This window comes from Stegostoma tigrinum, chromosome 34 (assembly GCF_030684315.1).
Source record: "Stegostoma tigrinum isolate sSteTig4 chromosome 34, sSteTig4.hap1, whole genome shotgun sequence".
Classification (NCBI taxonomy): Eukaryota; Metazoa; Chordata; class Chondrichthyes; order Orectolobiformes; family Stegostomatidae; genus Stegostoma; species Stegostoma tigrinum.
The window spans coordinates 6,633,481-6,695,377 of record NC_081387.1 but is presented as its reverse complement, the minus strand read 5'-3'; the positions used below and the strand labels follow the sequence as shown (position 1 = coordinate 6,695,377).

General features: G+C 45.8%; 2 protein-coding genes across 3 annotated transcripts; one reads left to right on the top strand and one right to left on the bottom strand.

The window, feature by feature from the left end:
* The first annotated feature begins 4,115 nt into the window (after positions 1 to 4,115).
* LOC125446641 (uncharacterized) lies at positions 4,116 to 37,901 on the top strand. The gene is made up of 8 exons (XM_048520366.2): positions 4,116 to 4,222; positions 10,453 to 10,562; positions 11,325 to 11,628; positions 13,788 to 13,896; positions 17,900 to 18,098; positions 18,718 to 19,153; positions 32,171 to 33,114; positions 37,145 to 37,901. Exons 3-8 carry the CDS (start codon positions 11,372 to 11,374, stop codon positions 37,216 to 37,218), a joined length of 2,019 nt encoding a protein of 672 aa, XP_048376323.1. The 5' UTR covers positions 4,116 to 4,222; positions 10,453 to 10,562; positions 11,325 to 11,371; the 3' UTR covers positions 37,219 to 37,901.
* Positions 37,902 to 42,247: 4,346 nt separating this feature from the next.
* On the bottom strand, positions 42,248 to 51,331 carry LOC125446644 (zinc-binding protein A33-like). 2 transcript variants are annotated; one of them, XM_048520371.2, is made up of 6 exons: positions 50,842 to 51,331; positions 46,864 to 46,959; positions 46,550 to 46,783; positions 45,900 to 45,922; positions 45,653 to 45,807; positions 42,248 to 43,638 (listed from the first exon to the last, which is right to left on the bottom strand). In XM_048520371.2, exons 1-6 carry the CDS (start codon positions 51,286 to 51,288, stop codon positions 43,097 to 43,099), a joined length of 1,497 nt encoding a protein of 498 aa, XP_048376328.1. In that variant the 5' UTR covers positions 51,289 to 51,331; the 3' UTR covers positions 42,248 to 43,096. The 2 variants fall into 2 exon arrangements, with proteins under 2 accessions (XP_048376328.1, XP_059495351.1); XM_059639368.1 differs by having other exon boundaries at positions 50,980 to 51,331.
* Positions 51,332 to 61,897: the final 10,566 nt, after the last annotated feature.

Here is a 61,897-nt window from a genome sequence, read left to right as displayed (position 1 = left end):
CGCTCACACAGTTTATATCTAGAAGTGAGTGATTAGATCAATCCCATTTAAACATGTACCTGGACAGAGGGTAGGAAGAGGAAGGCAAAAAGAGTGGTGAAGATAAAGAGATATGTCTGTTTCCAAGAGGGGAGTGCGCAGGATTTCCAGGCACATTACTCTGCACAGTGTGAAAATGAATGAAACAAATCATCTCTCCAGATAAGAAACACGCAGAAGTAGTTTCTCTCTGATTACACAATTTTGCTGGAGCTAAGCAACAATAGGCATTCTATGAAATTGCTTGTATATTCTGTAGGCTATCACCTAATGGGAAAGCTATAAAGGAATAAATTTGTTCAGAGAAATGAAAAACCTATAGAGCAGCTATAATAGTGAAATTTAATGATTCTAGCATAGAATAGATTCCCTACAGTGTGGAAACAGGCCCTTCGGAACAACAAATCCACACTGCCCCTTGAAGCATCCCACCCAGACCCATCCCCCTATAAGCCACACACCCCTGAACACTATGGGTAATTTAGCATGGCCAATCCACCTAACCTGGACATCTTTGGACTGTGGAAGGAAACCGGAGCACCTGGAGGAAACCCACACAGACACGGGAAGAACTTGCAAACTCTGCAGAGACAGTTGCCTGAGGTGGGAATTGAACCCGGGTCCCTGGCGCTGTGAGGCTGCAGTGCTAACCACCGAGCCACCGTGCTGCCAATGTAGACTGAGTTAATAATAGTTTAAAGAGCTGGGAGGGGAAAGAATTCTCAGTGTATGGTGAGGAGAATGTTCTGTGTTTCCAATGTGTGAAAATCTGTTTTTTTTTGATATTATGACGGACCAAATGGAGGAAACCTTAAGGGGACAGTGATCATTGCAATGAAAAATTGATTGGCTACTGAAAATGACAAGGAACAATTCAGAATAAGAATGTAATTAGGGGAAGGACAACTTCCGTGAGTTGAGAACAAATTTGATCCACATGAGCTGGAATCAAAGACTGCCAGGTAAAACTGTCATTGGACAATGAGCTGCCTTCAAAAGCAAGCCAGTGTTTGGATACAGTTAATGTAAATTCACGGGAGGAGATAAGGTGGAGCAAACAAAACTAAATCTCCCTGAATGTTGAAATGGATAGAAGGTAAGCTGAAGCTGAAAAAAAGGTGCATATAAAATATCAGAGATAATGGGAACTGCAGATGCTGGAGATTCCAAGATAATAAAATGTGAGGCTGGATGAACACAGCAGGCCAAGCAGCATCTCAGGAGCACAAAAGCTGACGTTTCGGGCCTAGACCCTTCATCAGAGAGGGGGATGGGGGGAGGGAACTGGAATAAATAGGGAGAGAGGGGGAGGCGGACCGAAGATGGAGAGTAAAGAAGATAGGTGGAGAGGGTGTAGGTGGGGAGGTAGGGAGGGGATAGGTCAGTCCAGGGAAGACGGACAGGTCAAGGAGGTGGGATGAGGTTAGTAGGTAGCTGGGGGTGCGGCTAGGGGTGGGAGGAAGGGATGGGTGAGAGGAAGAACCGGTTAGGGAGGCAGAGACAGGTTGGACTGGTTTTGGGATGTAGTGGGTGGGGGGGAAGAGCTGGGCTGGTTGTGTGGTGCAGTGGGGGGAGGGGATGAACTGGGCTGGTTTAGGGATGCAGTGGGGGAAGGGGAGATTTTGAAACTGGTGAAGTCCACATTGATACCATATGGCTGCAGGGTTCCCAGGCGGAATATGAGTTGCTGTTCCTGCAACCTTCGGGTGGCATCATTGTGGCAGTGCAGGAGGCCCATGATGGACATGTCATCAAGAGAATGGGAGGGGGAGTGGAAATGGTTTGCGACTGGGAGGTGCAGTTGTTTGTTGCGAACTGAGCGGAGGTGTTCTGCAAAGCGGTCCCCAAGCCTCCGCTTGGTTTCCCCAATGTAGAGAAAGCCGCACCGGGTACAGTGGATGCAGTATACCACATTGGCAGATGTGCAGGTGAACCTCTGCTTAATGTGGAATGTCATCTTGGGGCCTGGGATGGGGGTGAGGGAGGAGGTGTGGGGACGAGTGTAGCATTTCCTGCGGTTGCAGGGGAAGGTGCCGGGTGTGGTGGGGTTGGAGGGCAGTGTGGAGCGAACAAGGGAGTCACGGAGAGAGTGGTCTCTCCGGAAAGCAGACAGGGGTGGGGATGGAAAAATGTCTTGGGTGGTGGGGTCGGATTGTAAATGGCGGAAGTGTCGGAGGATAATGCGTTGTATCCGGAGGTTGGTAGGGTGGTGTGTGAGAACGAGGGGGATCCTCTTGGGGCGGTTGTGGCGGGGGCGGGGTGTGAGGGATGTGTCGCGGGAAATGCGGGAGACGCGGTCAAGGGCGTTCTCAATCACCGTGGGGGGGAAGTTGCGGTCCTTAAAGAACTTGGACATCTGGGATGTGCGGGAGTGGAATGTCTTATCGTGGGAGCAGATGCGGCGGAGGCGGAGGAATTGGGAATAGGGGATGGAATTTTTGCAGGAGGGTGGGTGGGAGGAGGTGTATTCTAGGTAGCTGTGGGAGTCGGTGGGCTTGAAATGGACATCAGTTACAAGCTGGTTGCCTGAGATGGAGACTGAGAGGTCCAGGAAGGTGAGGGATGTGCTGGAGATGGCCCAGGTGAACTGAAGGTTGGGGTGGAAGGTGTTGGTGAAGTGGATGAACTGTTCGAGCTCCTCTGGGGAGCAAGAGGCGGCGCCGATACAGTCATCAATGTACCGGAGGAAGAGGTGGGGTTTGGGGCCTGTGTAGGTGCGGAAGATGGACTGTTCCACGTAACCTACAAAGAGGCAGGCATATGTCAGGTAGATAATACACTTAAGCACGAGTTCAATACAGAAGGTGCAAAGGGGAATTGAAAAACATCAAATAAGAGAAGTAATGAAAGAGGAACTCGCAACTGACGTAAAGGGATAATAAAAGAGGAATCATGCGGATTATAGTCCTAAAAGACAAGTCTTGCATTAAGTCGGGGATGTGGTTGAGATGCCAAATGAACACTTTGCAATGATTACTGTCTCCTTAATGTTCGCTTCCTGACCCTTCGTCCATTTGGTCCAACATACTCGTAAAAATCGGGAAAGAAGTGCATTGAAACACTGCATTCCCTTTATCATGACTTGGAAGTACATTGCTTTTTTCTTCACTATGTACAATCAAAGTGCTGGAATTTCCTTCCCGATAGCAGTATGTGTGTGTCCACATGGTATGGATTGTTTCCGTTCAAGAAGATTACTCACTATCCTCATTTCAAGGGCAATAGGCAATGAGCAACAAATGCGGACAAATGCTCACATAATGAAAAGTAGCATTTTGAAAAAAAAATGTAAGAAAGCTTTAACAGAGAGCGAAAGTTGTTTTGAGACAGAAGTATGGACAGAAACTCACATAGTGATAGCTTAATAAAACGGGGTAACAGAAATACAGAGGTACAGGTAGAAACTCAGGTGGATATAGCTGAATGAAACGAAGAGTAATAGAACTTAGACTGATGAGGATATAGACAACCCAAAAGGTTAGGATCAGCAGATGCATGGCGAAGAAGAACAATTCCGAGTCACACACCATCTGGCTTAGGACTGCTTCGCTGAGTCTCTGCAGTACAGCAGGCGCCATTCGGTCCGTTTATATCTTGTCAACTCTTCTGCTTCCACGCTTTGGTACATGAGACCCCGCGAGTTCATATGCTACAAGAGCCGACTCATTTTCCTTTTTGTGTTTGAAATCTAGGAAATGAACTTCAGACAGTTACCTCCAACAATTTTTGTTTACTCCCAGCGCCGTAGTGTCTGCTAATTCTGTGGCGCTGAAGACGGTGGTGATGCCTCAGTCATGGCGGCTTGATGTCCCAGAAGTGGCCGCGCCGTTGAAACCGCCTCCTCCTCGGGCGGAGATGAACAGTGCGCAAACGCGGGAGATGCCGGCGGCCGGTAGTATACTAGAACGCATGTGCGCAAGGAACCGTCTGCATGGGTTGACGGAAGGCGCATGTGCGGGAAGTGCAATGAGCCGGCAGTGGACGCGAGCGCATGCGTTTGTGGCGCCGGTGGCCGAAAGTGGGGAAGGGCGCATGTGCGAGAGATGCCGGCGGCTGGCGGTAACGAATAGCGCATGCGTGGGAGGTGCCGGCGGCCGGCAGTGGTGGAGGGTGTTTAAATTATTGCTGGGGAGCGGGAGGCCTCCCCCCAGACCCCATATGGAAGAAAGAGAGCCCAAGGGCGGTAAGTAGTTGGGTAGGCGGGCTGGCCGATCAGGTGGAAGGCGGATCCGCTAACAGACCCGCCGTCAGCTCTTGGGGCCGGGTAAAGAGGCGGCGGCTCATCTCCCGCCTCGGAGCGCAGAGGCTGCCCGCATCCGGAAAACAGACAGTCCCAAACCCAGGGATCTGTTCATATCCCAATCCCGGACCCGCCTTGACCACAATCCCTTAGATTCCTCCTGATCGCAATCCTTTGGATTCTTCCTGATTCTAATCCACAGGATCCCTCCTAATCCCAGATCCCTTCTGGTTTTAAAAGCACAGATCCTTGCTCAACACGGTGAACATTCCTGATCCCAATCCCATCTCCTCCTGAGACCAACTTCAGATGTCTCTCATAATCTGCAATTCGTTCCTGATTTCAATCCCGGAGGTCCCTCCTGATCGGAGTACCATCCGGATCCCAATTCCATCTCGATCCTAACCAGAGATCCCTCCTGATCCAAATCCATCCCAAACCCAATCCCAAAGAATTTTCCTGATCGCAGTTCCAGCGTTTGCTCCTGATTACAATCACAGCTATTCCTCCTGGTTCTAAACACATAGATTTCTCCTGATCCAGGTTCCAAGGATTTCCCTAATCCAAAATCTACAGATTGTACCCTGCCTTCCAATAACAGAAATGCTCCACTCTGCCTCTCCCATTTCTCGAGATTGTCCCTACCTCTTCCCAAAAGTTTCCCGATTCCAGATGTTTGCCTCTTTCCTTTCACAATCCCAGAGACTTCCATTCCATCCCAATACTAGAGGGATTTCAAAGTACATTCAGTTATAACTTTCAAAAGAGAGTGAAATAAATACTTGGGAAGGAAAGAATTGAAAGGTTATGTATAATGAGAAGGGGAGTGAGGTTCCTGAATAACTTTAGCAAAGAGCTGACACAGAAATGAGGGCTTTTATTCTGATGACCCTGGGGAGTGGATAGGGGTACTGATGGCAATACCAGTACTTACTGTCTGTCTGTGATTGCCCTTCATAAGTTAGTGGTAAGCGCCCACCCCACCCCATCCTTGGAGTGCAGATGTACGGACAGTGCCGAGGGGAAGGAGTCCACACTTGTAAACCCCTACTCACTCATTTACAGTTTCTGCAACTGCAGCTGGCAGAGACCTGGAGGTCAGCGCAGCAGCTGGAGAAATGTGAGGAAATGTAGAAGGGTATATTAGAAGTTTAAAGAAACAATGATATTGTTCAAATCAGGATGGTTTGAGGCTTGAAGCATGTCCTGTGCATTTATTGCACTTATCCTTTCAAGGATGTGATGCTGTCGTTTCGAAAATGCTTTTGAACAAGTCTTGCTGCGGTGCATTCTGTAGATGGTATACGTTGCTGTCATCGTGCATCAATGATAAAGACACTGAATGTCGAAGATAATGGATGGGGTGCCAATCAAGGAGGCAGTTTTGTGCTGAATGTTGCTGAGCTTTTTGAGTGTTCCCGGAGCTGCAGTCATTCAAACAATTGGGGAATGTTCTATCACACTCCTGACTTGTCTCTGCAGATGATGAACAGGCTTTGGGAGTCATTAATGAAGTGGCTGAAAATGGTTTGACCTTGGACGCTACCCTGATATCAGTACTTAGGGTGCTGTGGCGCAACGGTAGTGTCTCTGCCTCTGAGCCGGGAGGCCTGATCCAACTTACACCTGCTCCAGAATTTTGTAATAACATCTCTCTGAGTGGGTTGATAAGAAAATCAATATCCCTCCTTTAGGTAATGAGATCAGAACTTCCCACAGTACTCCAATGTGGTTTGACTTCTGCCTTGCAACAAGGCTTAACCTGATGTGAATGCTTAGGGCTGTTGTGGCGCTGTAATAGTGTCCCTACTTCTGAACCATGAAGCCTGGGTTCAATCCCACCTGATGTGCCCTATAACATTTCTGAACAGGTTAGTTAAAAATGTCTTTGCTGACATCAGTAGGAATCAGAAGGAAAAAGTAGAGAGTCATGCCAAGCACAAAGGTGGAAAATGTTGAAGTCCAATTCATCCAGCCACAGGACATGACTGCAGGAGTTTCTCATAATAGTGTAATGCGTGACTGTGGGTTCTGTTGGGTCATGAGGTTGCAGAGTGTTGAATATAATTGTAATGCTGCTGATGGTCCACCATACCTCATGGATTCCCTGTTTTGAGTGTCATTAGTGCTCTGGATGATTTGGCATGGTGTTAGTGCTCCACAACACAGTGGAAAGGTGTGCTTAATGTGAAAACAGGACATATTGCTAGTCCAGTAACATAATTACAATTTTCTGTTCAATTCTTTTTCAAGGGCTGTGTGCATTGCTGGCAAGTACAACATTTGACCTAAAGTGCCCAGAACTGGGTAACCTGCGAAGGGTCTAGGCCCGAAACGTCAGCTTTTGTGCTCCTGAGATGCTGCTTGCCCTGCTGTGTTCATCCAGCCTCACATTTTATTAACCTGCGATTGAGTTTGGAAAGCAGTTAAGAGTCAACTGATTTGCAACAAATGCTAATATCCTTTACACTTCTTTACACATTCGTTGTTTCTTATGCAGTGTTACCCCGGCCGGCCTCCCTCATTCCACCCTTCATAAACTTCAGAACATCTCAGGGTAACCGAGTCCAATGCTAGAGAGCATAGGTTGATGCTGAGAGGGGAAAAATTTAAAAGGAACCTAAGAAGCAACTTTTTCACGCATATATGGCATGAACTGCCAGAGGAAGTGGTGGAGGCTGGTATAATTACAACATTTAAAAGGCATCTGGATGAGTACATGAATAGGAAGGCTTTAGAGTGATGTGGGCCAAATGTTGGTAAATGGGACTAGATTAATTTGGAATATTTGGCCAGAATGGACGGGTTGGAATGAAGAGTCTGTTTCTGTGCTGTGCATTTCTACGCCTCTTTAACCCTTGCACCAAGTTATGTTCCCCTATCATCCCTTTGCTTGCCATCCCATCCTTCAATTTTGGTTAAGCAATGCTTTGATTTTTAAATTCTCATCTTTGTTTTGAGACCCATCCATGGCCTCTCTCCATCCTTTTAATGCTCTATCCTAGCAATATCTGAGTTGTTATTTGTGGCTTTAACCACACCCTCGACCTTTAATCACTTTCCCCATAGTGGGACATGCTTTAGCTGACAAGGCTGTAAATACCTTGAATTCCATCCAAAACGTGTCTTACTCCTCCTCTAAGATGACACTTCAAGTCTTCCCCTTTGTCTAAGCTTTTAGTTACCTGACCTAATCTCTCCTTATTTGGCAGATTTGAATTCCTGAAGCACTAATAGTCATAGAGTCATACAGCACAGAAATAGACCCTACAATCTAACCAATCCATGCTGATCACAATCCCAAAATAAACTAGCCCCACCTGGCTGCACATGCCCATATCCCTCCAAATATTTCTTATTCATGTACTTATCTAAATGTCTTTTAAACATTGTAGTTGTGTCTGCATCCAGCACTTCCTCTGGAAGTTCATTGCACACTCAAACCACACTTTGTGTAAAAAAATTGCCCCTCATGTCTTTTTAAAACCTTTCTTCTGTCACCTTAAAAATATGCCCCCAAGTCTCGAAATATCCCACTTTTCCCTGTCATTCACTTAACCTATACCCCTCATGGTTTTCTCAACCTTTATAAGGTCACCTGTCAATCTCCCAAGCTCCAGTGAAAAATGTCTTGAGGATAACTAACTGCATTGAAGGTGCTTTATGAATGCAAATTGTTTTCAAATAAACCCCATCTAATTTTACCAGCTCTAGTATTCTTTTTCCTCCAAGTCACAGTTCCTGAGGCCCCCATCTTTGACGTATTTTTTGTTTTGTAAATGCACGTCAATGCAAATTGTCTTGTCGTTGTGTGCAGTTTTGGGAGCTGTACTTTACAAAGGATAGCAATGTGATCAAATGGGCAGACAAGAGATTTCCAAGGATGATGCAAAAATGGGGGCATGAGTTGTGTGGAGATAATGGAGAAGCTAGTTCTCTTCTGCCCTCTCGGAGTTGCGCAGTATGAGAAGAGATTTTATTGAAACACGTAACATCCTGAGGGAAATTGACGATGTAGTTACTCAGGGAATGTTCTCCTTTTGAGAAGTAGAACGAAGGGACACAGTTTAAAAATTAGGGATAGAGTCATCAAAATGGAAATGGACTGTTTGGTCCAACAAGTCCCTGCCAACTGTAATCCAAAACTAAACCAGTCCCACCTGCCTGCTGCTGCCCCATATCCCTTACACCTTTCTTATTCATTAACTTATCTAAAAGTCTTTTAAATATTGTTGCTGTACCCACATCCACCAGTTCCTCCAGCAGTTAATTCCACACGTGAACCACACTCTGTTTAAAAAAATTGCCCCCATGTCTTTTTTAAATCTTTCTCCTTTCACCTTAAAAATAGGCTTCAGGGTCTGGAAATCCTCCAGCCTAGGGAAAAGATGTATGCCATTCGCTTATCTATAGCCTCCATGATTTTATACACTTTATTTAATACAGAAATGAGGTGAAATATTTATTTACTTATTTAAATATTTAACTCAGAGGGTCGTTGTTCTGTGCAGTTGTCTTCCGCAGAGTGCAGAGGAGGCTGAGTCATTAAATATTTGTAAGGCCAAGTTAGATGATGTTTAATTAACAAGTATGGGGTAGACAGGAGAGTTGAAGCAAAGCCGGAAGCACATCATTCACAAATTTATCATTGGAGCTGAATGGCTTGTTCCTGATTTGTACGCTCTCCTTAAATAGATAGATTTAAGCAGAGACTTGATGGAGACAATCAGAATTCTGAGGTATTTGCACAGAGCAAAACAGGAGAAACAATTCCTTCTGTTAAGTGGACTAGTAACTGGAGGTCCTAGCTTGAAAGTAGTTCGTAAATTACTAAGAGAAAATGGGATATGGATGACAAGAGAAGTTTGCTGAGATCTGAAATGTCCTAACTGCAGGTGTGATGGTAGCAGATACTGCAAGGAGTTCTAAAGGCAGTGGGACACGTACTTAAAGAAAAATAATTAGCTGAATTGCAATGGAAAAAGAGGAAGTCTTGTGGGGCGGTGAGTAGCATCCCTTCTTTGGAACTAGAAACTCAATTTTAGGGCCAGGCCAGGACCTGATGGCCAAGAAAAATTCATAATGTGGCCAAGCAGGTTGAATATCAACCTGCAAATGCCTGTTACAAAGGCCGATGGTAGGAGTTTAAGAGTTGGAGAGATTCCTGGTCAGCCATGTGATAGAAGAATATTGAAGCCTCTATTATTAGCGTTCATAGCTGCAGTGTACAACATGCCTGTGGAAAGTGTGTTTTGCCAGAGAAACTCAGATTCCTTGAGGATGACCAGTTGGCTAGACCAGCTTTTAAGCAGAGAAGACGGAGGTGGAAAGAAGCTGGAGCATTGGACTACATGGGACAGCACTTTCCAGGGACTCTACATGCCTGAAGGAACAAATAGTCTGTTTCTGTGGGACTAGATTCTACACCTGAGGAAATCTTAGAACTGAGCCAATGTGTAGGCTACAGACTAAGTGCAGGGAAATGAGATTAGTATAGTTCAATGTTTGCTGATTGACATAGATATGATGGGCCAAAGGGCTTGTTTCTATGCTCTGTGACACTATAACTTTGTTTCCCAAGTGACAAATTAGTTATATCACGTCCTAACATTACCAGTTAATGAGATGTGGGTGGGAAAGGAATGAACTGATATGCTGGCTGGTAAATCCCATGAGCATTGGCATGGACCGATTGGGAATGGCCTGTTGCTATGCTTTGAATTCAGCCATTCTCCCAGAGCCACCATTTATACATAGACGGAGAGATTTCTTCATATGAGTCAGGACTGGAACTTTTTGCAGGCTTTGCAGCCAGTGCTGAAACCTTTCCAGCCTCTTGTTGGGGTAATTCTGATCAACTAATGTCTGAATTTAGGATATACCTGCTTCATCAATCAGCGGATGTGTCTACTGGAAGGGGGTATGTTGGGAGGTGGGTTGGGAAGTGGTGGAGTCCAAAACTAGGGGCCATTAAATAATCAGCAAGAAATCCAACTGGGTGCTCAAAAGAAACCTCTTTACACCAGGGAGAGGTTAGCATGTGGCATCAGGAGGAGATATCCTAGTGGTATCATCCACGGCTTCTTCCTGTGCTGCAGGCCTGATGTAATTCAGTGTAAACTTCACTCCATAGTACAAATGGATCTTTAATGCTTCCCACTGTTTTTCAACAGAAATCTCACTTGGTGCATCTTTAGCGCTGATGGCTGTTGAATTATGTGGCAAAGGCCACTGACTGCCTGAAAGACCAACCAAACCTACTTGCAGCTGCTACGTTGATAAGGTAACTTGTTTCATGTCGCTGTCTCCTCAGCCTAGCTGTGCATCCATTGTTTGGAGCTATTGGTTGGCATTTGGATCCTAAAACTATGCGTAAACAGTTTTTAGATAGTCCCAAGCGATTTGAAACTCCACCTTCAACATTAGCAACCCTGAGAGTAACCAAGATAGAGCATAGTCAAAGCAGGAACATTCAAGGCCCTGTTTGTGTACAGTTGTTACCGGAGGTTTTGCCTCATTTCTGCCTGTCTTTCATCAGCCCAGGCCCTTGCTGTTGGTCATGTAACCAAATACTTTAAAAGCAGCAATGAGGCACTTGGCCCCCTGACCGTGCTGTGCCACTCATTTGGATCAGGGTGATCTAATGACCCCACAGTCCTAGTTACCCCAGGTAACTTCTCACACACTTCAGTTTCTATCAGTAATGAGTAACAAGGAGAATCATTTTCAAAACCCCACAATTATGCTGTACATCCTCCTGCTTACACTTTCACTGCTGTTGTTTTCTTGAGGTGAATCTTCAATGAGACATCAGAACAATTTAAGAGGGTTGCTAATCTCTTGCCTGTTGCCAAGGGTCAGCATCTCAGCTGGCCTGAAAACCCACTACGATTGGATGACTTTGGAGGCATATGGGGTATGGAGTTAACACGTACAGCCCAGAGGTCCGTCACAGAGCACACACCCCCCCAACGCTTTCCCCTGCACACCCACATTTTCCAGGGTTCTGGTCCCTGACCTGTTGCCCCATGTGTTTTCTTCACAGGTCCTACTCCCCACTTGGGTCGTCCCAGTTGTGGGAGACGTACAGTTATGTCCCAGGCGGTGGGCTTTCGAGTGGGTGCGGAATTCTCGTCGTACAGCGAACTGCACCGTGAGTTCCGGCGCTACCAGAGGGACTGTGCCGTGCAGCTGTGGACCAGGCATTCTCGCACCATCGAGGCCCAGAGGCGGAGGGCACCCAAACGGCCCATGAACGACGCACTCAAGTTTGCCGAGATCGACTATGCTTGCATCCACGGGGGCAAACTCTTCAGGGCCAAAGGGACCGGAAAGCGGACAAACCAAAGGTGAGGGGTGCGGGGGCTGTTGGCTCACTCTGTCTGAGTTGGTTCTCGTGCTGTCACTGTGTAACCCCATATTCCAAAGCAGAGCCCATATGGAGTGTTTATAATACTTCGATATGTTCCAATTTGGGCTAGATTTCCTGGAAGGGCACTGGAAGCAGAAAGAATTGGCCACTTTCTAAAGGAACATGGATAGCAATTTAAAAGTAAAGAAAGAGTTTGGGATCATGAGGAAGGAGTTGTGCAGTGGAATTGATTGGATAGAACTATCAGAAGTACCGGTTTAATGAGCTGAATGGCCTCCTCTGTACTGTCTTGTTCTGTAAGTGAAGTAAGTGACACTGTTCTCTACCTTACCTCGACAAGCAATACCCACGTCCATTTCCACCCACCTGCTAACTTACAGCCATGCAAGACATGGAGGACCCAAATGTCCGTTGCAGGTTGACATTAGTTCAGTATATGGTATGTTCGCCTCTGAGTCAGAAGTTCACGGGTTTAAGTCCCCACTGCAGAGATATGGACCAAAATCTTAGCTGAAAATTCAACTCCAGAGCCTTCTAAAGGTGTGCTACTCTGTTGAAGGCTCCATCTTTTAGATAAGGTGAGAAACAGAGGCCCCATTGCCCTGCAAGATAGTTGCAAAACACAATTATTTCAACAAGCGAGAGAATTAGCCCCAGTTTTCTGGGCACAAGTTATCCCCTAGCCAGCCCGGCTGAACTAAATAATGGCCATTATTGCGTTCCTATTTGAGGGAGCTACCTCCAAAAGTCGGCAATGTCAACATTACACAACTGACCACGCTTCAAAGAAGAATAACCACACAGTGCTTTCAGAAGTCCAGAAAAGGGCTGTATAAACTGATTCTAGCTGTCCAGCTAAATCGTGTCCATGTCTGCACAGATACTACACTTTATTTGGTCGTGATCCTGTTGGCAGAGTGTATGGTGTTTATCACATAGAAGGAGATTCTTTAGCTTGCTGTGGTTGTGCTGGCTGTCTGCGGGAGTAACTCACCCAGTCCAACTCCCTTTCTTTGTGGCCCCGCAAAAAATGTTCTCTTCAATTATCCAATCCTCTTTTAAAGACCACAATGACGTCAGCTTTGACCTCACTCTTGGGCAGTGCATTCAGTGTCCTAAGCACTTGCTATATAACAAAAAGATTAACCCTGTGTCCCCTTTTGATTCTTTGGTCAATCATTGTAAATCTGTGCTATCTCATTCTCAAATCTTCAGCCAGTAGAAACAGTTTCTTCCCATCCATTCACACAGATCCTTCATGAATTGCAACCTCCCCCACTGAATCTCCTCTGCTCCTTCAGACCCTGGCTTTTGCAATGTAGGCACGTTACTGAAGGCATAGAGCCACACAGCATGGAAACAGCCCTTTCAGTCCAACAAATCAATGCTGACCATAATCCCAAAGTAAACTCATCCCACCTGCCTGCGCTTGGCCCATATCCCTCCAAATATTCTTTATTCATGTATTTATCCAAATGTCTTTTGAGTGCTGTAACTTTACCTGCATCCACCACTTTCTCTGGAAGGTCATTCAACACGCAAACCACACTCTGTGTAAAGAAAAAACTTTCCCCTCGTGTCTTTTTTTTTTTAAAAACTTCCCCCTCTCACCTTAAAAATATACCCAGTAGTCTTGAAATCCCCCACCTTCGGGAAAGGATACTTGCCATTCATTGTATGTGTGCCCCTCATATTTTTGTAAACATCTATAAGATCACCCCTCAACCTCCTACGCTGTAGGGAACAATATCTCAGCCAGCCCTGATAGCTCAAACGCTCTATTCCTGGTAACAAACTGGTAAATCTCGTCTGAACCCTCTCCAGTCCTCCTTCACCTGGAATCTTATCTGTGTTCACCAACATTAGCATTTTTAAACCTCATGCCCACCTACAGTCTGTTCATTCGAGGTAAAATTTTAACAAAAAGATGCTTATATATTTGAATAAGTCTGGATTGCAAACATGTAAACTGGCAGTTCCTGAGCATTCCATATTGTTATTCAGTTTTTGACTCTTGTGCGGGCTGTAAACAGGAATTTAATAATCTTTCTTTGGTGCCACATGCTGATGCGAAAGGAGATTCAAAAAGCAATCCCCCTCTAGCTCCTGACACAATGCTGCAATTGTCTGTTGCAGAACCAACAAGACCAAGTGTCCCTGCGTTATTAAAGTTCGCCTGTCTCCGGATGGAGATAAGTTTGTGGTGAAAGAGATGATTGAATCACATAACCACACAGTACAAGAGGTAAGTAAAACCAGCAAGCAGATTCCTGCCGGTGTGGAAATCCTGACACTAACATTGAAGCACATTCAGTAATCCCCTTCAATATAAGTTAACATGGTGCGAAGCTGGATGAACACGGCAGGCCGATCAACATCAGAGCAGCAGGAAAGCTCCTAGTTTCTGTCTGTCCCTCTCCCAGGTTAAGGCTGTTTCAAAAAGGTACACAAGATTGTGGACATCATAAATACAGAAAGTGTACAAAAATAAAGTTCTACTAAATGTTTCTAATTCACTATTCGGGCCTTAGCTGGAATATTATGTTCAATCCTGGGCACCAAGAAAGATGCCATGAATTGTGGTGGGCACAGAAGAGATTGACTGGATTCACACCAGGGATGAAGGGCTACGTAGAATCCCTAGAGTGTGGAAGCAGACCATTCGGCCCATTGAGTCACCAACACTGAAGAGCATCCCACCCTACCCTATCCCTGTATCTCGCACTACCCATGGCTAGTGTACATTCCCGGACTCCATGGGCAATTTTACCATTAGTAAGCCACATAACCTGCGTATCTTTGGACTGAGGGAAGAAACTGGATCAAGCCCACACAGCCACGGGAAGAAGGTGCAAACTCCACACAGATAATCACCCAAGGGTGGAATCAAACCAGGTCCCTGGTGTTGTGAGGCAGCAGTGCTAACTACTCAGCCACCGTGCCTCTTTAACTTAAGTCAAGTAGACAGATTGGAGAAGATTCACAGAAGGAGGCCATTTAACACTTTGGGACTCTGTTTGCTCTCTGCAAGAGCACGTCAGTCCCGACCCTACCACCTTTTCCTTCCAATTCTTTTCTTTTCAGAAGATGAACAAATTCCCTTTTCGAAGATCATAAATCGGTTTGCCTGGGCTGCACTCTCAGGCAATGAATTCCAGGTCTTAACCCCTGCTGAGTAAAAGCATTGCCTCATGTCACCATTGCTCCTGTCACCAATCACATTAAATTAGCTTCCTCTGATTCCTGATCCTTCCACTTTGGAAACAACATCTCATTGTTTGCGAAATAAAAACCAAAAGAACTGGGGATGCTGTAAATCAGGAACAAAAACAAAGTTTCTGGAAAAGCTCAGCAGGTCTGGTAGCACCTGTGGAGGAGAAAACGGAGTTAATGTTTCAGGTCTGGTGACCCTTCTTCAGAACTGATGGTAGCTGAGAAAACGTCAGTTTATATGCAGAAAATAGGGGGGTGGGTGGGGTAGGGAGTAAACGGTAGGATAGAGCCCAAAGAAAGAGAAAGACAGTTGAACAGACAAAGGAGCTGCTAACGATCAGGCTGGGAGGGTGAGTGGTTTTTAATGGGGACTGTTAGTGACTAACAACAGGAGGTGTGTAATGGCAGCTATGTGGTAACAAGGCCTGGTGTTTGGGGTCGTGGCTGGGACATGGGAGAGAGGCAAGAGATTTAATCAGAAGGGGAGATGGAAATTATTTTTGCACAGCAAGTTGTTATGAGCTGAGAAAGTGCTGCTTAAAAGGTACTGGGAGATTCAGTTATACAGTTCAAAAGAGAATTGTATAAATACTTGAAGGTAGAGATTTGAAGGGTTGTGGAGAATGAGTGGAAGAGTAGAACTGATTGGGCATCTTTTTCAGAGAGCCGTGACAGGCAGAGTGGGCTGAATGTCCTCTTTCCACACTAGATCACTTTTTGAATATGCTATTTTTTTTAAAAAGTGCTGTCTGCAGCATTGGGTCAGACCACCTCTTGTTTCAACATCAAATCAGGTTTTCAACTTGAAGATGTCGTTATGTTGAATACTGGGTTGCTTATAGTTGAAGCTGATGCTCTCCAGCAAGCTTGTGGGATCACTAGAATTTTGAGCTTTGCTCGTTTGCTGAGAGTAGTTTCATCTTAGATGTGGATGTGGAGAGCAAAGACCTAGAGGTGCAGGTACCTAGTTCCTTGAGGGTGGAGTGCAGGTAGGCAGGATAGTGAAGAAGGTGTCTGGCACACCTGCCTTTATTGGTCAGTGCCTTGTGTGAGAGTTGGGAGATCATGTTGTGGTTGTACACATGGGTTAGGCCACTTTCGGGATCCTGGATTCAATTCTGATCTCCCACCAATAGGAACGATGTTGTTAAACTTGAAAGAGTTCAAAAAAGATTTACAAGGATGTTGCTGGGGTTAGAGGGTTTGAGCTATAGGGAGGCACGAAAAACGGTGTCTATTTTCATTGGAGCTTCAGAGGCTGAGGGTTTTTGTTTTGGTCTACTCATTCATGGGGTGAGGGTGTCGCTGACCAGGCAACATTTATTGCCCATCCCTAATTACCCACAGGGCGGCTTAAGAGTCAACCACATTGCTGTGGGTTTGGAGTTACATATGGGCCAGACCAGGCAAGAATGGCAGCTTCCTTCCCGAAAAGACATAAGTGAACCAGATGGGTTTTTCCCAACAAAGGATTCGTGGTTTTCATTCGACTGTTAAGTCCAGATATTTATTAAGTTCAAATTCCACCATCTGCCGTGGCAGGATTTGAACCCTGGTCACCAGAACATTTGATTGGGCCCCTGCCTGGATCTTAACAGCCCAGCGATAATACCACTAGGCCATCACCTCCCCATCCAACCCTGTAGGGGGTTCATAAAATCGTGAGGGACATTGATAGGGTGAATAGCCAAGGTCTTTTTCCCAGCATAGGGGAGTCCAAAACTAAAGGGCACAGATTTAAGTTGAGAGGGAAAACATCTAAAAGGGACCTAAGGAGCAACTTTCTCACACACAAGGTGGTGTAAGTATAGAATGAGCTGCCAGAGGAAGTGGTGGAGGCTGGTACAATTATGACATTTAAAAGGCATTGACTGAGTGTATGAATAGGAGCAGTTTAGAAGGATATGGGCCAAATACTGGCAAATGGCCTAGATTAACTTAGGTTATCTGGTCAGCCTGGACAAGTTGGACCGAAGGGTCTGTTTCAATGACTGTACGTGCAAAGTGTGCAGGGACATGTGCATTGGGGGATTTTGGATGTGCAGTTACTGACATGTGGGATCCCCAACATGCAGTTACTGACACACCCAGTGGCGGGGCTACTGGACATGCAGTTACTGACACACAAAGGGGTGGGGGTGGGTGTAGGGTGGGGTGGGGAGTGGGCGGGGTGGGGGGGCGGGTCTACTGGACATGCTGTTAGTGACACACACGCGGGTATCCTGGACATGCAGGGCAGTCCTGGACACGCAGGTACAGATTTTAAGTTGTCCCAGATGAACAGCTGACAGAGTTTGAGGACCCTGCATTTCATGTTTTCTTGCCACGGGTGCTGGGATGCAGTTCCAAGCGCACAGTCAGTGACATACAAGGTCGCAACTGCCCAGTTACCCCTGCAGAGGGCTTCCTTAACAGACCTCGACATACAAGGGGCACAGACAATTAGCAGTGTGCGCAGTTCAACCCGCAGGGACACAGATGTGCAGTTGCCTGTGTGTAGAGTCAGATACACAGGGTCACTGGCACTTGTACCTTCCTCATGCCAGCACACATCAACAGGAAGGAAGCACAGGATATTCAATCCATTGAGACAGACACGCGGGTTAGTCAGCTTCAGGCACAGTTGCAGGTGTACCTTCCATGAAATTTCTGCATGTGACACAGCACGCCACTTTCTGAAACATAATACGTTTACAAAAAAAAACCCTCCCGACCTTTGCAAACTTCACCAGCCCCACAAACCTCCGATATGTCTGCTCTCCACTAATTGTGACCTGCGGAAGATCTCCAATTTTAATGAAAGCACCAAGTCCTATAAGACCCAATGTCACAATTCCCCCGCCCCACCACCATCTCAGCGTCTAGCTTTCCTCTTTGAGATTACTTTAAAATATACCGCTTTCACGGTTTTCTTCGCCTCTAGCACTGTCAGTGACTTTCCGTTGTGTAATATTCCTGCAGTGTGTTATATTGAACGGATGCAAGTACTGTTTTTGGAATATTGAAGTAAAGTTATAACTTTTCCCAACTTTCAGGCTGAGAGGGAACGCTTCCCACGACAAAGGCGCTTTGACAGTGCAGTACAGAGGAATAGAGCAGATATTAAGGAGAACCTGGGGGTCACAGCAGATCAGGGAATCCACCGCGATGATAGCTGCAGAGACAAATGGAGTGTGTGCAAGACAAACCGGACTGACCTGGAAAAGATGGTGCCCCCACTAGCAGCTGCCAAGGGTAGGTGTTAAAGTGCTTTATGCTCACACCCCATTGCGGATCCACACTGCTCCACATTGTCCCAACCCTGGGACAGCACAGTGCTTCCTCACTGACCCCTCACTGCTCCACACTCCCAGCCCAGGGACAGCACAGTGCTTTCTCACTGACCCCTCACTGCTCCACACTGTCCCAGCCCAGGGACAGCACAGTGCTTTCTCACTGACCCCTCACTGCTCCACACTGTCCCAGCCCAGGGACAGCACAGTGCTTTCTCACTGACCCCTCTCTGCTCCACACTATCCCAGCCCAGGGACAGCACAGGCTTTCTCACTGACCCCTCACTGCTCCACACTGTCCCAGCCCAGGGACAGCACAGGCTTTCTCACTGACCCCTCACTGCTCCACACTGTCCCAGCCCAGGGACAGCATACTGCTACCACACCATCTTAGTCCACTCCCCACCCTTCGCTATATGACTCTATGACAGGTAAATGGCCTCTGTATCTAGCTGGTTGTGCTGACCAACTTGTGTGTTAATCTCAACGGGCTGAGTAACCCGCATGTCTGTCTCAATGGATTGAATATCCTGTGCTTCCTTCCTGCTGTCTGATGTTGCGGCCTCTGCTGTTTGTTACAGATGCCACTGTGGTTGTGGTGGTCAGCAAGGCAAACGTGCTGCAGGCCATCTACTTCCAGGATAGCAGCATGAAGCAGACCTTCGAGAGGTATCCCGAGGTGCTGCTGTTGGACGTCACGTACAAGTGGGACAGCCTGCGGCTGCCCACCTTCCTGCTTCTGGTAATCGATGGCAATGGCGAGAGCGAGCTGGTCTGCATGTGGTTTGTCCAGAATGAGGAACACGAGACCATCAAGCAGCTACTGCACATCTTCAAGCAGAAAAACCCGGCGGCAGAGAGGATCCAGACAGTCATGTGCAGCGGAAAGCCCAACCGGGGTGAAGTTATCTCTGAAGTGCTGCCGCACTGCAAGCCCCTCACCTGCCTCTTCCATACCCTGTGTACCTTCCAGGCAGACGTCACCACTGACAAGCTGCAAGTGACGGTCGGACAGCGGTGAGTCCTGGTGTTTTGCTACTGCTCCGGGATATGTCTGGACATTTATCCTGTGCGCTTCTGTTAGGGGCTGTAGTTGCCACAAGGAGGCAACCAACCTTCACATCCTACCTTCACCGTTCTCCTCCCCTTCCTCCCCTGAAATCCCTGTCTTGCCAGCCATCACCTCTATCTCAGTAGCTAATTCGTAAGGCAGCCTGGTGGAACCTGGTTCAGAGTTATGTCTTTTAGGAGAGTACTGGGAACACTTAGGAGAAGAAATACCTCTCCGCTACTATTTCTGTTTCAAACTTACTCCAAATGCATCAGACTATATATGCGCCTCTTATCTGTTATTTGCTACATTTATCAATTACCAATCTCAAGATTTCCCAGTCTGTCAGCTTACCCATAAACTTGCTATTTTTCCCAACGCCTCTCTCGCTCAATGGCTCTACCTCCTTCTAACTCTCCAGTAGCATTGCTATATATCAATAGAAGTGTCAACGTGTACATTTTTTGTTAACTGAGCCTCATATTGATTTCTGTGTTATCTTTGTTTAATTTTCTACTTCGCTTTAATTTTCCACTTAGGATTTATTTTAATTTGTTTATAGGGTGTGGCCAAAATTTATTGCCCATCCCTAAAAGCACTGGAGGAAGAGGTTGTGAGCCATGTTAGTGAGTTTTTACATGACAAGGAGTGTTAATGACCCACAGCGCTTCCAAGAAGGGATGCCCAGGATTTTGACGCAGTAACAGTAAAGGAGCAGTGGAATAGTTCCAAGTCAATATGGCATGTGGCCTGGAGGGAAGCTTGCAGTTGCTGATGGTATTCCCGTGTACCCATTGCCCTTTTACTTCTGGGTGCTGGAAGTTGTAGGATTGGAAAATGCTGTCAGAAGAGTCTTGGTGAGTTGCTGAAATGCATCTTGTGGATGATATGCTTTGTGCGCGTCCCCCCCCCCCCCCCCCCCCCCCCCCCCCCCCCCCCCCCCCCCCCCATCCTCACCCCCGTGCACCAGCGGCAAAGTGAGTGAGTGTGAAAAGTCATGGATTTGGTGCCTTTAGAGCAGGCTGCTTTACCCTGGATGGTGTCATCCTCCATGTGTGTTGTTGGATCTGCACTCATTTAGGCAAGTGAGGAGTATTCCATCGTCCTCCTGCTATATACCTTGTAGATGTGATAATGGGAACTGCAGATACTGGAGAATCCAAGATAACAAAGTGTGAAGCTGGATGAGCACAGCAGGACAAGCAGCATCTCAGGAGCATAAAAGCTGACGTTTCAGGCCTGGAACCTTCTTGAGAGAGGGGGATGGGGAGAGGGAACTGGAATAAATAGGGAGAGAGGAGCAGGCGGGCCAAAGATGGAGAGAAAAGAAGATAGGTAGAGAGGAGAGTATAGGTGAGGAAGTAGGGAGGGGAGAGGTCAGTCCAAGGAAGACGGACAGGTCAAAGAGGCGGGATAAGGTGGTAGGTAGGAAATGGAGGTGCGGCTTGAGGTGGGAGGAAGGGATGGGTGAGAGGAAGAACAGGTTAGGGAAGCAAAGACAGGCTGGGCTGGTTTAGGGATGCAGTGGGGGGAGGGGACGAGCTGGGCTGGTTTTGTGATGCAGTGCGTGAAGGGGAGATTTTGAAGCTTGTGAAGTCCACATTGATACCATTGAACTGCAGGGTTCCCAAGCAGAATATGAGTTGCTGTTCCTGCAACCTTCGGGTGACATCATTGTGGCACTGCAGGAGGCCCATGATGGACATGTCATCTAAAGAATGGGAGGGGGAGTGGAAATGTTTCGCGACTGGGAGGTGCAGTTGTTTATTGCGAACCAAGCGGAGGTGTTCTGCAAAGCGGTCACCAAGCCTCCGCTTGGTTTCCCCAATGTAGAGGAAGCCATACCGGGTGCAATGGATACAATATACCACATTGGCAGATGTGCAGGTGAACATCTGCTTGATATGGAAGGTCATCTTGGGGCCTGGGATAGGGGAGAGGGAGGAGGTGTGGGGACAAGTGTAGCACTTCCAGCGGTTGCAGGGGAAGGTGCCGGGTGTGGTGGGGTTAGAGGGGAGTGTGGAGCGGACAAGGGAATCGCGGAGAGAGTGATCTCTCCGGAAGGCAGACAAGGGTGGGGATCGAAAAATAGCTTGGGTGGTGGGGTCGGATTGTAGATGGCGGAAGTGTCAGAGGATGATACGTTGTATCTGGAGGTTGGTGGGGTGGTATGAGAGATCACTCCAGAGAGACCGCTCTCTCCGCGACTCCCTTGTCCGCTCCACACTCCCCTCCAACCCCACCACACCGGGCACCTTCCCCTGCAACCACAGGAAGTGCTACACTTGTTCCCACACCACCTCCCTCACCCCTATCCCAGGCCCCAAGATGACCTTCCATATCAAGCAGATGTTCACCTGCACATCTGCCAATGTGGTATATTGTATCCATTGCACCCGGTGTGGCTACCTCTACATTGGGGAAACCAAGCGGAGGCTTGGTGACCGCTTGCAGAACACCTCTGCTCGGTTCGCAACAAACAACTGAACCTCCCAGTCGCGAAACATTTCAACTCCCCCTCCCATTCCTGAGACGACATGTCCATCATGGGCCTCCTGCAGTGCCACGATGATGCCACCCGAAGGTTGCAGGAGCAGCAACTCATATTCTGCTTGGGAACCCTGCAGCCCAATGGTATCAATGTGGACTTCACAAGCTTCAAAATCTCCCCTCCCCCCACTGCATCCCAAAACCAGCCCAGTTCTTCCCCTCCCGCTACTGCATCCCTAAAGCAGCCCAGCCTGTCTCTGCTTCCCTAACCTGTTCTTCCTCTCACCCATCCCTTCCTCCCACCTCAAGCCGCACCTCCATTTCCTACCTACCACCTCATCCCACCTTCTTGACCTGTCCGTCTTCCCTGGACTGACCTATCCCCTCCCTACCTCCTCACCTATACTCTCCTCTCTACCTATGTTCTTTTCTCTCCATCTTCAGTCCGCCTCCCCCTCTCTCCCTATTTATTCCAGTTCCCTCTCCCCATACCCCTCTCTGTTGAAGGTTCCAGGCCCGAAACGTCCGCTTTTGTGCTCCTGAGATGCTGCTTGGCCTGCTGTGTTCATCCAGCTCCACACTTTGTTATCTTGTACCTTGTAGATGTTGGTCAGGGATTGGTGAGTCAAGAGGTTATTTATTTGCCATAAAATCTGTAACCTCTGACTTGCTGTTGAAGCCACAATGTTTATATGGCTGATGCAGTTCAGGTTTTGGTCAAAGGTAACCCGAAGTGTTGATAGTGAGGGATGCAGTGACGGTAATGCCATCCAGAATCAAATATTGATGGTTAGATTCTCAATTGTTGGAGCTGGTCATTGCCCAGTAATTATGTCGCACAATGTTACAATTATCAGACCAAGCCAAATGTTGTCTAGGTTTTGTTGCATGCGGAAACTGTCTGCTTCAAATACTGAGCTTTGGTGACCAAAGCTTACTTCTGTTCCTATGATGGATGGAAGGTCATTGAAAAAGCAGCTGAAGATGGTATGTCCGAGGACATAACTCTAAGGAACTGCTGTGGAGATGTCTCCGAGCTGAGGTGACTGACCCCCAACAGCCAAAACCATCTTCCTTTGTGCAGGTATAACTCCATCCTGCAGAGAGTTTTCCCAAGTTCTCATTGACTGCAGTTTTGTCAGGGTTCTTCAGAGCAGTCTTGATGTCAAGGTCGGCCACTCTTGTCTCACCTCTGGAATTCAGCTCTTTTGCCCATGTTTGAAACAAGGCTCCAGGAGTCAGGAGCTGGGTTGCTCTGCTAAACTGAGCATCAATAAGCAGGTTACTTTTTTGTGGGTACTACTTTAATTAAGGATGTCTGGTCAGTATGGATGAGTTGGACCGAAGGGTCTGTTTCCGTGTGGGGTAAATGTTCAATGTTATAGCTGTTCTGGAACAGCTCAGTTAGAGGTCCAGCAAATTCTGGACCGCAGGTCTTCGGAACCAATGGCAGAATGTCACCAGAGTCCGTAGCCTTCATAGTCTCCAGTGCAGAATTGGCTCAAGGCTGGCATTTGTGTTGTTGTGGGCCACACTGCAATATTCACTCTGCACTTCTGGCTAAAGATGGGTGCAAATGTTTTAACAAGGTGTGGAGCTGGATGAACACAGCAGGCCAGGCAGCATCAGAGGAGCAGGAAAGCTGACGTTTCGGGTCGAGACCCTTCTTCAGAAATGGGGGAGGGGAAGGGGATTCTGAAATAAATAGGGAGAGAAAGGGAGGCAAATAGAAGATGGATAAAGAAGAAGATAGGTGGAGAGGAGACAGGTCAAAAAGGTGGGGTTGCAACCAGTAAAGGTGAATGTAGGTGGGGAGTTAGGGAGGGGATAGCTTGGTCCAGGGAGGACCCTTGGGCCAGTTCGCAACAAACAACTATACCTCCCAGTCACGAACAATTTCAACTCCTCCTCCCGCTCCTTGGATAACATGTCAATCCTGGGCCTCCTCCATTGCCACAATGATGCCACCCAAAGGCTACAGGAACAGAATCTCATATTTCGCTTGGGCACCCTGCAGCCCGAGGGTATCAATGTGGTCTTCACAAGTTTCAAAATCTCCCCTCCGCCGACCGCATCCCAAAACCAGCCCAGCTCGTCCCTGCCTCCCTAACCATTCCTCCCACTTGAAGCCCCACCCCCATCTCCTACCACTAACCTCATCCCACCCCCCAGACCTGTCTGTCCTCACTGAACTGACCTATCCCCTCCCTAACTCTCCACCTACATTCTCTGTTATTGACTGCAACCCCGCCTCTTTGACCTGTCTGTCTCCTCTCCAACTGTATCCTTTATCCATCTTCTATCCGCCTCCCCCTCTCTCCCTATTTATTTCAGAATCCCCCTCCCCCTCCCCCATTTCTGAAGAAGGGCCTCAACCTGAAACGTCAGCTTTCCTGCTCCTGTGACGCTGCTTGGCCTGCTGTGTTCATCCAGCTCTATACCTTGTCATATCAGATTCTCCAGCATCGGCAGTTCCTACTATCTCTGCAAATGTTTTAGCCTTATTTTATGTGCTGGTGCCCTGGGCTGTCCCACCAGTGAGGATGGGGCTATTTATGGAGCCGCCTCTTTTTGGTACTCCTTTCATCACCCACCATATTAACAACTCTGTATGGTGGGGTTGTATCTGTTGTTAGTGTGGTCACTTAGTCCTATTTTATTGCATGCTGCTTACACATTCAGATGGTCCTGTTATGGCTTCAACAGATTCATATTTCATTTTTGGATATGCCTTACTTGTCCACCTGCACTTTTTATTGAACTAGTGTCGATTTCCAACTTGATGGGAAATGCTGGAGTGTGGTGTGAGGTTACAGATTGGTTTGATTTGTTGTTGTCACATGCATTTTGCATGCAGTACAGGCAGATCATATCACACAAAGACAAACACATCACTGGGTGATTAAACCAATGTAAGGCATACAAAGCTACAGCTGCATAGGAGGTGTACAGGACTGTGTTTGAAAAATGATACTGCTGCTAGAAAGCAAGAGCATAGACGTACTGCTCAGTCTATGTAAGGCTGTGGTCGGATCTCACGTGGAATATTGTGAGCAGTATTGGGTCTTGTATCTAAGGAAAGATGCGTTGGCCTTCAAGGGGATTCAGAGGAGGTTTACAAGAACGATCCTAGGAATGAAGGGCTTGCCATATAAGGAGAGACCGAGGAGTCTGGATTTATATTTGTTGGAATTAATAAGAATGAGAGGGGGATCTCTCATTGAAACTTACAGAATAACAGAGGCCTGGATAGAGTGGATGTGGGAAGATGTTTTCACTAGTGGGAAAGGTGAGGACCCGAGGGCATAGTCGCAGACGGAAGGAATAACCCTTTAAAACTGATCTGAGGAAGAACTTCTTCAGCCGGGGGTGTGTTAATCTGTGGAACTCATTGCAGCAAAGGGCTGTGGAAGCCACATTGTTGAGTGTATTTAATTTAGAGATAGGTTCTTCATTAGTAGGGGGATCAATGGTTATGGGGAGAAGGCAGGAGAATAGAGTTGAGAGACACATCAACCATGATCAAATGGCAGAGTGATCCAGTGGGCCGAATGGCCTAATTCTGGTCCTATATTGTATGATTGACTACAGCATCTCATAAACATGCAGTTTTGAGTTTCTAGATTAGCTCAAAGCCAGTCTTATTTGTGATGGTAATAGTGCCGCACAATATGATAGAGGATGTCCTGGGTCTACAGACAGAACGTTGTCTCCACAAGGACTATGCTATAATGATTCCTTACCAATACTACTGTTGATAGACTTATCTGCAGCAAGCCAATTGGTGAGAACGAGGTGAAGCATGTTTTTCGATTTTGTACATTACCTCATCGCCTGCTGTAGACCTAGTCTAGCACCTGTGACCTTTAGGACTGAAAACAGTTAGGTCATTAATGGTGCTACTGATCCACTCTTGGTGATAGACTTTGAAACCCCTCACCTGGAGCACCTGCTATGCTCTTCCCACCCTGTTCTTCCAGATGGTGCTGAACACGACAGAGGACTGATTCCTCATCTGAGAGCTGGTGGGAGACAGTGAAGAGTAGGAGTCGGCCTTGCCCACATTTGACCTAATGCCAGGAGAAATTAATGTTGAGCACTTGCGGGGCAACTCCACCCTGACTGACACCACTGTGCCACCACCTCTCCTGGATCTGTCCATCTGGAGGGATAGGACATACTCTGGGGTTGGTGCCTGGCTTGATATTTCTGAGGTACGATTTTCTGAGTACATCTGTCAGACTAGTCTGTGGGGCAGCTTCCCAAATTTAGTACAAACTCCCGGATGTTAGTAAGCACGACTTTGCAGAATCAATGGGACTCAGCTTGTTGTTATTGCGCCTGTGCCAGTTTTGACACCAGGGTGGTCCGTCCAATTTTGTTCCTTTCTTTAGACTCTAGTGATGTTTGATGCAACTGAGTTGCTTGCTTAGACCAGTTCAGAGGGCAGCTAAGACACAAACTCATTACTGTAGGTCTGAAACCACTTGCAGGCCAAACTAGGGAAGGGTGGCAGATTTCCTCCCTTAAAGGGCATTCGTGAACCAGATGGATTTTTATGAAAACACAAAATTGTTCACAATTGCACGAGTTTTTAAGTCCAGCTATGTTTTGAATATGACTTTTACCAGCGGTGATGGAATTTGAAACCATGTCACCAGAATGTTAACCTTTTACTAATCCAGAGACATTACCACCCTGTCACTGCCTACCCTTAAATGATCTCGATCTTTTCCAGACTAATTTCTGTTTTGCTGACTTTTATCTAGCAGTCTCTTTTTCTCAACAACTTTCAAAATCTGCCTGGCTTTTTTACATATTTTTTTCCAAAGTATTGATTCTCTGGATTTGAGCATTTATTACCCATTGCCCGTTGCTATTGAAGATGATATTGAATCATCGCATTGAACCAGTACATTCCATTTAATACTGCTGCATCTATAGCGATGTTTGGGTGTGAGTTGCAAGCTTTTGACCCAGTGCCAGTGGGGAGAAGGGTCTGTGATAATAAAATTCCGGATCAGGACGACATGTGGGTTGGAAGTGAACTTGCAGGTGGTGTTGTTGCCATGATCTTGCTGTTCTTGTCTTTCTCAATGGAAGGGGCCATAGGCTTGAAAGGTGCTGACAGAAGGAGCCTTCTTGCAGTTGGTGATATCAGAACACACAAAATTTAGCTCCAGCAGAGGAGTGAATCATTTCAACTAATAGTAGGGCAGAACAGAAGCTTGGAAAATGTGGCACTAGGAAAGGATCAGGTTGGTTAAGGAATGTGGTGGAAGAAGGTAAGCCAGGTCCCAGGGTGTGGCCCAGACCGCCAGCCAGTTTGTCGCTGTTCCTAATTCAAGCAAGCCTCCTGATTCGGGGCCCGTTTGATTTAATTTGATATACTATGGTCATATGTACCAAGCTACAGTGAAAAGTTTTGTTTTGCCTGCCATACAGGCAAATCATACCGTACAAAGTGCATTAGGGTAATGGAACAGAGCGAGGAATATACTATTGCGGCTCCAGAGAAGGCACACAGAGAGTGAGATCAACGTTAGACATCTGAAATATTAAATTTAAAGACAGCAGAAGGAAGCTATTTTTGAATCTGTTCCTATGTGTAAACAAACTTTTATATCTTCTGCCAGATGGAAGAGGATGCAGGAGAGTTTAACTGGGGTGAGAGTACTCTTTGATTATGCTGGTTGTTTTTCCTGAGGTTATGGGAAATATAGATGGAGTCTGTGAATGGAAGGTTGGTTTGTGTGATGAACTGCAGTGTTCACACCTTTGTGTAGTTTCTTGCAGTGTTTCCGTGGTGGGTTCATGTGACTGAACAAGCAGATTCACAGTCCAAAGATTTTTGGGCACAATGGAGCAAGCTGTCCCACAGGACAGTGGGAACCGGAGAGCTAGGTTTGCTTCCTGTGATAATGGGAACTGCAGATGCTGGAGAATCCAAGATAATAAAATGTGAGGCTGGATGAACACAGCAGGCCCAGCAGCATCTCAGGAGCACAAAAGCTGATGTTTCGGGCCCGAATAGTCAGCTTTTGTGCTCCTGAGGTACTGCTGGGCCTGCTGTGTTCATCCAGCCTCACATTTTATTATCTTAGATTTGCTTCCTATTCTCTCCATCCCTGACTCATTACTAAGAGGTTGTGACTTGCGCATAGTGCAGTTTGATGAATGAGTTCTCACCGTTTTGAATGAGTGGGAGCAAGCTCCCTCCTGACATTGATGTTACTGTTGTTGCACTTCAGAGACACTCTAAAGCTGCCCATGACGTGTTTCCTGCAACCACACCTGAATTGCTGGCCATCTAAGAGTTGAGAGAACATGGCCGGATAACGAGAGAACTTTTGTCAACTATCCGAACAGAGTGTCTGGTCCATGGAAGTTGATTTTTGCAGGAATTTTGTCTGAATGCCGGTAGGGCTGGCCGACAGTAAGACACAACGTACAACAGAATTATTACCAATGCAGTTAATCCAGGTCTGGTTGCACCAAAACGTTTTGTTGACAGTAACTGTTATGTACAGCCGGATTTTTGTTCACCTGCCTGCTGTTTGTTGTCAAACACTCACTGCTATGGACTGCAGAAAGCTGAGTTGGCACAGCAGATCAGGAGGTGGATCTCCTCACCAGTGGTGGCCTTTGAGAGAGCTGCTGCCAAAATCTGGGATGTGTACAGTATGTTCCATAGTTTCTCCCTCAATGCATACAGAGACTGGAGCTCGGTGCCCAGTGTTCCACAGGGATCTGTTCTGGGACTTCTGCTCTTTATGATCTTTATAATTGGCTTGGATGAGGAAGTGGAAGGTGGGTTAGTAAGTTTGCCGATGACACGAAGGTTGGTGGAGTTGTGGACAGCGTGGAGGACTCTTGTAGGTTGCAGTGGGACATTGACAGGTTGCAGAGCTGGGCAAAGAAGTGGCAGATGGAATTCAACCCAGAAAAGTGTGAAATGATTCATTTTGGAAGGTCGAATTTGAATGCAGAATACATTAATGGCAGGATTCTCGGCAGTGTGGAGGAACAGAGGGATCTTGGGGTCCATGTCCATAGATCCCTCAAAGTTGCTACCCAAGTTGATAGGGTTTTAAAGAAGGCATACGGCATTGGCAGGGGAATTGAGTTTAAGAGCTGCGAGGTTATGCTGCAGCTCTATAAAACTGTGGTTAGACCACACTTGGAATATTGTGTTTAGTTCTGGTCACCTGATTACCGGAAAGATGTGGAACCTTTAGAGAGGGTGTAGAGGACATTTACCAGGATGCTGCCTGGACTGGAGGTAGGTCTTATGAAGAAAGGTTAAGGGAGCTAGAGCTTTTCTCATTGGAGTGAAGAAGGATGAGGTGTGACTTGATAATGATGATGAGAGGCTTAGAGAGTGTGGATAGCCAGAGACTTTATCCCCCACGGCGGAAATGACTATTACGAAGTGGCATAATTTTAAGGTGATTGGAGGAAGGTATAGGAGACATGTCAGTGGTAGGTTCTTCACACAGAGAATGGTGGGTGTGTGAAATGCACTTTCGGCAGTGTAGTGGAGTCAGATACTTTAGAGACTTTTAAGCGACTCTTGGATATGCACATGGAGTATATGCAGGGTAGATTGATCTTAGTAGGATAATAGGTCGGCACAACATCGTGGGCCGAAGGGCGCGTACTGTTCTATGTTCACTGTTCTATGTTCTAGGTGAAATATTTGACCTGACTAAGTGTCAGTCAATGTATAGCTTTGCTTGGGCAACATTCAAGGGACAGAGTGAGTTCCTTGTGTGCACAATCGAAGAGATTGTGGTTGCATGCTAATCTGGAATACAGTTGGCAAAAACCCTGCAGGCCATTCGCAAACTGTCATTTGTGTATCACAAGGTTGTCACTAGATCACTGGGGCAAGAAAAGCTGTATTGGATTCAGTGCACATACAGGACTATGTCTAAACCCTGGGGAAATCTCAGCAGCCTCTCTTTAATGAGGAGGCAGTGACCTATTAATACTGGGCTAGTAATGCAAAGAAACAGGCTAATGCTGTGAGGAGATGAGTTTGAATCCTGTGCAGTTGATTGTTGTTAAAAACCTAATTGGTCCTTGAGGGGAGGAAATCTGCTGACCTTACCCCACCGTACACAATACTCAAATTGCTTGACTGCCCGCTGGACATTAGAAATCGGGAATAAATGTTTGGCGAACCAGAAATGCCCACATCCAATAAACGCATAAAAAGAAAAAGGTCGGGCTTATACAATTAATGTTAGGGATTTGAGCTGTAGAGCAGAGGGACCTACAGGTGCAGGCACATAATTCTTTAAAGTTTGCATCACGTAGATAGGATGGTTAAAAAGGCATTTGGCACATGTGCTTCTATTGCTCAGTCCTTTGAGTATAGGAGTTGGGACATTATGTTGAGGTTGTACAGGACATTGGTGAGGCCTCATCTGGAGTACTGCGTCCAGTTCTGGTCACCCGGTTGTAGGAAGAATATTATCAAGCTGCAGAGGCTTCAGAAGAGATTTACCACCATGTTGCCAGGTATGGAAGGTTTGAGTTATAAAGAAAAGTTGGATAGGCTGGGACTTTCTCAGGAGAGAGAAGGAAGTTGAACGGTGACCTAATAAAGCATCTAAAATAATAAGTATTAGATAGAGTTGATGGTAGTTGTCTTCTCTCTAAGATAGGGAATTTTAAGACTAAAGGCACATTTTTAAGGTGAGAGGAGAGAGATTTAAAAAAGACATGAGGCAAATTTTTTACACACATGTGGAATGAACTTCATGAGGAAGCGTTGGATGCGGATACAATTACAATGTTTAAAAGACATTTGGATGGATATATGAACAGGGAAGGTTCGGAGGGATCTGGGCCAGGAGAGGGCACGTGGGACTAGATTAGTTTTGATTGTGTTTGGCAAATACTGGTTGAACCAAGAGGTCTGTTTCTGTGCTATCTGACTCTGATTCCATGACTCTAATTTAGGTCAGAACCACCCCACATGCAGATTAATGATCCCAAGCCCTAATACCTGAGCTCTCTTTCTGCACTCCCAGTGACTCTGATGCAGCCATCCACCATTACCCACTGCCTGAGCAATAATTGGAGCACAGACCAAAAGATCTAACAGTCCTGACCTCAGTGTTTTGACGAGAAGGTTATAAAGTAGATAATCAGAACCCTGTTTCTCAAACATTGAGCTTCATTGGACTAGTATGAGACCAAGGATAGAGCTGGAGTGGAGTCCTATGTGTCTTTGATGCTGACGTTGTTGAGTGAGCTTTACTTTGACTTTAAATGTATAGTGGAAGCTTTACTATGTCTCCAATCTTGTGCTGTCCCTGAGTGGGGCATGTTTGATGGGAACAATAAAGAGGGAGATTTACTTTCAGTTTAAAAATGAAGGGGAAGTTTTACTCTGTATCTAAGACTGCACTGTCTCCATCCTGGGAGTGTGGGATGTGGACAGAATAGACTGTGTTTAACTTTCAGTTTAATAGAGTAGAGTGGGAGAAGAGAATTAAAAACGTAAGACAATGGGAAGCTCGAATTACGCTTGTGAACTCATTAGGGACTGCTGAATGGCTGCAAGGGTAGGAAGAGACTGTCATGCATCTCCTTTTGAAATGTGCCTTTGCAGACAAAGTGTGGAAAGAGATGCAGTGGTTTTTGTCAAGGTTCATTCCAAGCAGCTCCATGACACAGCGCTCTGTGCTGTATGGCTGTTCCCCAGGACGTACACAGAGACAAACATTGACTGTTCCTGGAAGACCATCAACTTGGTGATGGACAGTCTTTGGTCTGGCCGAAGCCTGCTGGTCTTTCACTGCTAAAAGAGTTAACCTAAACCAAATGTTGCAGACTGGCACATTCTAAGGTCATTGACTTTGTGCTGAGGGATGCATGAAAGCTTGGGACAGCTGTTGTCAATGTGATGGAGGGAGCGACCACAGTCTGAGGTCTTTCTGCCGAAGTACAATTATCAAACCCTTTGCTTTCCTCAAATGTATGTAAGTAGTATCCTGTGTGAGTATGAAATGCATTCAACCTTTGCAACTGCCAGGAATGTAACATCCAACATTTGCTTTCCTTGATATGCACCATGGCGCAGTTTTTAACACTGCTGCCTCACAGCATCAGGGACCTGGACTCGATTCCAGCCTGGGGCGACTCTGCATGGAGTTTGCACGTTCCTCTGGTGCCAGCATGAGTTTCCAGTTTCCTCCCACAGTCCAAAGATGTGCAGGCTAGTTGGAGTAGCCATAGGAATTGCAGGGTTACAGGGATAGGGTAGATGAGATGGGTGGTGGTGGGATGCTCTTCGGCCGGTTGGTGTGGACTCAATGGGCCAAATGGCCTGCTTCCACACTGCAGGGATTCTGTGATTCTATGATGCTAAGACTGTACAGAACTGCTTTAGGACCTTCTGTGTATTTTTTTTTCTCTCTTTCTACTTAGAGAAAGGGTATATTTTTGACCTGGTTTCTCGCCTCTTGCTGCCTTTTCAGGAACCTGCTGCTGGAGATCCTTCACAACATGTGCTACGCGGCGTCGGCCGAGGAGTACGACCTGCTGTACCACCAGCTGCTGGACACCAACGCGCAGCGGGCGATCGACTACTTCCACCGGCAGTGGCACGGCAGCCGCGGGCAGTGGGTGGAGAGCTTCAAGCACGAGGGCGAGACCTACCTGACCAGCACCGTCAAGCGGGCCGAGCTGCTGAGCCAGCAGCTGCAGGCGCGCCTGGGCAAGATCGCCGACTCGGCCAGCTTTGCACAGGAGCTGCTGAAGGCCATCGACAGCCTACGGGCCGACAGCGACTGCCGGGCCGCACGCACGCTGCAGCAGAGGCCGCCAGTGGGCACGGACTCCGGCCCAGCCGCCTCCGCTTACTCAGAGCTGCTGACCGGCTACGCCTTCTCACGGGTGCGCCGAGAGCTGGAGGAGGCCGAATGGGTGAGCTTCCTGAGCGCCGAAGCCGAGCGGGCCAGGCCAGCGTGCCGCCGGCGGGCGCTGCTCACCGAGATCAACAGCTGCCAGTGCGCCTTCCGCACCGCCATGAAGCTGCCGTGCCGCCACCTGCTGGCCCTGCGCCGGCTACGGGGCGACGGACTTTTCGACCCGGCGCTCTGCTCGGCGCGATGGACCCGCCAGCACTACCTGAGGGACCACCCGCTGCTCCTCCTGCAGGACCCGGAACCCGTCCCTGTCCCCGTCCCCATCCAGCCTATGGCTCCCGTACCCACATCGCCGAGAGAGCAGACCACGACAGCAACAACAGCAGCGCAGCAGCAGGAGGAGCGGTACAGCCAGGCGTTCCGGGTCTCTCAGAAACTCTCGCTGCTTGCAGCTGGCTGCCCTGCCGACGAGTTTGACAGCTGCTTGGCTGTCATGACCGCCGTCACCAACATCTGGGCCAGGGGTGGCCAAGTGCGGGTCACTGAGATGAACGGTTGGTACAGTCGCCCATGCAAACGTGTGTGAGGGAAATGGGGAGGTGGATGGCAGGAGGCTAACGCACAAAAAACACATCTGGAATGTGCGCCAATGTGACAAGTATACACACACACACACACACACACAAAGCCGATACAAACGTGTCTAGAGAAAGGTCAGACAATGCTGGCTCAATAGTTAGCACCGCTGTCTCAGCGCACCAGGGACCCTATTTAACATCCACCTTCAGGTGACTGTGTCGAGCTTGCACGTTCTTCCTGTGTCTGTTTGGGCTCTCTCCTGGTGCCCCCCCACAGCCAGATGTACTGGTTAGACGGATTGGTCACGTAAATTGCCCACGGTGTCTGGGCTGGATGAGTTTTCATAGAATCTACAGAATCCCCACAGTGTGAAAACAGGCCCTCTGGCCCAACAAGTCCACACCGACACACAGAGCATCCCACCCAGACCCATCCCCCTCATGTGCACATCCCTGAACACTATGGGCAATTTAGTGTGGCCAATCCACCTATCATGCACATTTTTGGATTGTGGGAGGAAACCCATGCAAAAACGAGGAGAATGTGCAAACTCCACACAGACAGTCGTCCGAGGCTGGAATTGAACCCGGGCCCCTGGTGCTGTGAAAAAGCAGTGCTAACCTCTGAGCCACCATGCCGCCCAAGGTTAACCTTGTAAATGTGAAAAAAGATGGGGTCACCCCCCCCCCCTCCCCCGGAAGATCAGACCAGACCAGACCCGATGGCTGAATGGCCCCTTCCTGCACTGCAGGGTTGTTGTGATTTTAACGTCAGTGAAGTTAATGTTTCAAGGCAGCTCTGACTTGTAGTCTGAACATGCCAACTTGAAAGGGTTCAGAAAAAGATGTACAAAGATGTTACCAAGCATGGAGGGTTTGAACTGTAGGGAGAGGCTGAATAGGATGGGGCTGTTTTCCCTGGAGGATCGGAAGTTGAGCAGTGACCTTGTCGAGGTTTATAAAATCATGAGGGCCATGGATTGGGTGAATAGCCAAGGTCTTTTTCCCAGGGTCTGGGAGTCCAAAACTACAGGGCATAGGTTTAAGGTGAGAGGGGAAAGATTTAAAAGGGACCTAAGGGGCACCTTAATCACACAGAGTGTGATGTGTGTATGGAATGAGCTGCCAGAGAATGTGGACGAGGCTGGTATAATTGCAACATTTAAAACGCATCTGGATGGGTAAATGAATAGGAAGGGTTTAGAAGGATATGTGTCAAATGCTTGTAAATGGGACGAGGTCTGTTTAGGATACTGGTCAGTGCGGACAATTTGAAACAAAGGGTTTATTTGTGTGCTGTGCAAAGTGAGTGTATGCAGTACACACGCACGCAGGCACACGTGAACACTTGCCAAGCATTCTCCTTCCCAAACCCCTGATCTCCACAGTCTGCGAAGACAGAATGTAGAGGTGCCCACTGAAGAGTGCCACCTGTATGTTTGCCTGGAAGCCACACACCACCCTGAGTTGGAATTACGTCAGTCATTCTTCCCTGCTTACTGGGTCAAAATCCTGGAACAAAATCTCCTTCCTCACAGCATCTGTTTGTTTTACCAACACCAAATGGACTTGCAGCAGTTCAAGAAGGCAGCTCACCACCCCCCTCTCAAGGCTGATTTAGGAATTAAAAAGTAAATGCTGGCTCAGCCAGACGTAGCCATGTTCCATGGATGAATGAAAAAAAACACTGGAAGCTATATGCACAGCCAAGAAGATGACACATTTCTTTTCATTCATTCACAATTGAGGGCATCACTGCCTTGGCAGCATTTATTGCCCACAGGGCAATTAAGAGTCAACCACATTGTTGTGGGTCTGGAGTCACATGTAGGCCAGACCATTTAAGGATGGCAGTTTCTTTCCCTAAAGAACACTAGTGATCCAGTGATAATGGGAACTGCAGATGCTGTAGAATCCAAGATAACAAAGTGTGGAGCTGGATGAACACAGCAGGCCAAGCAGCATCTCCAGTTGGGCTTTTCTGACAAATGGCAATGGATTGGTCATCATTAGACGTAATTCCAGATTTTTATTGAATTCAAATTCAACGATTTGTCACGGTAGGATTCAAACAAGGGTCTCTGGTTTAACAGGAATAGTAGGAACTGCAGATGCTGGAGAATCTGGGATGACAAAGTGTGGATCTGGATGAATACAGCAGGCCAAGTTGCATCAGAGAATCAGGAAGGCTGACGTTTCAAGCCTTCTTCAGAAATGGGGAAGGGAAGGGTGTTCTGGAATAAACAGGGAGAGAGGGATAGAAGATGAATAGAGGAGAAGATAGGTGGACGGGAGGCAGACCAGTCAAAGAGGCGGGGATGGAGCCAGTAAAGGAGAGTGTAGGTAGGGAGAAGATAGGTCAGTCCAGGGAGGATGGACAGGTGAAGGGGGCGGGATGAGGTTAGTAGGTAGGAGATGGGGCTGGAGGTGGGAGGAAGGACAGGTCAGGGGGGCTGGGACGAGCTGGGCTGGTTTTGAGATGTGGCAGGGAGAGGGGAGATTTATTCACCTTTATTGGCTCCATCCCCACCTCTTTGACCGGTCTGTCTCCTCTCCACCTATCTTCTCCTCTATCTATCTTGGATCTGCCTCCCTCTCTCGCTATTTATTTCAGATGTCCCTTCCCTTCCCCCATTTCTGAAGAAGGGTCTAGGCCTGAAAAGTCAGCTTTCCTGCCCCTCTGATGCTGCTTGGCCTGCTGCGTTCATCCAGCCCCACACCTTGTTATCTCTGGTTTAACAGTCCACGAGGCCATTGCCTTCCCTAAGAATTATAACAATAATGGGAGGTGTTAACTGCAGCAAAATAATCTGGCAAGTTAGGAACAGACTGGCCAGAATCAGTGTTTTTACAGTGTGCAGCTGACATCTCTTTGATGCTCAGTGTGTGAGGAGTCCAACAAAAGACGATTCACACGCGAATCAAGTAATGGGAAATAAACGAGCAGATCCATGAAGTAACTACAGGTGAATGATAGTGATCATCCAGAAGGTTTACAATAGCAGATTTGTCAGATATAAGAAAGACGAAGAGCAAGGTCATAAATAAAATGAAAAGAAGCTAAAATTAACATTTGAGAAAAACTTGGGGAAAATAAACTTGGAAGAATATTGAACTAAGACACAAGATATGTTTAAAATTGTAATCAGTAATCCCCAGTAGAGAGATTCTACTAAAGGAACAAAACAATGAATATTTTGATGAATAGATCAGTTGGCAATGTTTAAACTAAAATAAAAGTTACACTAAGTATACCGCCAGTCAGAGAAAGGCTGATGTAGTATTGCATTGGAAGCATGAAAATAAACTATTTTGCAGAACATATCAGGAGTACAATAATAATCCGAATCGGGATGAGCTCAAGGTGCTGTAAACAAAAAACTCATGGCAAATGAAGGAATATTAAATAATGATTTTGCCACTGTTATTAGCAGGGAAGTGATATGGACATTTAAGATAGGAAGGAGGGAGATAGTTAATAAATCAGACTCAGAGAAAAGAAAAAGTATGAAGGTGAGGTAAACTCATTTGTATCAAAAGACATCACAAAGGAAAACAGAGGCTTTACTACATACTGTATTATTGTGAAAATCCATGATCTTCGCTTAATGCCACCCATGGCCTCTGTTGCTATTGCGTTTTCTGTCACTGTTTGTTGTGTTGACTATTGTGTTGCATGAGCCATCTGTCACTGGTTACTACCATGTCTTCTTATTGTCCTTTATTTGCCACGTCCAACACTGTCAATTGTTGTCGTGTGTATGCACTGTCACTGGTTGTGGCCTTCTGTTGTCAGGTATTGTCATGGACTGTATCACTATTTGTTAGCTTGCTTTTTGCCATCAGTGCCATGCACGCTTTGTACTGCTAGTTGCTAAATGCCCCTTTACCCTGTCACCATGCTTGACCATTATTAATGTTTGTAGCTGAATGTATCTCCAAGTTGTTTTTGTTAATATATTTGACCTCTAACGTTACTCACGGGAGTTTGCTGCTTTACTTTCAGTGACTCACCCAGAAGAGAGATCACCAACACCCAACAACATGCCAATTGAGGTTGACAATACAAATCAGAACTGATTGTAAACCTAGCACGTGTAGGACAAGAGAAACTCCTCACCTTCACCGGGATGGATTGCCTTTACTCGGATCCAGCTTCACAATGTGTACAGATGTATCAGTTACATATACTCACCCGCAGACACACTGACCTGTGACCACTGCACGTGAGCTATCTCACTGGGCCTTTGGTTTGACCGTGAAGTTAATTCATTTGTAGGCCTGAAGGTCAGTTGAATTAGGCGTGCTGTGAACAAGCAAGAGATTTTGTGGTGATCCTGGTGAAACTTGTCAAGATCGGTAATGTGTTTAACTCGCAAAGGATGAGTCTAAATGTGATGAGAGCAACATACTTTTAACCCCCAAAAAGCAGCATTTGCAGAGCGAGTGGGCAGAGAGCCTTGTTGAAGTTGACAGTGTTCCTATACCATTGGTAAGTTTCTGACAAGGGCATTAACGGGCAAAATACATTTGTCCAAACTGTTTCACAGGTACTAACGCTTCCTTATTTCTATTCACGAGCACCTATCATCACTAAGTGGCCTGGATACAGGTCTGGATGGATGAATGGAGAGGGTGCCATCTGAGAATGACTGTGACTGAAGCAGGAACAGTAAAAGGCCATTCAGCTCCTCATGAGATCAGCTCAGAACATGGATGTGAGTTTGCTCACTGAGCTGGAAGGTTAGTTTTCAGACGTTTTGTCACCATTCTAGGTAGCATCATCAGTGAGCCTCCGACGAAGCCCTGGTGTTATATCCCGCTTTCTATTTATCTGGTTAGGTTTCCTTGAGTTGGTGATGTCATTTCCTGTTCTTTTTCTCAGGGGATGGCAGATTGGCTCCCAATCAATGTGTTTGTTGATGGAGTTCCGGTTGGGATGCCATGCCTCTAGGAATTCTCGTGCCTGTCTCTGTTTGGCTTGTCCTGGGATGGATGTGTTGTCCCAATCAAAGTGGTGTCCTTCCTCATCTGTATGTAAGGATACGAGTGATGGTGGGTCATGTCGTTTTGTGGCTAGTTGATGTTCATGTATCCTGGTGGCTAGCTTTCTGCCAGTTTGTCCAATGTAGTGTTTGTCACAGTTCTTGCAAGGTATTTTGTAGATGACGTTCGTTTTGTTTGTTGTCTGTGTAGGGTCTTTTTACTTTCAGTGACTCACCCAGAAGAGAGATCACCAACACCCAACAACATGCCAATTGAGGTTGACAATACAAATCAGAACTGATTGTAAACCTAGCCCATGTGGACAAGAGAAACTCCTCACCTTCACGAAAGACCCTATACAGACAAGAAACAAAACGAACGTCATCTACAAAATACCCTGCAAGAACTGGTACAAACACTACATTGGACAAACTGGCAGAAAGCTAGCCACCAGGATACATGAACATCAACTAGCCACAAAACGACATGACCCACCATCACTCGTATCCTTACATACAGATGAGGAAGGACACCACTTTGATTGGGACAACACGTCCATCCTAGGACAAGCCAAACAGAGACACGCACGAGAATTCCTAGAAGCATGGCATTCCAACCGGAACTCCATCAACAAACACATTGATTTGGAGCCAATCTACCATTCTCTGAGGAAAAGAACAGGAAATGACATCACCAATGCAGGAAATGACGTCACCAACCCAAGGAAATCTAACCAGATAAATAGAAAGCGGGACATAACACCAGCGCTTCGTTGGAGGCTCACTGATGATGTTACCTAGAATGGTGACGAAACGTCTGAAAACTAATCTTCCAGCTCAGCGAACAATCTCACATCCAGAATCTCAACCTGAGCTACAAATCTTCTCATAACTCGCTATCAGCTCAGAATGTTGGGCAGTGAGGTAGCTGATTTCTTCCTACCTTCCTGCCACCCTGTGGTTACTTACAAATGATTAAGCCACTCCCCAAAACAAAAGGTGGGTTTACTGGTTAAAGTTATTTATTGCAAGGTCATAAATGGAGTTTGGGACTTTCCTGATCAGTAGGGATCATGCCATATTCTTTGCAGTGACCTTATCAGGTCAGCATGAGCAATCAGAGGTTTAAAACATCCTTTAGGTAAAAACTGAAAAGTTACGATGCATGCAGTGCCTGTAAAGAGCAGAGAGATTATGGTAAAGATGGTAGGAACTGCAGATGCTGAAGAATCTGAGATAACAAGATGTTGAGCTGGATGAACACAGCAAGCCCAGCAGCAGCATAATGGGAGCAGGAAATGCTGCTTGGCCTTCTGGGTTCATCCATCGCTACACCTTGTTATCATAGAGAGATTATGGCAGTTAGCTCTTGTTTAACCCTTCATCGCATTTGACAGATTCTATCTCAATTGGGATCAATAGAAACTATTTTATAAAATTACTTAAGAATGGACACTCAGGTTTGGTGTCAACTCAGTCTACAGTATCATCGATTCTCGGTCAAGGATTGAGGATTCCGAGTTCACTGCTAAATCGGATTACAGATTCCCAACCATCACTTGTGCCTGTCCTAAGAGGACAAACACTGCATTGTTTGCTCTCTAACTCGCCACTCTCTCTCATTCACAGTCTCGCTCCCTGTCTCTCATTCACTCCCTCTCCCTGTCTCTCACTCACTCCTTCTCCCTGTTTCTCACTGACTCATCCCTTCTCAATCTCTCCATCCCCTTGATCTTTTCCTCTCTGTCACTTCCATCTTCTTTTCTCTAGCTTCCTTTCTCCCTTGTGCACTCCCTCACTTCCCTCATACCTTCACACTCCTTTTCTACATTCTTGTTTGCCCTTTCTCCACTTTCAATTTCTGACCTAAAGGCAGAAAGTGTTGGGGAAATTCAACAGGCTCGGTAGCATCTGGAGAGAAACACTTAATGTTTTGAATCCGTTATGACTCTTATTCAGAACTCAGTTCTTCAGAATGTGTTATGAAGAAGAGCCACTGGACTCCAAATGTTAACTCTGTTTCTCTCCTCACATGTCGTCAAACCTGCTGAGTTTCTCTGGCACCTTCTGTTTTCATTTCAGCTCTGCATCTGCATTATTTTTGCTTTTATCTGCATCTGATCAGTTCTTCTGATTTTCTGGCATTCCCTGTGCATAGTTTCCTTTGTCTTCATTGATCTTCTTGCCAGGCAGTTGAGTGTAAATTGTTGAGATTTTTTCTCAGATTTCTGTGCAATGGCTAATATTTGCTGATCAGTGGACCTGATTGATTCTCACGTGAATGACATTTTGAATAATACCTAAGGTCTTTTTGGATCCACAAGCATTTTTCCAACAATTTTGAGATAGCTCTACGTATACCACTGTTTGAATTAACTCCTTTCGTGTGTGAAAGGGCCGATGTGATTGTGAATTGATCACACTTTTTAACAATGTAGTGAAGCTCATCCAGAGAGTGTTTTCTGTACAATAAAGGCTCCTTTTTTTTTCCAAGTGAAAGCCCAATTTGTTGTTTTAAGTCAAATTCCTATTCTAGTTGTGGGAACGGCTGGCTATTGCTGTATACGGGACAATCGGTGATAACAAACACAGATTTGTGTGAACTGCCAAACTATCTGTGGCTACTGGAACGTTAGTCCAATAAAAAAATTCCTGGTATCTTCATTGGGTTGTGACACAAATTTGGCATTAATTGAATCTGAGAATCCTTACAGTGTGGATACAGGCCCTTGGGCTCAACAAGTCAACACCGACCATCGGAGCATCCCACCCAGACACATCCCTCTATAACCCAACTAATCTACACATCCCTGAACACGATGGGCAATTTAGCATGGCCAATCCACTGAGCCTGCGCATCGTTGGACCGTGGGAGGAAACCAAGAGCACCCGGAGGAAACGCGTGCAGACAAGGGGAGAATGTGCAACTACACACACACTCACACACACACACACACACACACCCCCAAGGGTAGGAGGCAGCAGCGCTAACCACTTGCTGCAAAAATAGCTGATTTGGTGTCATCTCTCTACTACGTACTGTTTCCCAGTGACCCCATTTTAACTCAAGGAAATTTAACATGACCCCAGACGTTAATGAAATCACAGCAGCAAAGTATCACTCTCTGTATGAATATTCATGGGCGTTTGTCGTAGATTGACATATCATACTGCTGCTGCTTCTGCCATTAAGTCTGCTGTTCTAGTTGGTGTCCTCGAGACACCATCACATATCCATTGTAGTGTGCTTTCAACTTCTCTGAAATCCATTGTCCAATAAATATAGGTGGATACATTTCCACGCCACCTCCCAGGCCAGATCTCAGTAGTGACTTAACTTTGGTCTAATGGCCAAAAGACTGACCTTTTCTGGGTGTTACCTTATGGAGTTTTTTTAAATTATTATTCTCGTAATTTCAAATATCTCTTAATTTGCCAGGTACTTTGCACATGAATCTTATGGAGGCACAAACCACAGAAGGCAGCTCCCGAAATGTGTGTCAGTTTCCCATCCCCATCACTTTATGAAAGCTAACTATTTATATCATGTTTTAATTGGTGTGATTCTGGAGTCACATCAAAGGCAGACTAGGATTTCCCTCCCTAAAACACATCAGTGAATCCAATGAATTATTATTGAATGTTTTACCATTGGGCTAATACTCAAAGAGCATCTAATTCTGGATTTTGGTCATTGAATGCCAAAGATGTATTCAACAATTGACCAGCCTTCCAACACTAACTGATGAACATGCTGTTCAGGAGAAATCGTGCTTGCACTCAACACACCAGAAGGACAGAACTTGACTTATGAATATGGTATAACTGTACAGTTATAAATCAGCAACTGGTGACTGTATCCTTGGGCTGTAACTGCAACGGTGAGCCACTGACCAGGTTCCGCACCCCTGGGCACTCTTAAAACTTCTTGAATAGGAATGCTTCTGTTTATTGGCCCCTATGCTGTACCGATCTCAGAATTTGTTTGCTGTTGCTATGAAAACTGCTTTTTCTTGTGAAGTTCTGGAGTGACTGTTCGTGTTTGGTGCAAGTTAGTTAAAATAGCAAGAATATAATTTAAAAATTCCAAACAACCTTAAAACTAAAACATGTTAGTTATTTTATTATTATTAATGTCCTGCACGGAATACAATTCAGAATGTATCAGGGTAATTAATTAATTACTCCAATTGTTTGACATTTCCAAAGAATGAAACAGCGGTCTGATTGTAAAACAATAAATTGAGTATTGTTTTAGGTCTGATGAAGGGTCACTGGAACCGAAACGTTAACTCAGATTTTTCTTTGTAGATGCTGCCAGACCTGTTGAGCTTTTCAGGCAACTTCTTCTTTTATTGTTGTAGCTTCACTTTGCGACATGCCTTTAGCCTATCCTAGCATATGCCCATGAAGTAATAGATTGGGGTCAAATACGATTTTGCAGATGTTGATGGCCCGCAGCACCTCAACTATCCACAATGTTGAGCTTCCAGATTTGTTCTGAATGTTTAGCTGTAGTGCCATAGAACTATGAGCAGTACTCTCACTGTAAAGACTAGGTCTGTGCAGCCGTCAGTATGACTATTTTATGAACAGGTACATCTGCAACAGCCGCAAGTGCAAATAGTCCTTCAGGGTATAGTCAGCACAGGCGAAGAGTGGTGCTGCTGAGCTGTAGGTGATTGGCATTGAAGTTCCTCATCCAGAGTGTATACTGTACACTTGCCACCAAAGCAATATTCAGCCTAGAATACTGATTCGGCAGATATGGGATGGACGGAGGTGATAATGGAAGATTTCTTTGCTTGTTTTAGACCTCATACGTGCCAGGGCTGCAAAGCCAATGTTCTTGGTTTTTGTTCCTTTTCTTGGTGCTGTTTCTAGATGAACCTCAATAGTTACTTGTGATATGTGGAATATTTACCCAGCTGTGGTCACATTCTCCCCACACTGAGACTATCTATAATTTACTTCTACAGTTCAATATGATGCAGTACAAGAGGAGCACAATTTGTAGCCTCACGCAATCCAGGACAGAAGAAAGGAAAGAGTTTCTCAGTGAATGTGTCAGTGAACATGTAGAGAATGGACATATTGTCAGCATTGTAAAAGCTCACCTTTCCTCCTTCATAGTCCAAGTAAACGCCAATGGTCCCAGGCTTCACACTCGGAGTCAGGTGGACAAACATGCGATCAATAGCTATATATTTTCCTTGACCATTAAGCCACACAGTCCAGTAACTATGTTCTGGTCTGAGGGAGAACTTTCCTTTCCTATTGGATGATTCTCCAGCCACACCCAATGCCCAAACAGTCTTGTCCCCCACCCCCACCTCCCAGTAGTGTTTCCCTGATGTGAACCCCTGTGATCCCAGGACACATGGAATTGTGTCAAATCTCTGTGGATTGTTAGGACGCTGTAACTTGCTGTCACTGACTCTCACTCTGGTCAGATCTTGCGACAGGAAGAGTCCACAATGTGCTGTGTTTGGATCCAGGGTCAGTGAGGCTGGAACTGGAAAAGTAAAATAAACATCATGTTAAATATTTTACTGAGGAACGTGAATGGACACAAACTACTTCCTGATGTCTGCAAAACTGGAATCATATCCTGTCCAAAAACTCAGCATTAGTAAGTATTACAGAGTAGGTACAGTATACAGTAATGAAAGAATGCTTCCATTACACCACGAGGGCCACTGTATGGAGCCAAGCTTTTCTCTTCCTTCATTGACCCGTCCAGATGTGACACACCTCTGAAGTGGGTGTGACTTGAACCCAGGCCTCCTGACTTACAGGAAAGACCACTACCACTGTGCCTTGATGGGTCAAAGCATTATCTTCTCTCCATCAATTCTGAAGCCTTAAAGGGACCTGCACAGGACTTTGGTGGCACTATATCCCAACCTTTGAGCCAGAAGCTCAAGGTTCAAGCCCAGCCTGTTGCTGAGATGTCTCATAACATCTCTGAACAGACCAATCACAAATATCTACAAACAGACCCTTTTGTTTAATTAAATGGTTTTTATTTCTAACATTGTTACAGGGCAGACATGGGCACATTCCCTGCACATTTAGTTCAGTCTGATTCTTGTCACTCTTGGTTGCTATCCTCAGCATCACATTTCAAGTGCTTCTGGTACTGCCTGCAATCAAGGAGTCAGTAGTTTGTGAGAGATCAGCAACACTTGTTGTTGAAAATTCGTCCATCTTTTGGATATCTCAGGAGGCTGTTTTTCTTTCAGTTTGACGAAGCCCAACAATGAAAATTATATTATAACAGAAAGGGATCACATTCTAAAGTGAAAATTATTTGCAATGGTCTATGTCAAATCAAGGCTCATTTCTAATTTTAAAGCTGAGATTGACAGCTCATGTTTAACCCTAAGGTTTATGTGGAGACGGGACAAATATGTAATTGGGTGCAAGGTCAGCCACAATCATACTGAATGGCTAAACAGGCTTAAGGGAGGTAAAATGTGCTTCCTCTTGTTGTTAAGTTTAATGTTCGGATTCCTGGGTCAGAGAGGAACACATTCATCCAGAATTTCAAAGTCTGATCACTGTCCAGTCAGGCTCAGAGGTGAGTCTGCGTCTGAATATCAAGTCAGATGATGCCAAAATTCCTTCATGTCTGCGTCACTTACACAGTGGTCCCTTAAGTAAGATCTCAAAGGCTGATGCTCACTACTGGTTATAAAAGGCAGCAGTTATGAGAGTATGAAGAAAGGAACAGCAAACTCTCCAAGAGAGAGGACACAGTGCTGTAGAGTTTCTTACACTCAATGTAGGCAAAACAAAAGAACTGATCACTGACTTCAGGAAGAAAGGAGGAGGATACATCCCTATTTACATCGGAGCTGAAGTAGAGATGGTGGAGACCATGTATTTCTTCGGAGTCATGATAGCCAATAATCTCTCCTAGACCATCCATATAGATGTGATGGTGAAGAAGGCACAACAATGTCTTTTTCTCTTCAGGTGGCTTAAGAAATTTGGCACATCCATAAGCACCATCACCAACTTTTGCAGATAGACTAAACAAAGCATTCTAACTGGACACATACTGGCCTGATACAGCAACTGCTCTGACCAGGACCATAAGAAAGTTGTGAACACAGCCCAGACCATCACGAAAGCCAACTTCCCATCCATGGACTTCATCTAAAGTTCTTGTTGCCATGGAAAGGCTGCCAATATCATTAGTGACCCCTGCCACCCCCCAGTAATGCTCTCCTACAACTTCTTCTGACAAGCAGGAGATACAGAAGCTTGAACACACATACCAATATTCTCAAGAACAGTTCCTTCTCTGCAGTTATTAGGCTGCTGAGTGGACCACTCGAATTTCAAATCTAATGTTGTTCTTGCTTTGTGCACCTCCTGTGCAGGTGTAACATATATGCCTCACTCTAAGCACACTACGATCTGTGAGTCTTTGTTTGCTAAAATCTCTGCACTGCTCACAAAGCAAAACCTATCACTGTACATAGGTCCATGTGACAACAATAATTCAAAACAAATGAAACCTGGAGAGATGATCTGTTTCATTTGCTTCCACGTTATGTAGAGTAACGGGCCTTGGAAGTCCAAATACTTCCTTCTTGAAAATGTCAGTATTTTTCCATCTCCACTGCTTTGTGAATGTTCTCCATCGTCTCCTTCCTCCCCTTTGTCCAGGTACCTGTTTAAATGGAACTGATACAGTCACTTGCTGCTGGATACAAACTGGGATCACAAAGTAAAATCTCATGCGGGTTTGGTTTGGATACTTGCCTTTCTCTCAAACATTGTAGTTCCTGTAGAACAGGGGAACAGAAATATGTTATTACATTTAGAATATGCTTTATATACTACTGGCACTCTCAGTTAATTGTTATGCAAGGTAGAGGAAATTTTCTCAAGTTCCAGCAATGTAATATGACGTCAGTCATTATGGACCACCTCATCACCCGCACACTGAAATAGGCACGCTCAACAGGACTTCTATTGATGAAGGGTCACTGATCATATCCTTTTATTTCTGGTTCCTATTTCTTCAGTGACTCAGAGGTTGCCTCTCGTCTGTGTAGCACTGAACTGTTGACAATTATACCTTCTTCAGCATCGTGAGAGGAGTTTCCACCTTTCCATGTTTGGGTCTCATTTCCTCTGATCTTCTCCTGTCCCCCCTCAACCACACCCACTGTCACCACCATTTCCACCTTATACGCTGAAGGATCGTCAATTGCTGCCTCAAATCCCAGTTTGAAGTTGATGCAGCCCGGACCTGCCCTCCCACTTCCTTCCCTGCAGTAATACTGCCAGCAGTGTGATGCACTGACAGTATGCAACAGTATTCTCAATCCTAGATGTCCTCTGTTATGGAGTTTGAGCTCAATTATAAAGCACTGTTTACAGCTTGGAGATTGGGTATAAGGGATCACCTTGAGAAAAGTGATTCCATCTTGCTGCTCGATGTCTGCACGAAGGTTCCCTATCTTCTCGTCAAGTGACGTTATTTCCACTTTGAATTCTTTCAGATTTTCTTCCATCAGTCGCAGATCCGCCTGTTTTTGTCTCGACAGACCTTCCTTTAAATGTTTCTCTTTCTCATCAAGATATTGACGGATTTTAGCGAACTGGGTGGAGATGTCTTCTTCCAGTGACACAGAGAGCTCCTGAGATGGTGAGAGAAATCATTGAAACAGCAGGTTGCTAAAGGTTCGCTGTGTTTAAGGGGAAGCAAAATCATACTCACATCCAGTTCTGAAATCTTCCCTTCCTGCTGTTGTTTTAATTCACTCTTACATTTCTTTTCCTCCTCCATGGAATCCAAGGATGCATTCAGCTGGTCCTATAAATGCAAGTAGATCTCACCATAATCCATTGTAATATCTGTTGTTATTTTACAAAATGTGAGGGCAGCAGTGAGGAGAATATTACTCATTACATTTTTGGTAGACCTTTCTTTGTAAAAGCAGAATGAAAAGTCTTCATTGAGACCAGGAATAGGTTCAAACCAATAACTGATTGATCAATAAACACCAATAACTATTAGATAAAACAGATGAATGGACTGGATAGGTAAGACATGTTGGTTATAACTGATTATATGCCGCACTTGCGTGTTAAATGGGGATTCACCTCAACCTCTAACGTAGGTACAAGCCAACTTTTAGCAACAAACGCAGAGAATATTGGAGAAATTCAACAGATCTGGCAGCATTTGTAGAGACAGAAGAACAGTTACCATTTCATGTCTGGTATGATTCTTCTGCAGAACTTAAAAGTGGTTGGAATATTTTTCAATACTTTTGACTAAGGTGGAAGAGAAGAGAGGAGAACAGAGGGGCTGTGGACCCAGTGCAAAACTTTTTTTCTAATTCATTCTCAAGACCAGGGCACCACTGACAAGGCCAGCTTTTGTTGCCCAGGGTGCAGTTAAGAGGCAAACAGATTGTTGTGGTTCTGGAGTCACATTTAGGCCAGAACACATAACAATGGCAGTTCACCTTTGTATCAGCCTACCAACAGGGACCTTGTCAAAAGCCTTACGAACATCCATGTTGACAACTTACTCTGCCCTCATCAATCGACACTTTGTCAAAAAGTCAACCAATTTTGGTGAAACCAGACCTCCCCCACACGAAGCCGACCGCTACTAAATCCAAATTTCTCCAAATATGAGTGCATCCTTTCCCTAGGAATCTTCATTTCCTCACCACTGATGTAAGACTCTTAGCCTGTGATTTCCCTGATTATCCCTGTTGCCCTTCTTAAACAAAGAAACAACACTGGCTGTTCTTCAGCCCTCCAAGACCTTGCCTGTAACTAAACAGGATACAAAGAATTTGTATAAGGCCCAACAATATCTCCCTCCCCCCAACATCCCTTATTATTTTGGGAGAGAACCACTTAGGTTCTCATGACTTGTCTACCTTCATGCTTTTCAAAACATGCAATACTCCTGGTTTAACTAAGTATTTATTGAAAGTCATTTTCACAAACATACAACATTCCTCAGTGACTGCCTCTGGGTCAGACTCAGTCCACGTGGATTCCAACTCAAGTTTCATCCCTCATGTTTTGAATCTTCTCACGATCACTGGTATCTCTGTGACGTTCAATGTTCCATAGAACATCTGCTCCCGCCATATCCTGAGACCCACATTCTGTGCCATGCAGCATCACATGCACACTCTCGACCTCTCTCTATCCAACAGCATCACAACACGCTGGCTCAGGGCTGCGTCACTCTGCAGTTCCACTTCATCGTCTGGCTTATTCACCATGCTAACAAGGAACAGTTCCTTTCAGGCATAAAGGCACTCAAGATGCAAAAGTCAAAGATACCCATGGCCCTCTTGAACCCCTCTCCCCTTGCCTTCCCTCTGACTCCATCGCCTCTCCCAACCCCACCTCCTGTTGGGTATTCACAATCCCATCTGACCTTCCATTCTCTAATACTGAACATTCTGTACTTAATAAAGGTCTCAGCATTATTCTTCTGCATTCCCCCCTTGACGAAATTTGGGCACGGCATTACATCAAACTCTTCTTACCTCATTTTCGCCTCTGTGTCCATTTCTTTGGGAAAGAATCCTCTCCTCACCTCACAGACCCCTTCACTCAGTTTCAACACTTTCCCTCCACTTGGATACCTCCCTCTGCCTTTTTATCTCTACTCGACCTACTCATTGACAACTGTCAACATGATATTGATAACCTCAATTTTTCTCCCCACCTCGTCAAATCCAACCTATCTCCTTCTGAAATAACTGCACTCTGTTCGCTTAGGACTAACCCTGACATTTTAATTAAGCCTGCCGATAACAGTGATGCTGTTGTCATCTGGCTCATTGACCTCTACATTGCAGAGGCTGACCACCGGCTCTCAGATACTTCCTCTTAACTTCCTCTGGACCTTAACTCCAGCATGGCACATCAGGTCATTGTATTTTCTCCGCCCTGGTCCAGCCACAGCCCATGTACATCCATGATTCCTCTCATGCTTTACACCAATTTCAAAATTTCCAGTTTGCAGGCTCCATCTGCCTCCTACATTGAACGTGCAATCACTTTAAGCATTCATCGCCCACCAGGAGGGTCTTAGGGATCTCCACTTCTTCCTGGAGCAAAGACTTAAAACTTACAGAATTATGGTCAAAATGCATCTCGACTGAGGCTTCAATCACCTGCTGGGCTCATTCCTCAATACCAAATCCAGGAAGACCCCTTCACTAGTTGGTCTGTTTACATATTGCTTCAAAACACCCTCCTGGATGTACCTAACAATAGACACCCATCATCATCCAATCCCCATATTGATTGCACCCTCCCTAATCCTGAGCTCCATCCATATGACCTTGCTGGATGAGCCCTCCGAGGTATCGTCCCTCACTAGAGCTGTGATGTTCTCCCTTATCAGAAACACAACTTCGCCACATCTTTTATATCCCTCGTATCACATCTGATAAACATCTCCAAACATAAAGCTGCCAGGTGGCCATACAATAGAATCCCCATCCCCAACTAACTCTCCTGAATTATTTTGGAATCTCCTGGAAAGAGTGAATCTTCACAACTATGGTGTGAGCAAACCAGGAGAAAAAAAAATCACATTAAAAAAGAAATTAACTATGAACGCTAAGAATGTCAGCGAGGGAAAAGGGGTGTGTGACTGACATTCAGGTGTCAAGTGTCTGTTCACTTTCCAATTGGTTGGGAAGATGTTGGTGTTGAGGATGGACATGGCGGGTAACCAATAGCTTGGATCTTGTGGGCGGTGTGTTTCTAACAGTTAGAAACATGGCACAGCTTACAGAAATGAAAACTAATTTCAAGTTGCATTAAGATAACTGAAATGATAATGTAGATCTGTTCAGGAAGTAATAGCAGCACATTTGGAAGGTCATAATCTAATGAAGCAGAGTGACTAAGCTTGGCTTCAGGAAGGGGGTCACTTCTTTCTTTTGCTCTTACGGCCGCAAAACATTCGTTCGCATGCGAATAATACATTCTCCAGCAGTCATAGCTTACTGGTACGATTTCCAGTCGTTTTCATCTGCAGATTGAGGTCCCGGGTTTAGTTATGGATCGAACCATATTTGTTATGTGTGCCATGTGACGGTAACGGTGTGAATGCAGAGGAGAAAGTGCAGAGAGACATTAGCGAAAACGGTTCCAGAAATGAGAAAATTCAGTAGTGAGAATACAGAAAAATTTGGGACTGTATTCTTTCCAGCGAAAGAGACTGAGAGGAGATTTGATTTAGATTTTCAAAATCGTGAGCGGGCTGGGCAGAACTGGTTGGGTGAAAACTTCTAAAAGGGAAACGGAATCAGAAAGCACAGATAAAACATGATATTCAAACAAAGCAAGGATGGTGTCGGGGAAACAGTTTTTTCACGCAGTAAATAAAAGGATATGGAGTACACAGCCTGGAAATATAGTGAGGTACTTAAGAGAGTATTGGGGTTTTTTTGGACAGAAATGGTGTGCGTGCCTATAGAGAAAAAGCAGGAATTTGGCACAAGGTAACAGTGCAGAAGCAGATCCGTTGGCCCGAATAGCCATAATCATTGTGCAATTCTGATTTCTGACTGGGAGGTCAGCACTGGGCTGAGAATGCGCGAACACATGGACTGAGCAAAATTCACCAGGTACTTTAAACTGCATTAAACACAACCCGTTAACAATGCAGAGCGGAGCTGGCTAACTCACTCCCTCCCCTTACCATGTACTTTTGAACCGCCTGCTGTACTGGCAAGAACTTGTGATTTGAATGGAGGTGGGAATCTACACAACTGGCGCAGATCAGAACCTCATCCTCTTCACAGAACAGGATCAGCTTCTCTCCGTGTTCCTCACAGACCTGCTTCACACTCTCCCCAGGTCCCTCACAGTCAGGGCGATCCTCCTCCAGCTTCAGGTTCAGATCCAGTCGCCGGGTCTTCTCACAGAGACTGGCCAGCACCCTGTTACTGGTGTAACTTCTCCGGGGAAGAACGAGCTGACATTGCGGGCAGGACACCGCCTGGCGCTGCTTCCCCCAGCATTTTTGAATGCAGGATTTACAGAAATTGTGCTCACACTGCAATCGCACCGGCTCCACAAACAGAGCCTGGCAGATGGAGCAGGTCAAATCCTCATTCAGGGATACGATGTGTTTACTGACGGCCATCTCACTGCTTACTTCTTCTCCAGGCGCTTACTTTCCCTTCAGTTTCGTTTCTCCCAGTTTGTTGTGAAACTCACTTCCTTGCTCAGACTTCTTAAAGGGACACTGCAGAGTTTGCCGACCCAAAGTAGAGACAGGTTTTTCTTTGAACGTGTGAAACACAAATGCTTGAGCTAAAATATATAGTAGGTGGAAGATGCAAATCGGGGGAGAGGGCAGGAATTTGAAAAGGGGCTGCTCGTGAACCAGCCATAGAAGTAGCAGGGGGAAAAAAAACACTTTTCAGTCTGAACTCACAGCTTTTAGGCCTTCACTACATCCTCCAGGATTGTACACATTCAATCCCCATTGACCTGCAGTTACCACACACCTATCACAGCATTCACTGATGTTTTTGTCGTTTGTGCTTATTACCTTTATTATCCTATGTGATGCCTCCTTCAGCGTCACCCAGATCCACAGCACTGAAAAAGGACTTTATAAATATTATTATTCATTTGTGGGATATGGGCATTGCTGGCCAGCATTTGTTGCCTGTCCCTGGCTACCCCATAGAAGGTGTGCTGCTGCCTTCTCAAACTGCTGCAGTCCATGTGCTCTAGGTAGATCCACAGTGCCCTTAAGGAGGAAATTCCAGGACTTGTCCCAGCCACACTGAAGGAACAGTGGTATATTTCCATGTCAGGGTGGTGGGTGACTTGGAGGAGGACTAGTAGCTGGTGGTGTTCCCTATATCTGCTGCCCTTGTCCTTCCAGTTGCAAGTGGTCGTGGCTTTAAAAGGTGCTCTCTGAGGATCTTTGGTGAATTTCTGCAGCACATCTTGTAGATAGTACACACTGCTGCTACTGAGTGTCAATGGTGAACAGAGTTTGTAAATTTGGTGCCAGTCAAGTGGGCAGCTTTGTCATGGACGGTGTCAAGCTTCTTGAGTGTTGTTGGGGCTGCATGCGTCCAAGCAAGTGGGGAGTATTCCATCACACTCCTGATTTGTGCTTTGATGGACGATGGACAAGCTTTAGGGAGTCAGGTGGTGAGTGATTTGTCGCATTATTTTAAGCCTCTTACTGAGTCTTGCAACCATGTGTTTATTTGCTGAGGCTATTTGCATTTTTGGTCAGTGTTAACATCCTGTATATTGACAGTGGAGCATTGTCAAGGGGCAGTGGTTATGTTGTCTCTATTAGAGGTGATCATCACTTGGCATTTGTGTCATACGAATGTTACTTACCACTTGTGAGCTTAAGCTGGTCGATTGCATTTGGACATGAGCTGCTTCAATAGCTGCAGAGGCACAAAGATGCTCTAAACTCTGCGGTCATCAGCAAGCATCTGCCCTTCTGACCTTCTGATGAGGGAGCATCATTGATGAAGCAGCTGAAGGTGATTGGGCCCTGGACTTTACCCTGAAGCACTCCTGCAGAGATGCACTGGAGCTGAGATTACTGACGTCCAACAGCCACAACCAGCTTCCTATGTGCCAGCTCTGATTCCAACCAGTGAAGAGTTCTGTTTCTGATCCCCACTGATTTCAGTTTTGCTAGAAATGCTTGTGTCACAGTTGGTTAGAATCATAGAATCCCTACAGTGTGGAAACAGGACCTTCAGCCCACACTAGCCCTTGGACCATCCAACCCAGACCCTTCCCTCTACAACCCACACACCCCTGAACACTACAGGCAATTTAGCATGGCCAATCCACCTAGCCTGCACATCTTTGGACTGTGGGAGGAAACTGGAGCTCCTAGAGAAAACCTATGCAGACACAGGGAAAATGTGGCGAGGTTGGAATCGAACCCAGGTTCCTGGGGCTATGAGACTTCAGTGCTAACAACTGAGCCACCGTGACGGTTGAATGCAGTCAAAGACAGTCACTCTTTCCTTACCTCTAGAGTTTAGCTGTTTTGTTCATGCTTGAACCAAAGTTATAATGAGGTTAGGAGCTGAGTGGTCCTGGTAGAACCCAATCTGGGTGTTTCCCAGCAGGGTATTATTGAGCAAGTACTGCTTGATAGCATGTTGATGACACCTTCCATCACTTTACTGATAATTGAGAGTAGAGTGATAGGGCAGGTTGGATTTCCTCTGCTTATTTTGGACAGGACATACCTGGGCAATGTTTCACAGTTTCATTCGATGCTCGTATTGAGTCTACGCAGGCCAAAAACAAACACTCAACTATTCTAATCCCATTTTCTAATCCTTGGCACATTGACTTGTATGCCTTGACTTCACAAGTGCACATCTGAATAGTATGAGCATCTAACCCCTGATGTCTTCAATGTTAACAGCCTCTCTGCCTCTACCACACTTACAGGCAGCAAATTCCAGATTCACCCTACCTTCTAGGTTAAAGAAATTTTCCTCACATCTCCTCTAAACCATCTGCCCCTTACCTTAAATTTCTGCCACCTGTTCATTGAATCCTCCAACAAGAGAACATTTTGTCCTGTCTACCCTATCTCTACCCTTCAGTTTTATAAATCTCAATCACGAACACCCTCAGTCTCCTCTGCTTCAAGGAAAACAACTACAGTCTACAAATTCTCTCTTCATAAAGCTGTCTAACTCAGGCAACATCCTGTTAAATGTCCTCTGCACCATCCACAGCAAACACTTCTCTCCTATAATGAGGATCCCAGAACTGCACAGAATACTCTTGCTGTGTCACAACTAATATTTAATACAGTTCCACCATAACTTCCCTGCTCTTAAAAATATATAAAGCCAGTATAGGCAAGAATGCAATATGCCTTCTTAAGCACATTGTCTACCTGTCCTGCAACTTTAAGGGGCTTGACTACATGCATACCAAGATCCATCTGATCCTTGATAATTCCCAGGACCCTACTGTTCATCATACATTCCCTTTCTTTGTTTGCCCTATCCAAGTACATTACCCTACATTTATCTGAATTTGATTCTAATTCCCACTGATCAGCCCAAATGATCAGCTTGTTGCACCAACTTTCCTTTCCAGCATTCTTTCCACAACCGTCCAATCCATAACCATGGAGATTCGTAGCGGAGTGCACCTGGTCTATGGAATGAATGAAAAATTGAGACGCATTCTTGCACAGACAAGTCAAGAATAGAGGACAACTAGAGAGCAATGGCTGAGAGGTAGAGTAAGGATTTTGATGCAGATAATGTGAAGGTGACCTTTACTTCAGCACACCTGTTGAAACAATCATTGGTGTTATTGCCCACAAAGTCATTTGTTGCTAACTTATTTATTTGCCACATGCAATATTGTCAAGCTGCATGCACACACTGTCACTGCTTGTGGCTTCTTGTTGCCAAGTATTGGCATGAAATGTATCACTATTGGTTATCATTCTTTTTAACCCCAGTGCCATGCACACATTGTACTGCTAGTTGCTAAGTGCCCTCTTACCCTGTTACCACGCTTGACCATTATTAACTGGAAATGAATGTATCTCCAAGTTGTTTTTGTTAATATATTTGACCTCTAACGTTACTCACGGGAGTTTGCTGCTTTACTTTCAGTGACTCACCCAGAAGAGAGATCACCAACACCCAACAACATGCCAATTGAGGTTGACAATACAAATCAGAACTGATTGTAAACCTAGCACGTGTAGGACAAGAGAAACTCCTCACCTTCACCAGGATGGATTGCCTTTACTCGGATCCAGCTTCACAATGTGTACAGATGTATCAGTTACATATACTCACCCGCAGACACACTGACCTGTGACCACTGCACGCGAGCTATCTCACTGGGCCTTTGGTTTGACCGTGAAGTTAATTCATTTGTAGGCCTGAAGGTCAGTTGAATTAGGCGTGCTGTGAACAAGCAAGAGATTTTGTGGTGATCCTGGTGAAACCATCAGAATTTATGAAGAGAATTGCCAGTTTGTACCCGTTGGTAAGGTGTTTAACTCCCAAAGGATGAGAGTCTAAATGTAACATGAGAGGGATGAGACGAGAGCAGCATACTTTTAATCCCCAAAAAGCAGCATTTGCAGAGCGAGTGGGCAGAGAGCCTTGTTGAAGTTGACAGTGTTCCTACACCATTGGTAAGTTTCTGACAAGGGCATTAACGGGCAAAATACATTTGTCCAAACTGTTTCACAGGTATTAATGCTTCCTTATTTCTATTCACGAGCACCTATCATCGCTAAGTGGCCTGGATACAGGTCTGGATGGATGAATGGAGAGGGTGCCATCTGAGAATGCCTGTGACTGAAGCAGGAACAGTAAAAGGCCATTCAGCCCCTCATGATATCAACTCGGAATGTTGGGCAGTGAGGTAACTGATTTCTTCCTCCTTTCCTGCCAGCCTGTGGTTACTTACAAATGATTAAACCACTCCCCAAAAGAAGTGGGTTTACTGGTTAAAGACAACCCATTTATTGCAAGGTCACATTTGGTGCCTGGGACTTTCCTGATCAATAGAGATCATGCAATATTCTTAGCAATGTCCTTTCCCTGTAAGGTCAATATGGGAGAAACTGGGCATTCAAGACATCCTTTATGTAAAAGCCAAAAAGTTAGGAGGCAATGCCTGTAAATAACAGAGAGATCATGACAGTTAGTCCGTGTTTAACGCTTCATCACATTCCAACACGTTCTTCCTCAAGTGGGGTCAAGGGAAATTATTGTCTACAATTACCAAAGAATGCACATTCAAGTTTGGATTCAACCTGGCTCAGTTTGCAGCATGTTCATTTCTCAGTCAAGGATTCAAGATTCCGACTTCCATGCTAAATTGCATTAGAGATTCCCAACCATCAGCTGGGACAGTGCTAAGGGAACAAACACTGCATTGTTCGCTCATTCCCTCTCCACTATCTCATTCCCTGTAACCCTGCCTGTCTCTCACTGGCATGATCCTCTCATTCTCTCCTGTCCTTTCCCTCTCTGTTACTCCATCTTATTTTCAATAGCTTCCTTTCTCCCTTGTGCACTCTGTTCCTTCCCTCATGCCTTTATGCTCCATTTTCACTTCTCATTCTCCCTTTCCCCAGTATCAATATCTGACTTAAAAGCAGAAAGTGCTGGGGAAATTCAGCAGGCCTGACAGCATCTGTAGAGAGAGAGAGGGAGAAAAATAGTTAATGTTTTGAGTCCAATATGACTCTTCTCAGAACTCAGTTCTTCAGAGTGCATTGCAACAAAGTTATTCGACTCCAAATGTTAACTCTGTGTCTCTCCTGCTGCCAAGCCTGCTGAGATTCTCCAACATTTTCTATCTTCATTTCAGATCTGCATCTGCATTATATTTGCTTTCATCTTCATCAATGCAGTTCTCCCTATTTTTTGCCATTCTGTGTGCCCTGGTTCCTTTGTTTTCATTGTTCTTCTTGCCAGGCAGTTGAGTCTAAATGGTTGAGATTTTCTTCAGATCCCTGTGCAGTGGCTCATTCTTGCTGATCAACATGCCTGATTGGTTCTCATGTGAATGAAATTTTATTCATACATCAAGGTCTTTTTGGTTGCATGAAGCATTTTTCCCACAATATTGAGACATTTCAATGTATACCACTGGTTTGAATTAACTTCCTTAGTGTGTAAGGTATGATTGTGAATTGTTCACACTTGTTAACAATGTAGTGAAGCTCATTTAGAGAGTGCTTTCTGTACAATAAAGGGTCCTTTTTTTCCCAAGTGTAGGCTCAATTTGTTGGTTTATGCCTAATCCACAGTCTGGTAATGGGAGTGGCTGGCTAATGGTAGATAGTCACTGATCCCAAAAAGAGAATCGTGTAAACTGCTAAACTGTCTGTGGCCAATGCAACTTTAGTCCAATAAAACATTCCTGGTATATTCATTGGGTTGTTACACATAAATTGCATTTATTGAGATGAATAATTCTCTTATTGCTGCACAAATGGCTGGCTTGGTGTCATCTCTCATTCTACTGCAGTTCTTAGCAATCTATTTCGCAGTATGACCCCAATTTTACACATGGAAATTTAACAGGACCCCAGATGTGAATGGAATCGAACCAGAAATAAAGTATCACTCAATATACAATTATTCAAGTGCATGTATTATAGATTGACATATAATGCTGATGCTGTTTCTGCCAAAAAAATCTACTGTCATGGTTGCCACTCTCACCTGCCTTGAACCGCCATCACACTGTACTGTGTTTGGAACCCCTCTGAGATCCATTGTCCAACTGAACAAAGGTGGACTTGTTTCCACGCTGCCTTCTGAGACAGAGCTCTGTAATGTTTCAACTTTGGTCATTTGGCCAAAGTACTAACCTTTTCCAGATGTTACCATTAGGGGTTTGTTTTACTCTTGTGACTTTAAATGTCTTTTCATTTGCCTCATGCTCTGTCAATGAATTTTATTGAGGCATAGACAACAAAAGGCAGGATCCTAAATATGCATCAACTTCACGTCACCGTCACTCTAGGAGAGTTGACTCTCTACATTGGGTCTTATTGTGAGTGTGGAGTTATTTGGAAGCCAGACCAGGTTTGTGTTCTCTAAAAGGCATTACGAAGCAAATGGCATTTGAAGATAATTAGTCACCATTAGGTGAATACTCAGAGACCATCTTAATTTCACATTTTTCTCATTGAATTCCAACTTCACCAATTGCTATCATTGAATTCAAAGCCCGAATGGCAGTCTAGCATTTTCGATGATGAGTCAGCGATATTACTATAACCTAACTAATGAGAAGCTGCTGAAATTTCCCCAAGGATTGGGCAGAGTCCGGCTGCACACTGAGTCTGATTCAGCTCCGCTTGTTCCAGTGTGAATCCAGTGACAATTGTGTATAAACTGCCTAGCACCACTCTCCAATGTGTCTCCACATTGTTGAGGGAGGTATGCAATGATCACCCTCCCCAGTGTATGAACATTGATAACTTCAAAGATGACTGTGTGCATGGGACACTCTTTGCAAAGGGCAGACTGTAATATCCAGCTTATAGGTTGGATGTACTGATATGTTCCGAGCTTGAAAGATTTGTGATGAATGAGTCCCATTCCTGTGTACTTATCTGTGACCCTGCTGGACAGTGTGAGCATGTGCATGCGTGTCTGTGAATCCCAGAGATGCATCAAGCAATTGACTAGCCTGCCAGCACTCGCTGATGAAGCTCACTACGTGGCACTCAGGAGAGAAGGGGCTAGTGTTCAAGGCACAAAAGGAGAGAACTTGACTAATGAATGAATATTACCTAACTGTACACTTATACGTCAGCAATGGTGACTATACCCTTGGGCTCTAACTCCTGCCTTCATAGCCAGCCACAGATCAGGTCCTCCACTCCTGGGCACTATTAAATCTTCTTGGATAGTTTCTATTTGTTGGCCTCTGCTGCAACAAACTCAGAACTTGTGTGATGTTGGTGAAAGAACCATTTGTTCTTGCAAAATTCTGTAGTGACTGCTGGTGCTTGATGCAAGTTAGTTAAAATCGCAAGAATATAATTTAAAAATTCCAAAGAGCCTTAAAAGTGAAACGTAAGTTATTTATTTTATAATTGACTAGTGTCCTACACTGATTACATTTAAGCAGAATATATTAGGTTAACTGATTAGTATACATTGATTACTTGACTTTTCCAAAGAACTAAACAGTGGTCTAATTGTTAAACAACAAATTGAATATTGTTACAGCTTCACAAGGTTGGAACCTGGTTTTGAGAGTCCTCCTTCACTCTTGATTGTGCCCATGAAGTATTGGATTGTGATCAAATACAATTTTGTAGATACTGATGGCCCGTAGTACCTCAGATATGTCCAACGTTGAGCTCCTAGGTTTGTTCTGAATCTTTAGTCACAGAACATAATGGGCAGTACTCTCAATGCAAAGACTAGGTCAGTGCGATGATCACCACGAATATTTTATGCAACAGGCGTGGTGAGGTAAAGCAGACCAAATACGTTTTTTTTCCTGTGGGTTCCCTGAACACTTACTGCAATCCCAGTTCCAGTGCAGATATGTCCTTGGGGGCATGATCAGCATAGGTCAATAATGGTGCTCCTGAGCTGCTGTGGGTAATTGGCATATGAAGTTTCCTATCCAGAGTGTATTCTGTAACTTTGCCACCCCAGTGGTGTACAACATAGAAGAGTACTGATTCATCAACTATGGGAGAGATGTTGGTGTTAATATAAAGTTTCTTTGCTTGTTTTCAACATTATGCAATGCCAATGTTGAAAATTCATCCTCTGGACTTTATATCAATGTACTTCCACACCTACTTAGCTTGTCCTGCCAGTGGGAGAAGACATATCCAGGAATAATGATGGAGGTGCATGGGATATTGCTGTAAATAACGATTTTATTAATCCTACTATTTCAGACTGTTTCCTGATTAGTGGCACATGTTCTCAGATGTTACTGCGAACTTTTCAAGTTCTTCAGGTCTCGCTGTGATGTTGCCTTTTCTGGTACCTTGGTTCATGCTGGGTATTCAGTTCATTATGATCCACTTCAGCCAAGTCCACAACCATTTTAACAGCAGTTAAAAGTGGTATGTCTGCATAAAGGCCAAATTGAGTAAAGACCACAGATTTCCCTTCCCTAAAAAGTATTTATGAATGTACAGCAAAAACAGAAATTGTGAATGAGATTTCTTTTAATAACAGCCCAGGAGTCCCCGAGTCAGTAAACCTAACAGACTTAAATTGCACGATAATAAAATGTGAGGCTGGATGAACACAGCAGGCCAAGCAGCATCTCAGGAGCACAAAAGCTGATGTTTCGGGCCTAGACCCTTTATCAGAGAGGGGGATGGGGGGAGGGAACTGGAATAAATAGGGAGAGAGGGGGAGGCGGACCGAAGATGGAGAGTAAAGAAGATAGGTGGAGAGGGTGTAGGTGGGGAGGTAGGGAGGGGATAGGTCAGTCCAGGGAAGACGGACAGGTCAAGGAGGTGGGATGAGGTTAGTAGGTAGCTGGGGGTGTGGCTTGGGGTGGGAGGAAGGGATGGGTGAGAGGAAGAACCGGTTAGGGAGGCAGAGACAGGTTGGACTGGTTTTGGGATGCAGTGGGTGGGGGGGAAGAGCTGGGCTGGTTGTGTGGTGCAGTGGGGGGAGGGGATGAACTGGGCTGGTTGAGGGATGCAGTGGGGGAAGGGGAGATTTTGAAACTGGTGAAGTCCACATTGATACCATATGGCTGCAGGGTTCCCAGGCGGAATATGAGTTGCTGTTCCTGCAACCTTCGGGTGGCATCATTGTGGCAGTGCAGGAGGCCCATGATGGACATGTCATCAAGAGAATGGGAGGGGGAGTGGAAATGCCTGCCTCTTTGTAGGTTACGTGGAACAGTCCATCTTCCGCACCTACACAGGCCCCAAACCCCACCTCTTCCTCCGGTACATTGATGACTGTATCGGCGCCGCCTCTTGCTCCCCAGAGGATCTCGAACAGTTCATCCACTTCACCAACACCTTCCACCCCAACCTTCAGTTCACCTGGGCCATCTCCAGCACATCCCTCACCTTCCTGGACCTCTCAGTCTCCATCTCAGGCAACCAGCTTGTAACTGATGTCCATTACAAGCCCACCGACTCCCACAGCTACCTAGAATACACCTCCTCCCACCCACCCTCCTGCAAAAATTCCATCCCCTATTCCCAATTCCTCCGCCTCCGCCGCATCTGCTCCCACGATAAGACATTCCACTCCCGCACATCCCAGATGTCCAAGTTCTTTAAGGACCGCAACTTCCCCCCCACGGTGATTGAGAACGCCCTTGACCGCGTCTCCCGCATTTCCCGCGACACATCCCTCACACCCCGCCCCCGCCACAACCGCCCCAAGAGGATCCCCCTCGTTCTCACACACCACCCTACCAACCTCCGGATACAACGCATTATCCTCCGACACTTCCGCCATTTACAATCCGACCCCACCACCCAAGACATTTTTCCATCCCCACCCCTGTCTGCTTTCCGGAGAGACCACTCTCTCCGTGACTCCCTTGTTCGCTCCACACTGCCCTCCAACCCCACCACACCCGGCACCTTCCCCTGCAACCGCAGGAAATGCTACACTTGTCCCCACACCTCCTCCCTCACCCCCATCCCAGGCCCCAAGATGACATTCCACATTAAGCAGAGGTTCACCTGCACATCTGCCAATGTGGTATACTGCATCCACTGTACCCGGTGCGGCTTTCTCTACATTGGGGAAACCAAGCGGAGGCTTGGGGACCGCTTTGCAGAACACCTCCGCTCAGTTCGCAACAAACAACTGCACCTCCCAGTCGCAAACCATTTCCACTCCCCCTCCCATTCTCTTGATGACATGTCCATCATGGGCCTCCTGCACTGCCACAATGATGCCACCCGAAGGTTGCAGGAACAGCAACTCATATTCCGCCTGGGAACCCTGCAGCCATATGGTATCAATGTGGACTTCACCAGTTTCAAAATCTCCCCTTCCCCCACTGCATCCCTCAACCAGCCCAGTTCATCCCCTCCCCCCACTGCACCACACAACCAGCCCAGCTCTTCCCCCCCACCCACTGCATCCCAAAACCAGTCCAACCTGTCTCTGCCTCCCTAACCGGTTCTTCCTCTCACCCATCCCTTCCTCCCACCCCAAGCCGCACCCCCAACTACCTACTAACCTCATCCCACCTCCTTGACCTGTCCGTCTTCCCTGGAC

Bases quoted from the DNA above. Each gene is read 5' to 3' on its own strand.
- LOC125446644 (XM_048520371.2), bottom strand. From the start codon at position 51,288: ATGGCCGTCAGTAAACACATCGTATCCCTGAATGAGGATTTGACCTGC. The intron at 45,923-46,549 runs GTGATCCCTTAT...CCTGTTCTACAG, and splicing joins ATGGAATCACTTTTCTCAAG to GAACTACAATGTTTGAGAGA. The intron at 43,639-45,652 runs GTTTCATTTGTT...TTACTTTTCCAG, and splicing joins GAAACAGATCATCTCTCCAG to TTCCAGCCTCACTGACCCTG.
- LOC125446641 (XM_048520366.2), top strand. From the start codon at position 11,372: ATGTCCCAGGCGGTGGGCTTTCGAGTGGGTGCGGAATTCTCGTCGTAC. The intron at 13,897-17,899 runs GTAAGTAAAACC...CCCAACTTTCAG, and splicing joins ATAACCACACAGTACAAGAG to GCTGAGAGGGAACGCTTCCC. The intron at 33,115-37,144 runs GTTGGTACAGTC...CTTTACTTTCAG, and splicing joins GCGGGTCACTGAGATGAACG to TGACTCACCCAGAAGAGAGA.